This window comes from Convolutriloba macropyga, chromosome 5, assembly GCF_964194025.1.
Source record: "Convolutriloba macropyga chromosome 5, txConMacr16.3, whole genome shotgun sequence".
Lineage (NCBI taxonomy): Eukaryota > Metazoa > Xenacoelomorpha > Acoela > Convolutidae > Convolutriloba > Convolutriloba macropyga.
In genome coordinates, this window is record NC_134472.1 from 16581138 (window position 1) to 16653226 (window position 72089).

At 36.0% G+C, this 72089-nt stretch overlaps 3 protein-coding genes across 3 annotated transcripts; 1 reads left to right on the top strand and 2 right to left on the bottom strand.

The window, feature by feature from the left end:
- Positions 1-3061: 3061 nt before the first annotated feature.
- LOC142339174 (uncharacterized) lies at positions 3062-40536 on the bottom strand. Its single transcript, XM_075388972.1, has 10 exons — positions 39686-40536; positions 38985-39064; positions 27883-28041; positions 27229-27425; positions 23650-23847; positions 16931-17102; positions 11799-11995; positions 7126-7352; positions 3687-3928; positions 3062-3428 (listed from the first exon to the last, which is right to left on the bottom strand). The coding sequence occupies exons 1-10, from the start codon at positions 40503-40505 to the stop codon at positions 3159-3161; spliced, it is 2562 nt and encodes an 853-aa protein (XP_075245087.1). The 5' UTR covers positions 40506-40536; the 3' UTR covers positions 3062-3158.
- A 4396-nt stretch (positions 40537-44932) lies between these two features.
- On the bottom strand, positions 44933-47424 carry LOC142339177 (proton-coupled zinc antiporter SLC30A5-like). Its single transcript, XM_075388973.1, has one exon. It carries the CDS (start codon positions 47397-47399, stop codon positions 45084-45086), a length of 2316 nt encoding a protein of 771 aa, XP_075245088.1. The 5' UTR covers positions 47400-47424; the 3' UTR covers positions 44933-45083.
- Positions 47425-56367: 8943 nt separating this feature from the next.
- On the top strand, positions 56368-58605 carry LOC142340289 (uncharacterized). Its single transcript, XM_075390864.1, has one exon. The coding sequence runs from the start codon at positions 56368-56370 to the stop codon at positions 58603-58605; it is 2238 nt and encodes a 745-aa protein (XP_075246979.1).
- The last annotated feature ends 13484 nt before the right edge of the window (positions 58606-72089 follow it).

Here is a 72089-nt window from a genome sequence, read left to right on the forward strand (position 1 = left end):
TTGTTTGTTCTTTGTTGTTCTTTTTAGCCGCTCTAAAAAATGAATAAGGTCAGGTCCTAATGCCCTTCTATAGAAGCAGTGGTAATCGCAAATTTGTGGTAATATTAATTTATTCCTAATGGTATTTATTACTTTGAAGTTAATTGTTTCAAAAAAATAAGTTAATTTTTTTTACTTTTCTGTTTTTGTTCTTTTTTGTATAATTGTTACCCAACCTTTCTATGGACTGGTCGCATATGTTTTCTGGTGATTTTTAAGTTATTTTTGTTTAGTTTCAGGTTTATCTGACGGTATGTTGACTTTGTTATTAAATTTAGTTTTTAAGAGGGACATAAGTTTTTTGATATAATTAATGTTTGTTGTTGTTGTTGTTTGATTTTGCTGTTCGTTTTGACTCGCTTTCTTAATATTAACATATTACAGCAATCTAATGCATCAATTTTTACTCCACTGAGTTATTTGTTTTGGAGGTTATCTTATCGTTCATACAGAATTTTTTGAAAAAGACTTGGGCTTTTTTGGGATTCGCAAAAAACAATTTTTGGGTTTTTCTATCTGTTCCTCATTTGGTCGCCCATCCACAAAATTGTGGATGGGCGGGGTCGGAACCTTATGTGCCATTGCACATTACCGAGCCGCCTTGTTGCAGATAAAATCTCATTTCCGAGAGTTTCTATATCGAATTTTGTCGATCAGTTCAAATTTATCAGAAAATAGGAAAATCGAGGGGTCTAATAGAAACCTAAGCAAACGTTAATTGTTGAACAGTTTTTCTTAGATATACAGCGGAGAGAATTAAATTTGCCAAACAAGTAGAATTAGTCAGTGAGGGACATTAGAAGACCGAAATTTTTGAAAGAGGAGTTTTGGGTGGAAATAACGAGTTATGGCAAACTAATAGGAAATCAAGCGTCCCAATTTTCAACAGCCCCCCCCCCACAATTCCATAAAGCCCTACATCCTCAAGTTCAATCGACCTCAAATTTGAGCTGCTAATTTTGGAAAATTGCAAACGCATTGAGCAAAAGAGCGAGCTCTTGCCGTTAAACCAAAGTTGTTTATTTTGCTTCTAAAACAAACAGAAAAGGAAACTAGTGACTTTTTTGCTTCCAGAAAAGAAACAACACTTTTACTAGTGTCAAAAATCTAGCGAAAAACAATAAAACGTGAAGAACGCAAATTAGTTATCGTTCAGTTTCAAGGTATTAGCTCTGACGAGCATTTTGCAAAGAGAAAGGCAGAAAGATCTAAGTGTTGCTTGATTTTTCTATCATGAGAACTGTTGAAAATTGACACCGTGATCAAAAAGATAGTTGATAATTTACTATAGATAAACATTGCTAGGTCCGTATGTGGAGGTCCAGCAAAAGTATTTCATAGGCTAAATCAGAGAAGTATCAGTAACAGGGAAACGATAGGAACACCATGCATGTTTTTGTATATGAACTATTGAACACGAAGAAAAACTTTTGTTGGATCCATGTTTTATCAAAGCGATTTGTCCGTGAAATTCCGGTCATCTTGAGCAAACAGTTACAAACGATAACATACAGCGTATGACCAACATTCTACGCCGACTATTACACTCATACGTTAGGTGAAAATGTTCTAAGAAGAACGACATGTTACGCTTTGCTGATAAAAAAGAGAGAGAAAACGCTGAAGTTAAGCAGCTGGTTCTTAGTGAGAGAACAATTTTGAATATTGAGTGAGGTCTTTATGAAAAAACATAGTTTTGTAAGTTGCAATGAGTGATATTGCAAGGCTATTCGAGATTAATTGTAGAGACCATAACAAGTTTCTGGCCAGTAAAACAGCGAATGGGAGGCGGAACTTACTAGATTTTTTTCGGTTGCGAAGTAAACTGACTGATTTGGGGACACTTGCAGAGAGAGTGATTGGTTTGGTTTTGTGTGGACCATTAATAAGTTTTAACAGAACAGTTCTTTTTGGTTATTGAATTTACTCAAATATCTGTCTCTGGCTATAACGTAATTTGTTGCTGGTATTACATATTTTGATTATTAATTCAATTATCCACAGTGAAGATTTCAAGCGGCCAAGAAAGCAACATTTTTTGGGACAACACATTAAAATCCCTACAACAAGAGGAACCACCCAACAAATCCTTCGGAATGTCAATCCTTCGGGATGTCAATCCTTCGGAATGACAATCCTTCGGAATGTCAATCCTTCGGAATGTCAGTAAATGTTAATGAAATTAAAGTTCCATAAGTGAGTTCAAAAATCATTTTTTTTGTGTTGTTGAGTGAAGTAAGTCACGCAATTGACCTAAAAGCAGAAATGAAGTCACGGTAAGACGAAACAAAAATCTGTTCGACAAAGTAAAAAAAAAATTAGGAGCGCAATAATAGCCGCCTGGAGTTGCCGACGCGGCTATTTATTAGTATAAAATTGCGTCTCTTTGTTTGGATTGCCTAAACATATCACTCTTAAAATGTTCAAAAAAAAGAATTGTCTTGCAAAAGACCTTTATCAAATTTAACCAGCCTGAATTTTAGACTGGTTCAAAAAATGACGAAAAAACCCGAAAAATTGCAACATTTTGGGCTCAAACACTCGTAAAAATAACCTTTTAACCTTAAACTACTTTCTTCCCGGGAGCTTCAGCTTTGGGCTGTAAAGCAGAAATACATCTCTCCCGAGAAGTTAATGAATTACCAACTCAAGTCTTAGCAGACAATGTCAATAAAGTCAGTCAATTAAAAACATTATTAACAAATAAGCTTTAATTCAGAAGTCGGACTATGACCTTTGGGTTTTCATCGGGCAAAAAATGATTTAATGTATATAACCCTAAGAGACCTCTACAACTTTGCGAAAAAAATAACGGTATAAAAAACCTGCGTTAGACGAAACATCGGCCAGCAAAAGATCTCATTCTGCTGGACTAATATAATTGCTACAAATTTCGTTTAAGAGCAACTAAACAAGACTACCGCTTACAAAATTTCTGAGGGGTTTCTTTACTGTTCCAGTGGAATTTCAATTAAATAACTTTTGTCTTCCTTTCGAATTTTTTGGGTATCCTGAGAAAACATAGGATTAGAATGTAAACTTCATAAGATTTACAAATACGGATACTTCGAGTTTCTATGCATATTATCTGGACAAAGAAAGTAGATCAAAAACAAAATTCACCAAAACATTGGCTTTCCCACTGGGCCTCCATACCTCTCTTCGAAAGAAAGAGCCTGGTAGCTGCTTGACGTGTCTTCAGAAGCACTTGGGGCAGCACTTGTTCGGGCTAATTTGGCAGCCACTGCTGGGCTCATAGGAGCTGAAGTGCTGGATGTCATTAAGTGTGGTTTCTTCTCAGGAGGACCCGTGTAGTAGGGGTCATAGTCTGAACCCGAGACAGATGGCGGTGCAATTTGTGATACTGTTCGTTTCAGGGGTCTGGCTAACTATAACAGTAAACCAATTAAACGGATTTCATTATAAAATGTATAGAGATTATGCTTTTTCTATCAACCGTCTACGCAAATCCATCAATAAGTCATTTAAAAATGATTTTGAAATAAGATAAGACAATAACAGATGAAGCACAACGTACATTTGAACATTAAAAATGGAATTTTTTGGTCATAACAAAGCTTCACTTTTGGAAAACGGCATCCATGTAAAGTATGGCTATGAACATTTTCAAAACTCGGTAAACTAACCTCGTATTGACTGCGGCCAACAGTTGCCCGTTGTTCATCTGCAATCCATCTTCCGGCAGGAACAGCCCTGTGTGGAACAGCGGATGGTCTGGGAGGGTAGTTGGAGTATCCAGCACCCACTCTGTAGCTAGGCATCAGGTATGAGTCAGGTAGTCCCCCATACACATCGTCGTATCCTCCTTCATAAGGATGGTATGGGTCTTGGTAATCACCATAGAAGCTTCCAGCATGTCGAGGAGGTGCTTAAACGAAAGAAATTAACTTTATTTAAGTCTGACCTTGATAGAAAGCTCAATGCTGCGTAGCGTATGCCAACCTACACTCTCTAATTTTACACCAAACAAAAAGTAAAGCATCTAATTAAAATGACAGAAACAAAAACAACTTTTCACAGATTCCCCTTTCGCACAGATTGAACCACACCTTCCCGTTCTGACTACATCCATTTTCTCGATCGGTTTCATACCTGCCCCAAACAGTTTTCAAACAGCGCCGTCGAATTTCCCGAAACTAGCCGCGAAGTACACTGTTCAGACCCTTATATTAAAAAAAAGCAAAAGTGTCAAAAACAGAGCAAAAGTTTCAAACGCTAACATAATTCAAGAGCTTCCTTATAAACCAGTAAGTGCGGATGAATTGCTCTCGACAGGCGAGGGCAAGTTAATTTAGGGTATAGATTAGAATTTTCATAGATGCAAAAACTCGGACCTCATAGGGATTCGATCTCGCGCCTCCGTGATGCCAGTCAGACATCTTTACCCCTCCGCAACGCCCCCGTAGAATCAACTGCTAACAATCGCTTTTATATTAACGATCGCTATGAGAGCAAATAAAATTACTCAAAAATGAAGCGTAACAAAGTCACTTGAGAAGTACATAACGTTCTAGAACAAAAAGCGCAAAAACGGCCAAGCAAAAACTTTGCATAAAGAAAGACCAGTACGTTTACAATAATCGCTTTAAACTTCGTTTGAGAGCAATTAACAACCGACTTCATTAGTAACAACAATATTTGCCCGAGAAAGGCTAATAGAAATTAAATAAACAAAACCAATACGGAAAACAAAATTTTCTTCAGCACAATATTGTGGAACGAGATCAAAAAAGAACACTTTTAGCGGTATCATAACCAGCAATTCAATTATATTAGGGAAACAATTAAAAAATATATAACAAAGGCCAACTAGCAAAATGAGCCATTATCTTTCATACAGAAACCAATACCTTTACAAAACATTACCTTTAACCATTACAAAAAATGACACAATGCTACACTTTACACCATGCATTACTAGAAACAAACAACTGTTAAACAACGCATAAACGAACCTTTGACCGCATATTTAACACGATTTAACAGACACGAAAAAATGTACCAGACAATATCAACAAAAACACCCGTTATGTTTATTAACGTCTGCCAGGATTGCATTTAAATTTTAAAACAAACAAAAAACCAGCTAGGAAACATCAACGGACAAAAAGCATTAAATTTCAGTAAAAGCAACCAAAATGAAAACTAGCCGGCAAAAAGAAGAAGAGATAAATATTAACGGAATTTGTTTCTAAGTGTCAAAGTGCTCAAATTTGTGGTGCCATTTCCTCAGCTTCTAAATTGAAGGCTATTAAGCTTTATACTAATCTTAAAAATTTTCTTGGATGTAAAAACTCGGACCTCATAGGGGTTCGTAACGAGAACTCCAGCAGTCACATTTTAACCACTAAGCTACAATCCCTTTGCGAATCAACCGCTAACAATCGCTTTTATATTAGCAACAAACTTCATTTTGGAATGAGAGCAAATGAAATCACTCAAAACGAAGTGAAACGTAAAAAAAGTCACTTGAGAAGTCACAGAATATTATAGAACAAAAGCGCAAGAACGGTCTAGTAAAAATTTTGCATAAAATGACGAACACGTTTACAATAATTACTTCGGACTTTGTTCGAGAGCGATTAAAAACAAACAATTTTAGTTCAAGCTGTCAGGGCACTAAAATTTATTGTAAAAACGCTCGAAAAATTCTATTCTGGAAACTTTAAAACTACAATTAAAACAACTGAACTTCGAAAAGAAAGCTACCAGAGTTCTACTCAAATATATAAACATAACCAGAAGATTGCCGGAAAAAAGCAGTCATTGATCTCCATAACCCCAATTAGGATTAAAAATCTATCTTGGAAGTGCGAGCTGTTTTGATTGGATTTCAGTTACACATACTTCAGATTCTTAATGAGAGGATACAGAGACTGAAATCAATGACAATTAACATTGACATGGTAACTCAGACTTATTAGAACAAAGTTCAAGTAGCTGGTATCTAAAACTGTGCGTTATGGTTTATCCCGTTTCTATTTTAAGTTCGTTGATTTTAGATTGCTCTGCTGAACAAACACCAATTAAAAGCACCATCAGAAGAATAAAAGAGTGAAATCAGCCCAGCGTGAGTAAAGCGGAAATTTTTGTCTAGCGAAGTATTAAAAAAATTGTAGCGATATAATAGCAGGCTGAGAAGATGAGGGCGGCTATTAAAAAGCAATGCCATGACCGAGGAAACATATGCCATTTAAGATTTGATTGAGCAAACAGTATGTTCAAAGATACAAAACACCATATTATAGATCAGGAATGTACAAAAACTAAAAATTTCAAAATTTTCAAAAGTTGCGGTTCACAGAATACACGGAATGCAGGAATACACGCAAATAAGCATCCAAAAAGTATCTAAAATCAATTCCGTAATGCTCCATTTCTTGGACAGCTTGATAACAGATTTTGTACAGAAAAGCCTAACTACAAACAAAAAGCCATTCTAGGACAGGTCCTGAACTACAATTCAAAGCAATTTCATTGATTAAACAGAAAAGACCCGACCGCTAAAGTACTAGGAATAGACTTTGCAGAAAATTGAGGAAATCAACCCATCAAAAACTCTATTTATGGTAAAAACATATAGCCTCATTAACTATAAATTAAAATGACGGAGGTGAAGAAGAAACCATTCAAAATTAGTGAAAATATTTCAACCTGCAAATCCACTTGCTTTTTCGCGACATGTCCGGTTTCGGAGAGATCGAAATCACTACACAAATTGGACTTAAAAGCATCAGAATAATTGAGAACTTAGCGAAAAACATTGTAGGTGAACTCCTAAGTACAGTTTACAGAACTTTCACTCATCAAACCAAAAATTATACCTTGGAAAAGTATGAATTGACTTAGAAACCCCCTGATGAAACTCGAGAAAAACTGTAGTCAAATTGCCGCGCATGAAAAAAAACTATCAAGAACGCGGTTTTCTGTACAAACATCGTTTTCTCGCTCTAGTTTGAAATTAATTAGCAGATCAGCGTTAATAGGTATTACAAGTAAAGGTGTTAAAATATCATTCTACGGAGTACGGGGGTAGGGGTATTGATACGGAAGATCCCAATTTACCTCTGGGATAGTGTGGGGGTGCCCTAGCAGGTGGCGCTGCCCCATATCCATCATAATAGGGATCTCCTTGATGATGGGCCATTGCGGGGTCTCTGAGCATTGGGTCTTCTGGCATGAACCTTTGAGGGGGGTATGGTTGCTGTGGCTGGTACCTGCTATCCTCGTAGACATACTCGTGTGGGTGAGGAGGGGGTAGTCTTCTGTAGGCTGGTGGAGGCGGCCCATACCTTAACAAATTAAGCCCGAATGAAACACCGGTTAACTAATCTATAAAACATAACCGACTAAAGGTCGGAGGAATTGCTCTCGAACGACTAGTGAGAGCCCTAATCAATTGCAGCCTGCTTCAGTAGGGGGGAGCCTAAATGGGATTAAGAAGTTCAAAAGTGGGCTTCAAATAACCACAATAGAGAATAACATTCAACTTTTTAAGATTTATAGTGAAAAATGGCACCAGTTTCGGCGAACTTTTCATTTGACTTTCAGTATTAAATTGCTGCCAATTGAGTTGAGCTGCTTGAAATTGTGATTGAGAGAGAATTTTAGATCACGCGAAACGCGAAAAGTCAAGGGCGTATAAGTCACACGAAAAGTCAAAACGGTCGAGCGAAAATTTTGCATAAAAAAGACACACACGTTTACAATAATTGCTTCTCTGCGAGAGCAATTAACAACGTGGTTTCTCAGTTTAACACAGCACACATCTCAAATAATTTCTGGCACCAATCAAAATTGATGATGAGTGCAGAACATTTTGAGAGGCTCGCCCATGAAAGGCAAATATGAAAGGAAAAAGGCTATCCAAAATTTGACAGATCGCCCTTTACATAATCAATTTATGTTCTACCTATGTTTTTTATCGTGCATTTCAGACAATAGTGAAGTTTCGGAAAAACCTAAGCAATACTCAATGCCTCAAGCTTTCTAGTTTTATCACAATTATTTTCAACGAAACCCGTAAGACAAAAGGGGTCAGATAAATTAAAAAATCGCATTTGAAAAGACCTAAAATAGGCAAAAATAATTCTAAAACTGTTGTTTAAAAACTTTTATTAGGTTTGTCACCACAGTACAACAAGAAACGCGCATCTATTCATTCGCACTGCTAGACCTTAATATACATTTAACGGATAATGAGAAAATACCTTTCAAGTGACTTTGAAGCAAATGAAGAGTCTGAATCATAAGCAACCACATAACAGCTTTTTAACAATAGCAAGCCAGGGCAAAGACAGAGTCAATCAGTAGAAGGAATACAAGCAAAACTACGCAATTTACAAAACCAGTGAGCAATAAATATGGTCAATAGTTATAAATCGGTACTGTTCGAGAAAACTCATTCCAAACATTTAAGAAGCGTGAAATGACAAAGTAAACGAGCCGGAAAAAATTCTTTCAATTTTTGAAAATAGGTGTTGTCAAAGTCAAAAACAAAAACTGCTTATCGCAGCTTCCAAGAATTTCCATGGAAGAATCATCAGACAAATTAAAAACTGGTTAAGAGACAAACTCGTTAAGAGCATGAATTGAAAAAACAGAACGTCAACAAATACTGGTATAAGTCAAAAACTCATTTCAATACCTATAAAAACAAGATGTCAAGGTCACTTTTTATAATATTTACAAATTGATCTCTTTACTATTAAAAAAATTATAAATTCAACAATAGCTAACACTGAGACACGATACAAAAAACCGCAAAAAAAGCAGCCTGTACCAGGAGGCACGTGATAAAAACTAACTTTGAAACACCAAGTCATAATGTTGATTATAGAGATGTACTTCAATTATAAGGAAATGTTAGACTTTCTCACGGTAGCAAAAGAAGATTCGTGACGCAAATCTCACGAAAAATTCAACTGTTGCAGAGAAGCAACATTGGGTAAAAGGTAGCCCAGGCATGCAGCAAAAGAAAAGAAAAAATGACAGAATTTATTTCAAAGTGTTAAAGAGTGTTCGAATTTGGTGTGCAGTTTCAATTAGATTCTTAAAAAATATGCTTAATTCAGCTTGAGGCTAAACTTGAAGCTAATACCAGCTAGAAATTTCTCAGATGGAATTTGATAACCTAATGCACCTCTGCTTAATGAGGGGTTTTATCGGTTTCCTTTGATTCTGCTGTTCCGGACATGACCATATTTACTAAATTGCGTAAATCAATGAGCAAATGATTTCAAAACCCATTGACTTGAAACAGTGAGTGAGGTGAGTCAGGTGTCAAATGTGAAAGTCGTGGCTTATGTAAAACGGAAAACGTGATCTAAAGGTAAAGCGAAATTATAAAAAGGAGAGCGTCTAAACATATTTTTAAAGGAGAGCGGCTATTAATCAAACGAAACATCAAAATGTTGCACAACTTTTTAAAAATAGGTGGCCTGGGAATCATTAAAATCAAAATTTTATTATTGATAATTTCACCAACTTTCAAAGAAAAATTTGCGCTTTTTAAATGCACGACATGAAATTCAAAAACAGTGTCAAAAAAAAGAAAATTAAGAATGCACAATATTAAAAATTGGACGTTTTTAAAGACGTCAGCAAAAATTTTCCTAAATTCTACCATAAAGCTCCATGATACATGAATATGGTATTTACCCATTTTCCTCAGCATTGACCAGCAGTTTAGTGAAACAAAAGAAAAGAATAAAAACTTAAAAACTCATAAAGGTTTTGACAATAAGTTGTATGAGAGTCATCAATATCAATATCATCTACTTAATCAATATAAAGCATCATTAAAAGCTTAGCTTTTAAATAAACATAGCCGGCAAATTGCCGTAGAATAGCCGCCGTTGACGCGCTTTACGCACATCGGGATTGAAACAGAAAACGAAAAAAAGACAGAAAAGTGTCGAAAAGTGTTCTAATTTGGCGTGGAGTTTCAGTTAGATTCTAAAACTATGCTTAATTCAGCTTCTAAACTGAAAGCTGTAAAGCTTAATACTAATGTCAGCTGTCAATTACTCTAAAAAACTTTGATAACCTAATGCTCTATGACTTAATGACCGGGCTTTATCGGTTTATCCCTTTCTTTTCTCCTAGGGCCTGACCGTTCTTTTCTGAGAAAAACCTTTGTTTCTCAGCAATATGGCAATTAAAAAAAACTATGTGAAAAGAAGCCGCCCTACGCTGCAAGGCCTTTTAAAGCATTTCATTCGTGCCTTTCTCCGTCGAATACTTTGGTGAGTCAAGTGACAGAACAAAAACGGGCAAGGTTTTCCATAAAGATCATTCCCTCATTACATGACGTCCAAACAAATAATTCTATTCAGTTCTTCAAAGCCCTGTTCTCAAATTTTAACTATAACCAATTAACGTCAGGCGAACTGCTCTGAAAGGATCAGTGAGCGGTTGGTTTGGTCAATAGCTAGCTTTGGTTAAGGGAGACTAGCTTTAGCTTAATTGAAGGGGCCTGGGGTTACCACCGTTGGGAGGGGGGGATGGGGGATGAAGTGGGGGGAGGTGCCAAACTCGAAAAGCGGCCCATCAAAATGAATTCATGTCCCAAAAAACCAGTTTCAGCGAATCACATAATTAGAACATAGTTACCAGAAAGGCTCAGAGAGAACTTAATGCCCTCCGTGAGTTGCTGTTTGTTCTGTTTTTGAAGGCGAAAGCTCGAAAGAGTCAGACGAAAAATCGGTCAAGCGATAAATCGCATAAGATAGCAAACCAACTAAAGTCGGAAACATTGCTTTCGAACGACTAATCGGCAAAATGCTTTAATTCATAGGGGTTCAGTCTAGATTAATTTCACGGCACCGCTCTCCTGCATGCTAGACGGACGCATTAATCACTCGGTCTCAGGTTCTTGCAATTTCCTTTATTACCATCAATTTAGTTTTAGCAACAGACTTAATTTCTGAAACATAGCCGTCAGATTGCCGAAAAATAGCCGCCGTAGACGTGCTTGACGTACATGGGGATTGAAACAGAAAAAGAGAAAAGAGAAGATAGAATTTGACAGAATTTTATCCTAAGTTTCAGAAAAAGGTTCCAATTCGGTGTGCAGTTTCAGTTAGATTCTAAAACTATACTTAATTCAGCTTCTAAACTGAGAACTAATAAGCTTAATACCAATAGCAGCTAGCAAACACTCTAATGAACTTTGATAACCTAATTCTCAATGACTCAATGACCGGGCTTTATCGGTTTATCCCGTCTCTTTTGATTTTTCTCCGACTTTGACCGTATTCACTATACTGCGTAATTCAATGCATGAAAGAATTTAAAATCCATTCAGTTGAAACAGTGAGTGAAGTAAGTCAGAAAACAAACGTGAAAATATGTAAAACGAAAAACGTAATCAAAAAGTAAAGCGAATAAAAAAATGGAGAGCGCCTAAATAATAGCCGTTTGAGAGGCAGACGGTGGCTATTAATAAGAACAATGAAGATCATTTAAACTCAAAGTCAAGCGTGAAAAAGTCATTCAAGAGGTGAAGTCAAAATAATGTTCAAAAAGAAAAGTGCAAAAACGGCCAAGCAAAAATTTTGCATAAAAAAGACAAGCTTACAATAATTGCTTCAAATTTCTTTTGAGAGCAATTAAAAACCTCATGTCACTGCATAACATAAACCTGTATACTAAATCCAATCCTGCTATCTGTGCAAGGAGGCGCATAAATCGTAGACTTAAAAACGCTTTAGAGGCAGAAGAGAAACAGTTCCCACCTTTCCGTAGGATGGTATCCATACTCGGCTCCCTGGGGATGATACATTGCACCAGGATGAGGGTGTTGAGCTGGAGGGTAGCCATGTGGACCATGGCCATACTGGGGCGCTAATCGATGAGGTGGAGGAGGGGGCGGCAACATTTGATGCTGACCATGAGGATGTCCTCCCGCAGTTGGTATAGTGTAGTGACCCGCCTAAAAATGCCACTTATTTCTCATGTTATTGCACCAATCTCAATTAATGATTACTTGCATAAAATTTTACGTGGATTAAGGACTCAGAACAAGCTATGAGTCAGTTTGTTTTTTAAGCCTAAAGCACCATCTCCGTGAGTCATAAAGGATGCTATTTTTCTAACAGTGTTATGATGAGCAGATTGTTGACACTATATTATTCAATAGAATCGTTTAAAACAATTTCCTCTTGCAACTCAATAATTAGCTGATTCAACGCAACTAGACTGCTATCTGCGCAGTCAGGATGATGCTTATTTTTAAAACAAACCCCACCAATGACAAACATAGCCGGCAGATTGCCGGAATAGCTGCGAAAGAATAGACCTGCGTGCCATATAATAGAGATAGAAACAGATACAGATCCAAATTGAAAAAAAAATCGACGCCGCTCAAAAAACTAGGCTACAAAACATTCAGCGATAAATTAGTAAAGCTTGTTAAAATTCATTCCACAGAAGCCTCTTATTAGGGACCTTTACTGCACAAATGAGTTCCTTTGACCGTAAACAAATTCAAATTAAATTTAAGTTTTAAAGTGCCAAAGTCATTTTATTGAGTGAGGTAAGTCATGTATGATCAAAATCTAATCACGCAAATAACCTAAAAACTTTCGCTAGAGCGAGTGAGAAATGACGTCACGCGCGCAAATGCCGTTAGTGAGAGGAAGAAGTCATTCAAAAAATTTGACTTTTTCAGCTTTAATGTGTGAACAAATGTAAAACGAAAAAAGAGCGTCAGACGACGAAACAAAAAACATAGCCGGTTGAATTCTGGAAGCGAATCGAAGCGTCAAAACTTCACTAACCGTAATTGCAGCGGAAGCCACTACCTTTTGTATTAAACCCTTAACTCACTGCCTCTCCAGGTCTGCTCCAAAATTGGTGAAACTTAAACCACTGTCACCAAGAGAAACAAAATGCAGCAAAATTTTACATTATTGAAAACGTTTGGTAACGTTAAGAAATCCGAAATAATTAAGGTCGTCATAAAACGGATAGTCTGAAAAAGCTGAAAAGGTTATCAATTGCCCTCAAATAATTCATGATTCTAATCTGAAAAAAATCGCGAAAGCAAACGGCAGATAATAATCTTAGAAACTAAGTTAAATCTTTAAATCTTTCAAATTTAAGAACAGAAAACACCTATAACTACATTTGTATTCACTGCAATTAAGACAAAACACAACACACACTTGTTCTTTGTTGTGAATATGCTAGACAATAGGATTTCAAACTAATTAAAAAATTAAATTGATCATAGAAAAGACATAAGCAGCATAAGAATATTCAAAGACAAAAAATCGTTTAAATTAATACCAACACCGGAAGAAAGTTGAAGTAAATAGTCATAAGCGGAAATTTTGGAAAAGGCTTGCTATCAGACACTCAGTACAACCTTATGTTGAATGAAATCAATTGCAAACCAAAGAAATGATGAAAATCTAAGAAGCTGAAACCATTCACTTTTAACAACTGAAAAAATCCATATACCGAAAAAAATTGTAGGTGCCATGACAAAGCTAGAATGATAATAACTAGAATGTGAAGAATATGGGCACAAGGTAAGGAACACCGTAACAGAAAGACATTCTTGATTTTTGAAAGTAAGAAATCAATTCAAAAAATTCAAGAAAAACAAATGCATTTCATTGTTCGGCATTCAAGACATAGAAAAAAAAACTAGACATCCGATAAAAATATCTATCTTCCTGAGGAGAACAAAAAATAGGAAAAAGCAGAATTCAAAAATACGAAACATTGAAACATTTTGCAAAAAATGGTCAAAAAACTTTTAAGACTGCATTTATGAAAAATTTTTAACTTTTTTTCCAAAAACTTAACGCCGAAAAAAGATTGCAATTTTATTGAAACGAAATTGAAAACCCTCATGTTTCACAAAAAGACTATTTCTAGCAATTACAACCAAAATACAAACCAAAAAACTGACGAAAATTGGAAAAAAATTACCAAAATCGGATTAGCATATGTAGAATTTTACATCTAGAATAAAACAAATTTACATCGAGGTTGAAAGAGGCGCTGAGTATATGAATTATCAAAGAGAAGTTGCCATTTTAACTGATTTCTGACAAAAAGACTGTTAAAAGATCCAAAAATGAAGAAATTAATAGAACAAAAGCCAAAAATTAACTAAAAAATCAAGAAATCTGGGCCAATTTTTAACTTGAAACGCATTTTCATGCTTTGCAAACTGTGGCATCAATTTCCGAGGTTGACATTTCAATATAGTATCAAATAAAATTTATTTCTATAAGAAACCAAATTAAAAGCAAAAAAATTGGGCCACTTAGACGAAAAAACGACTAAAAACGGTTATCTATATGTGCCATTCAGTCAAAAACTACTTTTCAAAGTCAAGAAGTCATCCACTAAACGCAGCGCATGATCAAAAAAACTTCTCTCGCTTAGCGAAAATCTCTTCACCAAGACAGCTTTTCTCACTTTCGCTTTTAGGTCAAAATGCCGCGTGAACAAATCTACTTCCTGTAAAAAAAAACATAGCCGGAAGAATTCCGGAAGCAACTCGAAGCGTCAAACCTTCAAAAACAAAACCGTCATTGCAGCGGAAACCATTACCTTTTGTATTAAACCTTCAACTCATTACCTGTCCAGGTCTGATATAAAAATTGCTGAAACCTAATCCACTGTCACCAAGAGAAACAAAATGCAGCAAAATTTTATATTATTGAAAACGTTTGATAATGTTAAAAAGGTCAAAATAATCAAAATGGTCGAAAAACTGTTAAACTAAAAAAGCTAACAGGGCTATCAATTGCTCTCGAATGGCTCATAATTCTAAGCTCAAAAAGATCGCGAAAGCAAACGACAGATAATAATCTCAAGAAACTCAGATAAATTTTTCATAAAAGAATGCTCAAATTTAAGCTTCAGAAAACCACCACAATTAGCTTTCTAATCACTGAAATTAGGACAAAAAACAAAAAATACTTCTACCTTAATGTACATATGCTAGACAACATGATTTCATACTAATTCAAAAATAAATTGCTCATAGAAAAGACATAAGAAGTAGAAGAATATTCAAAGGCAAAAAATCGTTTGAATTTTTACCAAGGCTGGAAGAAAGTTGTAGTATAAATAAGAAGTGGAAATTTTGGAAAAAGATTGCTAGCAAACTCTCAGTACTGCCTTATGTTGAATGAAATCAATTGCAAACCAAAGAAATTACGAAAATCTAAGAAAAAGCTGAAATCATTCAATTTTTTAACAACCAAAAAAATCAATATACCAAAAATAAATGTAGGTGCCAGCACAAAAGTAGAATGATACTAACTAAAATGTTAAGAATATGGAAACAATGTAAGGAACACCGTAACAAAAAAAAACATTCTTGATTCAAACTAAAAGTTAAAATTCAAATTAACAAAAATCAAGAAAAACGAATACATTTCATTGTTCATTATTCGAGACAAAGAAAAGATAACGAGTCATCCGATACAAAGATCTATCTTCCTGAAGAGAACAAAAAATAGATAAAAGCAGAATTCAAACATACGAAAGTGAAGAATTTTGCAAAAAGATGGTCAAAAAAAACTTTTAAGACTGCATTTACGAAAATTTTTAAGTGTTTTACGAAAAATTAACGGCAAAAAATGATCGAAGTTTTATTGAAACGAAATTAAAATCTCTCATGTTGTACAAAAAGAATATTTCTAGTAATTAAAACCAAAATACAAACAAAAAAACAGACAAAAATCGGAAAAAAACTACCAAAATCGGATTAGCTTATCTACAAATTTATAAAAACAAAATAACATCGAGGTGGAAAGAGGCGTTGAGTATATGAATTATCAAAAAATAAAATGCAATATTAAATGATTGTTGGCAAAAAACGGTTAAAAATCCAGAAGTGAAGAAATTAGTAGAAAAAAAGACGAAAATTAACTAAAAAATCAAGAAATATGTGACAATTTTGAACTTCAAACGCATCTTCAGGCTCTCCAAAACACTGTGGCATCAATTTCCGAGGTTGGCATTTCAATATAGCATCGAATAAAAATTATTTCTACAAAAACCAAATCACAAGCAAAAAAACTGGGCCACTTAGACGAAAAAACGGCAAAAAAAAACGGTTATCTATATGTGCCATTCAGTCAAAAACTACTTTTCAAAGTCAAAAAGTCATTCACTAAACGCAGCGCATGATAAAAAAACTTCTCTCGCTCAGAAAAAAATAAGTTCACACGGCAATTTTACTCATTTTCGCTTTTAGGTCAAAACAGCGTCTGAACGAATAGTACTTCCGGTAAAAAAAAACCTTAAGAAAACCAATACTCCTCTTCGAGTCGTAAAAAAGACCGAGAGAAAACCAATCCTCCTCTTCGAGTCGTAAAAAAACCAAGAGCACCGCAATATAGCTACGCTCAGCTTACAGCTTCGCAGCTATAAAACATAACCGACTAAACGTCGGAAGAATTGCTCTTGAACGACTAGTGGGAGCTCTAATCAATTGCAGCCTGCTTCAGTCGGGGGGGGGGGGGGGGGGAGCCTAAATGGGACTAAGAAGTTCTATAGTGGGCTTCAAATAACCATATTAGAGGTTAACATATACCACTATTAAGATTTAAAGTTAAAAAATGACACCAGTTTCGGCGCACTTTTTATTTGACTTTTAGTATTAAATTGCCGCCAATTGAGTTCAGCTGCTTGAAATTGTGATTGAGAGAGAATTTTAGATCACGCGAAATGCAAAAAGTCAAGGGCGTAAAAGTCACTCGAAAAGTCAAAACCGTCAAGCGAAAATTTTGCATAAAAAAAAGACACACACGTTTACAATAATTGCTATGAACTGCGTTCAAGAGCAATTAAAAAATTCCAATAAATCGATTTCAAAAGTCATTATGTGACTAGCCTCGACTGCCTGCTGGTCGAACAGGTGTTGCATATCTGTCAAGTACGCGTCATCCGGGTCATCGTATATGTGTTTGTAGTCTTCCAATCTGGTAACTGCTTTTTCTGCAAGTTTAGCACCTTCCGCCTCCCACAAATCACACACGTGACGCAGGATTATATTAGTCATGTACCTGAAACATTCCCAATTCATTCTCAAAATTTTAAAAAATCACTGCAACAGTTTTCGGCGCATTTGTAGGAACCAAGGCAACCACAAAAAGAACACTAAAACATACCCGTCAGATTGTCGAAAATTAGCCGCCATTAATCCCCATAACCCCGATTGGAATTGAAAGAACAGAAAAAACTGGCGAAAGCCTGATTGATGTTAAAAAAACACAACCGTCAATCTCTAAGAACCGCCCTTCGCATCATAAGTATAGGTCTCCAAAACAGATTCTGTGAATCGCATACTTGAAGACTAGCGAGCTGAAAGGCTCTAAGAGCACTTAATGCCCGTTGGGCGCTACCTGTTTATCCCGTTTTTGAGGACGAAAACTCAAATGCGTCAGATGAAAAATTGGTCGAGCGACAAATCTCATTAAAAAGACCGACAGCACTTCCTTTGAGAACAATTAAAAGCTTCAAGGTGCAAGCTATATTGATTTCATTTCGTTGTTAGACATACTCTGTAAAAAGAGTTGTGGGAACACGCAACAAAATAGCAAAAATGCTGGAAACAATCAAAAGTTCAAAAATAGTCGAGAACAAATAGCGTCGAAGCCAATTAAATTATTAGCTATGAACCTAAACCATTTTATAGATCCAATTATGCCTAATTGAAGAGGAAATAGAACCCATCATTAATGAGACTAACCGACAGTGCAATAAAAAAAAAACAATTACAAACATAGCTGGCGCAGACAGCCAGAAAATTGCCGCGAAAGCTTCGTAGATCTGCAGTCTCAAAAAGATAGTAAAAAAAGAGACCAAAAAAATTCTTTTAATTAAATGCTGAGATGAGATGTTATAATTTGATTCAGAATCAGTATAACTTATTGCTGTCTCTATTAGCTCCTCTTAAATAAACCTTAGTTAGAATGACACTCACATCCAATGACCTTATCTCCTTGAATTAAAGCAACGAAAAGTCAGTTTGAGAGTGAGGAAGTCATAGCGCTTAACGCAAGTCACGTGTGCCAAACAAGTAATCACGCGAATGAGAAAACTCTCTCCACTAGGAGTGAATAATGAGATCACACACGCAATTCCAATGAAATTGCATGAACGAATGAATAAAAAGCAGAATTGCAGTCATATGGTCGTCGCAAAAAACTTGACAACGAAAACCGAGAGACGGCCAATCGTCCCAGCTATCGCTTTGCGGCTATTAAAAACAATCATAATCCAAAAACTCTCAAAAAGGTTTGAAAACAAGTCGCGTCAGTCGTTAGAACCCGCAGATTTGAAATTGAAAAAACTACAAACTCAAATATGTGTAAAAAAAACCAATGACAACCCTAATTAAAGGAATTAAGTAAGAGAGCATAAGAAAAATTGCAAACGAGGGCCAGATTCGAAAACTAATATTTTTTCTGAAAAAAATTGAAGTTACGAAAACTGTTTATTATGAAAAAAAACCTTCAAATTGAATTAAAAAAAACATACCCAGCAGATTGCCGGAAAATAGCCGCCGTTGATTCCAATAAGCATGATTGGGACTGAAAGAATAGAAGATATTGAAACAAAAAAGATTTTTGTACAAAAACATTTTTAAAGTCCGATTTACTTTGATGGCATTTCGTAGTTGAACATAACGTACTTCTGTTTCTTAGAGAGAAGCTACAGGGGCTACTATCAATACCAATAAGCATTAGAGATGGTAACTAAGACTTATAAGAACGACCTTCAAATAGCGGGCATCTAAAATTGGGCTTTATGGGTTTATCCCGTTTCTATTTCTGACTTCTATTTTTTATACTGACTCTGTTCATTTTGATTTGCTTTGCTGAGCAACTGATGTTAAAAATCATTTTTAGCAGAATGAGAGAAGAGAGAAACTAGCCTAGAGAAGTCAAAAAGATTTCACGAAAAAGGTTGAAAAAGCGGCAAAATGAGGTAAAGCAAAACATTTTTTTATTCGACGAATTAAAAAAACATAGCAGGACAAGTCCTGACTTACAATTCAAAGAATTTTCATTGACTCAACAAACAACAAGACCTAGAACGGACAATGGGTGAATTGGGAAAACCATTTCTAAAAAAAATCAGATGAAAAAAACAAAAAAAAAACAGAAAATCAATGTCAAAATGCTGCTAGGGAGAACAAAAAACCACTAGTGAGATATGTAATTTTGATTCTAACAAAAATCTAGGTCCAGAATGAGCTGTGAATGGATTGGGAAAACTATTTAGAAAAAGAATCCGATCCAAAAAATCGAAAAAACAGTAAAAATCAGAGTGAAATTGCCGCATGTGAACAAAAAACCACTACCGATAAACCGAATTTTTGTTCAAACACCGTTTTCTCACTCTACTTTAAAATTAGAGCGAAAAATATTCACGCCGCAAAACCACTCGCTTTTTCGCTCCATTTCCTGTTTCAGCGTGACCAAAATAACCACTCCAATTTGACTTCAAAAATCATGAAAATGTGTGAACAGATCTTAAAAAAAAAGACAGCGCCCCAATACAATTCAAATTCTTTGAATTGTAAAAAAAAAGGAGCGCTATAATAGCCGGCTGAGAAGATAAGGGCGGCTATTAATCAGACCGATGAGAGAGCCACTTAGAGCTATCCACTGAGACTAAATCTCGGCAAAAAAATACAAAAAGCAAAATTCAAAAAATCAAATATTTCAAAGACATATAGCATCACAGTCTTTGAAAACCACTCGTTGCCTTTTGAGGGGTTCAAATAAGATCAACTATACATCATTAGAACATACATATTGACTTTTAAAAGTATTCAGAAAGAAAATGAAAAGAAAAAACAGACAACAGAATTCAAACTACCAAATGTGAACCAAAAAATTTGCTCTCAAAAACCGCAAATCCCTGAACACCGATCTCTCCCTTCACTTCCAAAAGCACCTTGAAAAAAGTCACGCTTTTGAACTACTCGATTTTGGCTCCTTACAGCTCCAGTGTGACTATAATCACTACTCCAATTTGACTTCTCATTGACAAAAAAGTGAACAGATCTTAAAAGACAGCACACCAATACAACTCAAATTCCTCGAATTGTAAAAAACGCATAGCAGGAAAAGTCCTAAAATACAATCCAGAGAATCGAATGAAACACTATAAGCTACTTTAATTGACCAGCAGACAAAATGAGCAAAGCTAGAAAAAGAAAAAGTAGTTAGAGATACAAAAATAATAGCATTCAAAGTGTGTATACTTTCAGGATCAGCGAATTGAAAGCCAAGTTGTTGAATACCAAGATCCAGTTGAGCTTCTGGATTCAAAATTTTCAACAAAAAACTCTTAACGTTTATGCAGAGGAACAGCGCCAAGCTAAAGAAAATATTGACTACTTGAGCTCAAAAACCTTGAAAGTGACAAAACATTCCAAGAACCTCAACAAACAAAAACGATAATCATCGCAAATGTGTCTAAATCTTAATTTTATGTCTTCAAAAGCAATTGTTTCCTACCAATATCTGCATAGCATTTAATTTGCATGCTAGCAGAGTTTGCATAACTTTTTTGTCTCCGGAAAATACCTTTTAAAACACCTTCAAACTCAAGGTGGTTTCAGTGGTCCTAAAGGACAGAAACTTGGAAAAAATGACAGAGTTTCAAAAAAATTGAAAAAAACTGCAAACTTTATTAAAACGCCGCTAAAGTTGTTGGTAATGATAATTTCACAATCATTCCATTGTCTCGAGAACCCAGGCAGTAACCGATCTTAAAGTCCCAAATACAAAAACGACAAAAACTTAAGAATCGCAAAAATCACAACCATTTTGTGTGATTAAATTTGCATTACACCAAATAATATAGAACAAAACAGACATAAAAAAGAAGATTGCAATGCACCTCTACGGACATTTAAAAACGTTATTTTGATACCAATCTACAAAAAAACTTTAAAAATGATGAAAACATAGCCCGCAGGTTGCCGGAAAAGAGCCGCGACAGACGCTTGTGGTCTTCCATGAATTGAAATAACTAAAGAAATAAGATATACAGATTGACTAACATTACTTTAAAAGACCACTAGACTTTTTGGTTAGATTCGGACTGTCATTTTTACGAGACACATACGCTCTATAAGGAAAAATAGATGCAAACTATTGACCTTTAACAAGTAAATGTTAATAAAAAGGTCATTAAGCGGGTTCAGAAGTCAATTTGACGTAAAAGCAGAACAAATGACGTCACCCACACAAACTGAAACTGCAAACTAGTAGAAGTCACCGAAGTCAATGAAAAAATCAATTCCAAGAAGTCAGGTCTTATGAATCATCGACAAAGACCAAGAATTTAAAAAACACGATGTCCCCACTAATAGCCGCTTTCGCTTCGCGGCTTTTAAAAACAATAAACTGAACTATTTTGTACTCAAAAACTAAAAAAAAATGACCTTTCACCTTGAATTTAGGCTTCACAAGCATGTTCAGCACTCTTAGCACTTGAAAGACTACTAAAAGTAGCTTCGGGCCTCTGATGAAACTTAATGCCCTCTGGTGGCTACCTGTTAAAAACCGTTCTGAAAGGTCAGTCATTGAAAAATGTGGGAAAACTACTTAAAAAAGAGCACAAATACAATCCAAATCCTTTGGATTGTAATAGGAGCACTATAATAGCCGGCTCAGAAAATGAGGGCGGCTATTAAAAATGAAATTACTTTGCATAGTTCTTGTGTTTCTACTGCAATTCCGTTACATTTGACGATCTCTTACTAACTTGACCAATTTTGAAAAAGCATGCCACTCAAAACTGCGACTGGTCTAAAAAGTCTTTGCAACAACTTTAGAATCTCGAATGCTATGATTATCTAGTGCTTTTCCGCCGCAACTACAGAAACATAAATTAAGGTTATTTGGAAAAAATTGCTCAAGCACCAAAATTACAGTATTTATTGAGTTTTGACTGTCTGTTAATTGTTTCGTGATTCCACTCGTGGTTGCATTTAGTAATGACACAACTCACTCGCCCTTTAATAAGACATAAATATGTCTATTCAGTAGCTCAAATTCATAGCTAAGGTTTTATGGGTCTCTTAAAAAAATTAATGGGATTATTAGAGTGCTGCTCATGTTGAAGGTTATTTTTGCTATATTAATAGCTAGCAGCTGGTTTTATTATCTTGAAATTAATCATACTTGTAAAATTTGGAATTTTTTAATGTCGACTGCATTTATTTTTTAATCTCGTTCCTTTGTTGCATTCTAGAAGTTGCCATATCCGCTCTTTTGAGGAAAGCTTGAATTTTTAAGAGTTTCAAGTTTTTGCTTTACGATATCCTAGGTCTTGCAGTGAAATGTTTCCTAAAATGTTGTTCTTAATGCCTTCAACAACCGAGTTTATTTGTTTGGTTTTGTTTTTGCATATGCATTGTTGACTACCGGAGGTAGTATCTATAATCAAGTTGATAGCTAGGTCTTTTGTCTGTTCAATTATTTCGATTGTTATTCACGAGTAGCCCTGCTGTGGTTTTTACTTCGTTCACTTTTTTACTTGTAACGCCAGGCGCACTTCAAATCAACTTTCTTTTCATTCATGCAATGGTTCGATTAATTACTGCCAACAAATTACAAGTGACGTCATTTTGTTCGGCTCACTCGTGACTTACCACTCTCAATTTGACTTTTAAGAAAATCAGATTACTATTAGTCAAAAAGAGTTGAACGATTTGAAAATTATTCCGAAGCAATTTTACATTCCATAATTGCAAACCAATTACAGACATCCAAACATAACGGACTAACGAGCTCTAATCAATTCCAGCCTTCTTCAGTCGGGGAGGGGACGTAGCCTAAATGCGACTAAGAAATTCACTAAGAAATTCACTCAGAGGTTATTATATACCACTATTAAGATTTAATGTGAAAAACTGACACCAATTTCGGCGCATTTATCATATCACTTTCAGTATTAAATTGCTGCCAATTGAGTTCAGCTGCTCGAAATTGCGATTGAGAGAGAGTTTTAGATCACGCAAAATTCAAAGTAACGGGCGTAAAAGTCACTCGAAAAATCAAAATCGTTAAAGCGAAAATTTTGCATAAAAAGACACGCATTTACAATAATTGCTTCTTTTCGAGAGCAATTAAACAGTTCAGTTTGGAAAACCTGTTTTGTTCAAGTTTTTTAGATAATTCTTTTCATTAAGATTTTATAAACTAAGGTCTACGAGGCTATCGCAGCTTTTTGGTAATCTGTCATTAATGATGTGTATGTTTGCACTTATTTTTTCGTGTCCGTTTTTGGTACATATTGTTATCTGGGGCGGGAGGGGGTTCTTATGTGTATCTGTCTTTGCGTGTAGCGAACGTCCTTGCATGCAATTCAATTACCGTATTCCCAACTTGCTTCTAATGCTTTAGGGGCTTTCGAACCCTATATTTCAGTTATCCTGGTATTCCAGGTCATGCCCTAATTAAGCACGTTTGTAATTTCAACACTGATCACTGTGATTAGTTGCTGTGGTGGAAGCTTTTAAGTCAAGCCCATCATACACTGCACTATTCTCAAATTATGAATTCTTTTACATTCAGTTGCCTTCACCTGTGCGCAGCACTGGACCAGTGCAGTCCGTCTTTCACCAGTTGACTCTGGTATGGATAGAGGTATCCCAGGAAGTCCATCATGTCCACCTCGTGTTTCTCCACAAGGTGCTTCGTGATCTTCATAGCTCTCAAATGCCACTCTTTCAAGTAGGGCTTCTTGTTCATCACTTGCTTCACAAACACTCCACCGTAACACCTGTACAACGCAAAATCATGTACAAAATGCTACAAACCTCGAAGCAAAACGCCAAGCTATAGGGTCGCGTTCGAATGCATCTAAACCTTCAAGCAATTCGAAATAGCAGCAATAGACATGCGGCACGTAAACTGCTGGCAGACCTGTATGGAGAGACGAATAAAATGGATGCATACAGGTCGCGGCATGAATATATGTAATACGAAAAATAAGCGTCACACGGCTAATAAATTAAAAACACCACGGCAAGCGCCGAGCGTCGGGTGAATATCTCTCTAAAAACTGTCGTGCGGTTGCATTCGTCAATCGCTGGCTGCGACTTAGCAAGCTTCAATTGAAGTGATCAAGATTAATTGAAGTGAGTGGAGGGCGGAGGTGGAGGAGCCAAACTCTAAAGAACCGCCCTTCACACAATGAGTTTATGTTGCCCGAACAGTTACGGTTAAACGCATACTTAGAAACTAGTAAGGCGTATGACTCTGAGAGAACTGCTCAAAGAACTAATGCCATCCGGGCCCAGCCTGTATAATCCGTTTTTGTGGACAAAAAGTAAAACGGTCCGACAAAAAACTGTCAGACTAGTACGAAAAATCGCAAAATACCAGCAGGACTAATATAATTGTTACCAACTTCGTTTGAGAGCAATTAGAAAAGAAAAAATCACCAACAAATGCATATAGCTGAGATTGCCAGAAAAAGGCTGCAAAAGCTTTGTAGATCTGCAGTCTCAAAAAGATGATAAAAGAAACAGGCCAAAGAAATTTTTATTATTTAATGATTAGATGAGATTTTGATTAAGAATCTGTATAAGTTATGGCTGCCTCTATTAGCTGCTCTCAAATAACTTTCAATTAGAGAGACACAAACACAGTTGACCTTATCTCTTTGAATTAAATTAAAGAAAAGTCAAACTACAGAATGAGGACGTCAAAGAGTGGGTTAGTGTAGTCACGTCCGACCAAGAACTTATTCACGCAAATGAATAAAAAACGCTCCACTAAGAGTGAAAAATGACGCCACGCACGAAATTCAGTTCAAATGACACGAACGAAAAAACAAAAAGCGGACATGAAGTGATTGTGACGTCATATAGTCGTAACAAAAATCTTGACGAAATAAAATAACATAGCAGGACAAGTAATGAAACAATTCAAAAAATTTTCAATGACAAAACAAAAACCCGACCAAGAATGAACTATGGCTCGATTGGGAAAAGCAACTAAGAACCAATAATAAAAACCAGTAAAAATTCAAAATCAAATAGCCGCATGTAAACAAGGGAGAAAGCGAATTTTTGTTCAAACACCATATTCTCACTCTACTTTAAATAAGATGCAATAAAACACTCGCGTTTTCGCTCCACTTCCTATTTCGGCGTGACCAAAATCTTCACTTCAATTTGTTGACTTCAAAAATCATAAAAATGTGTGAACAGAACTTAAAAAAGAACGGCTCCATACAATTCAAATCCTTTGAATTGTAAAAAAAATCCAATAGAAGGCCAATAAATAGCCCCACCTATCGCTCCACGGCTATAAATTATAAGCCCACGCAACGGGTTTTATATAATATCCTTAATCAGAAACAGACTACACGACCAGCTAACTACATGAAAACATAGCCGGCAGATTGCAAGAAAATAGCCACGATAGACGCTTGTGGCGTTACATGAATTGAAACGACTATAAAAAAAGACAGATCGACCACCAGTCTTTTAATAGACCACTAGACTTTTTGGGTTAGCTTCGGACTGTCATTTTTATGAGACACATAAGCTCTATAAGGAGAAATCCTTAATAGGCTTTTCAAAATTGGGATCTTTTCCGTTTGTGCCCCCTCAGCTTAGTGGGCGCATATTATTTGCAGCCCCCCCCCCCAGATGCACGTGCAATATTTGGGGGGGGGGGGCACAAACGGAAAAGATCCCAAAAATTAATATTCGAAATCAAAAACTCAAGACTCTAATATTCAAGAATTAGGGCATATGTTTGGCAACACTTAGATGCACACTATTGACCTTTAATAAGTATATGTTCAAAAAGTTTAAAGTTTCATAAGTGAGCTCAAAAGTCATTTTTTTAGTGAGGTAAGTCATTGAAAAAGTCAATTCCAAGAAGTCACGGTAAGACGAAACAAAAATCTGTTAGACGAAGTAAAAAAAAATTGGAGCGCTATAATAGCCGCCTAGAATTGAGGACGCGGCTATTAAAAACATAAACCGACTGTCAGTAGAATTGCTCTCGAACGACAGGCGGGTGGAAAAACATTTTCCGCCGGGCTTCGAACCATTGACCTCCCGCTTTATAACCATATGCACTGCCGACTGTGCTATTTGTCCCTTATGTTTGCTATGCTGCATCCAAGATACTATTAGCAACAAACTTTACTTCGGAAAGAGAGCAATAGGGATCACTCTAAAATGAAGAACGAAAGCGTAAAAAGACAATTGAGAAGGCGAAGAATGTTCTAGAAGAAAAACGCAAGATTGTCAAGCGAAAAATTTGCATAAAAAAGGCCAACATGTTTACAATAAGTGAACTATGAGCTTCTTTCAAGACCTTTTAATAAAACATAGCTGGCAGATTGCAGCAGATAGCTTCGTAGATCTGCAGTAAAAAAGACAGACCAAAAAATAGTCTTTTCCTTGCAGGCTGAGATGTTATATTTTGATTAAGAATCTGTATAAGTTATTGCTGCCTCTATTAGCTAACTCAAATAACATTCATTTAGAGTGACACACATTCACTTGACCTTATCTCTTTGAATTAAAGTAAATAAAAGACAATTTCAAAGTGAGGAAGTCATTTTTGAGAGTGAGGTAAGTCACGTCTGGTCAAAAGTTTAATCATATGAATGAGCAAAAAAACTCGCTCCACTAAGAGCGGAAAATGACGTCACACACGCGTTTCAGTTGAAATTGCATGAACGAGTGAACAATAGGCTCAGCACAAATAGGTTCACAACAATTTTACTCAGATCGCTTTTAGGTCAAAACGCTGCCTGATTAAATAGTACTTCTTGTAAAAAAAGATCTGAAAAAATCAATACTCTCTTCGAATCGCAGAACGGTGCCCCTATACAACAAGAACCGCCCTTCACTCCATGAATTTATGTCTTTGAAACAGTTTAAGTGAATCACATACATAGAGACTGGTGAGCCGTAGGGCTATAAAAGAACTTAATGCCTTCCAGGCTTTCCATGTTTATCCCGTTTTCAAGGACGAAAATTCGATCTTTTTAATTGCATTAAAAAAGACCCCCATGACCATTATAATTGCTATCGACAAATAATTCTTCTTTTCAGTAACAATAAAATCGGTTTCAAGTGCTCAATTCTTTGCCATTTCACCCGAGAACTATATGAATCATTACATTACCAACCTGTCGGCTACTGGTGGACTGTTAGCCCATATGATTGCACTGGTCTCTGGTACGTGTTTCTTGATCTCAGTCAGAAACTTGTCCAGATTGCTTTGGTACTCGTTGATGAGGAACGTGTCGCCGTATCGCATGATGTCCCATAACATACTGCACGCAATCACCACGTCTGGCTTCAACTCTTCTATCGATTTCATTACCTTAAACGGGAAGACAGTTTACTGTTTTGTTATGTGGAGCAACATGTCATAAATTATTTGCCAATAAAACTTCAAGCTGGAAAGTTAAAGCACTACGCAGGTGGTTATTTACAACTCACAAAACCTTAAAACTGTGTGCTCTGCATAGTCCTCAATTTTATGCACTCCTGAGGATACCAAAATTGATGCACTTGTTTTGGTACAGACCTATCTAATTGTATAGGGCATAGACCAAACATATCTAACAGCACATCAGGCGCTTTAGATTGCAGTGTAGCTTAGACTCATTCGAAATTTGACACAAAACCATCTTAAGGAAAACCTAACGAGTCGTTTTTGAATTCTGAGGTAGTGCAAGAAGCGTAGTTACAAATAGGCTGGGGCTTCTGAGATAGTTTATGATCATCGCATAGTAACAAGCATAAAATTAACAGGAAAGAATCCATAGCCAACTTACTTCGTCCAGGTAGTCGTACCATACGCGTGTGATGAAGTAAAACTTCACATGGTAATCTTCCTTGACGAACTCTCTCACTTCTTTGTAGTGAGGATCATTCGTAAGCTGTCCAAATTCTCCTCCATCTAATAAAGTGTCATTCAAGATGGATCTGTGCGCCTAAAATTTTACCCATTTTCGAACCATTTTGGAACTTGATTCCGAGCAGTTTTCTGATTTCAGCATTTCTCAGCATCTTCAGAAACTGCTCCGCAAAGATGAGAAGTTGGTTTCTTTTCAAGAAAAATTTTGGAGCAATTTTTTCGCAGAATTTTGCAAAATATGAAATTTTTGCGCAATATAAAAACCCGGAGATAGTTATTATGGTCGAGCATTGTGCCGCAATGACAAAAAATTAAATTACTTGACCCAATAGAGTCCTATCTTTGTCGGCAAACGTTTTCCAATCTTCCACAAAAAAAATTTTGTGGCCGAGTTATGCCTTCATTTGGCAATAGTTTTCATTCTTTCTTCCTTAATTCCGCACATTTTGTCTATTTTATTATCAAATTTTCTCATCTTTGCGATATGAAGTTATCTTTTGCTTTATAGTTTTATAGTATGTTGCCCGAACGAAACGCAGCAACGTGTTAGCGTCAAATTAATCAAAAGAATTAAAAATGCAAGAAGCTAATCAGCTCCGAACCGGTACAAAAAGAGCCGCTAATCAGCTCAGCTCGTCTTACCAAAAACAAGCAACAACGAATACAAATAAACAACGGGGAACAAAACCAAGGACAAAAGGTGATAGAGAGAGACATCGACCTGCCCATCAGATCAGCTAATCAGCTTTGGGACACATTATGCTTTTACCGTTTTATAAGACAGCTAATCAGCCTGCAATATTACATAAATTAGCTAATCAGCTTTGAATATTATACAAGCATGCAATTCCACCGTCAATATTTTATGAATAATCTCGGAAAAAATGAGATTTTAGTTTTAAAGGATGGATAACAGAAATTATCGCCATTGTGATCCATCTTTCAGTTGAGATCTGTTTTGTTGTCCATCCCGCATAGATACTCTACCATGTTCAGTCAAGCAAATCATCAATCGTCAGTCAGCTCCGTCAAGGTAGCAATGTCAAGTTCAGTTCACAGCTCGACGCTTTTCTGTGAATTCACTTCCTTTAGGTTGCAGATTTGAATCCATCGTCGAGGTTGTTGCGGTTATGCTGCTCCAAATATTGGCAACTAAGGAGGATAATTGCTAACACTTCTCAGAGGAAGATTTCACAGAACCAAGAAAATTGCTCCATGCTATTTTATATGGCTATAGCCTTCACATTACCACAGGGTATTATCCCACCATTGAGTTCACATGAAGTAAAAAATATACGCAACAAAATCAATTTTTCAAGCAAGTAAATTGCTTAGAATGGGATAGCAATAACCTTATCAGATTTTTGACGATACAATTCTCCAGATCTTAAACAATAATATCTTCTAAAACCTACTTTTGCGAGTGATATCACTCAATGAAAGAATTTAGATACATCTCAATTTCTCATATCTTAAGAAGTATTAGAAGGCAAATCGACAAATTATCTCCAAAATAAACTTACGGGCCTTAGACTATAAACACACAGACACAGAAATTAATCCACAGTTGTCTACGCGATCTATGTAAACCATTTAAACCAACAAATTGTTTCGAGAGATAGTTTGCTGGAGTTTTTTTAGTTGCTAAGTTTACTATAATCAGCACTAGCCATACAGGAGAGGTTAATTGATGAGCGCTGATGGGGAGCGAGTGTTGGGTATTCCCGCTTGATTGTGGTGGAGTGGGTTGGTGGCATGGGGGAGTGAGGGGAGGACGGGGAAGAACCACCCTTCATATCTGAATATATGTCTCAACTGCTCCGTTCAATCGCATATTTAGATACAAGTGAACCATAAGGGTCTAAAATAATTTAGTGTCCTCTGGGATTCACCGGTTTATTCCGTTTTCGAGAAGGAAATGTCAAAAGCGTCATACGAAAAATCACCCAGCGAAAAGTCGCATAAAAATATTGCAGCACTAATATAATTGCTAAACATTGTTTGAGAGCAACAAGAGAAAAACACCACGAGTACAGCAATTTAGCAACGCTCAGATAAGAGATTTACAGCTATATAAAATAATTCCTCGACAATTTATTCTTCTTCCATTTTTTCGGTAGCCACTTTTTATTAACCTTCCTTTCAGCAAGAAACATTGTTTTTTTGAAATTCTTTTTGAATTCATTTTTTATTTCTGCTAATTAATTCTACATGTCCCGAAAATTTTTTGATACAATTTAAACCCTGTTCTCATTTTGCAAATTAAACCAAATATAATGAATGTAGTTTTAGTGTAAACTAAACATTTTGACAGTTAAACAAGTAGGCTCGTTAATGTGCGTACGCACATAATGTTCCAACCCCGCTCATCCACATTTTTGACCTAATTGGCTACCAAATGATGAAGAGAAAACTTTCAAAAACATAAACATCGTTCAATTAACAACCAATGGAATACACTAAAGCAACGCTGGAGGGCCGATGGAAGTTGTTGATAATAGGACTACTAGAAAGGACAATAATAAAACTCAAACAACAAAAATTATATACGACATAATCTCGATGTCGATGACAAAAAAAATAACAAAACCAAAATCGCATCAGATAAAACCTAAACAAAACATTATAACCTATAATTCATTAAACAAGATGCGGGACCTGTCCTCAATGCGACTTGTTAACGAGTCGAAAAAAAAGAGGTGCGAAGTTCAAAAATACGTTTCTATTTTTGAAAACAATTAATTTCACAGTTATTTATGTCCTTAGATATCAACTGAAATCACTAAAATGTTCATCTATATCTCCATAAAACGCAATTGAGACACGTCATTATCCAATTTTCAATTGCGCGAACTTTCAAAGCCAATGGGACTTACAATTTTTGTTATAAATAAAAAAGAAAAAAATCCTCTAAAATGTACAAATATAAAAAAATCTCGAACATTTTATGACATTTTGTAGTAAGTAGTAACAAAGCCAAAAACAAATGTTTGAAGCCAAAAACCGTCATAAAAATAAAATTATAGCTCACTGGAAATGAGTTGTGACCTGTGTTTACAGAGACTGAGCCACAAATCGACCAAAAACTATTTAAAAAAAGCTTAAAAACCCAAATACGATTTTGAAAACAAATACTTTCAAAAATCGTGCCAAACAAAAAATTTCAATAAGAAGCAATGGATTAGTTTGCAACATTTCAGGAAGTCAATTGGGCCTGTTATAAATGAGAATAAGTCACGATCCCACAAAATACCAACAAATACATAAAGAAGCCGAAATTTCAACCATTTTGACATCACTCTGTTCAAGGCACTATAATTATGATATGTTACCTTCAAAAACTGTAAATCATCACTTTCTCCTCATCTTACCATCAACGAGTCTTCCTTATAAAAGGACTACGAAAGACATGACAAAAAGAAACCCAAAAATTGGACAGCACTGAAATCTCGAAAACTTTTTGAAACTGAATGGTCGAAGTAATCAGTCACAACATTAAACCAAGCGCGAAAAAAATTTAGAATCAAACAAAAATACTAAACCTTCTAATTAGTGAGATTGAGCTACATGGTTACGAAAATGAAAGCAAAAGGATACAGTTGAATTTTCTTTTAATTTCAATTTTATAGTCATTAAAACAAACAGCAATAAACAGAAACCTTTAACTGGGTTGAAATATACTTCCTGGGGAAGCAAGACCTATCGTTATCTGGTATTTGGCGTATAACAAAAAGAAAGACAAACGTAGGCAAAAACGAAAAAATCCGAAAAGCTGTGCGAGATAAATGTGTCTCAGCCCAAAAAGCATAAACTATATAACAAAAACAATTAACATATTCTTCATATACGCCTTTTTCTAACGCTGTACATTTCTCTACTATAGTTTCCTTCATTTGGACTGGTCAATAATGCCATAATTTGACAAGGAAACAAAATTTGCGATTATGCTCAAAAAAAATTGAAAACGCATAGTATCAAAACAACGAAACCATCAGTTGAATATCAAACCGTTACCGACATCAATATAAACTCAGAGGAAGTCGCAAGATCGGTGTCCTCCTGTTTTTACTCAGCACGAAGTTGAGAGAAATAAAATAAATTAGTGTGCAATTTCAAAAATTCACCAATTCTTTCAAAACAAATATATTCATTGATAGCAGAGATTAGATAACAATTGAAAAAATTGTCTAGGTTCATTTAAACCTCATACAAAGATAAATGGATCTTTTAATGGGGACACTTAGTCATTGCGCTACAAAAAGTATAATAAATGAAAGCATAACAAGAGGTCTAAGAAATTTTCACGAAAACAATTGGTCAGAGCCATGAAAACCACGAGCTTAACTCTGAAAGAATAATTTAATCTCTGAGCCCTGTCATCAATTGAGCCCTGATTTGAAATTCTTGTCAGAAATTTACAAATAACATTTACATAGCAGAAATACTTTAAAAGTTCGGGCCCCACTAAATTCTAAAGATTTAGTTATCGTACGGATCCATGGTTGAAAATTACAATTCCAGAAGACTCCTAAATCCAGCGGGAATAGAACTAACTCTGTTTTGAGCTTTACAAGATTATGGCCACAGTTTTAAGATGGCCGCAGCAAGTGGGTTAAAAAAGGTCCCATTTTAGACGAAAAAATTCGAAATTTTGAAAAATTTAGCATAAAGTCTAGCCAAAAAACTCGGATAGAACAATTCAGCAACCCTCCCCTACCTTATGAGATAAAATAAATAACAATAAAGTTAACAATTTTTACATATTTCAGCAAAATTGACGAAAAATTGTTCAAAACTACCGGAAATGTTAATAAAAACAGCTGAATTACGTCTAATATTCACAAAAATTCACACCTAGATAACACCTATGAAAAACGGAAATACAAAAAATCTTTTTAATTCCATATTCTACGCTGGACGGGCTTTCTAATGATACCACTCACAACTCTCTACGATGATTATATCGATCGGCCAAAATTGTCTGAACAAAAAAAAACCCATTTGAGTATATAGTTCCTCCCCCACTAAAGTGGGTCGGAACAATAAATTTTGCTAGTTAACTCATTATGTAAATCACATAAGAAATCTATTCAGTAGATATCCTTAGCTAAACAAAATCATAAAATTTCTAAGAAAAAACGTTGGCCCTAAATTTTTCTTCGAGCAACAAAAAATTCAAAGTATTTACAAAGATCAATTCAGTTATAGAACTTCACAATGAAATCTCTTTGGTCTCTCCACAAAAGATATCGCTCTGCCAAAATTGGCTTAAGAAAAAAATAAGGCTTGTATAAAGTTCCTAACCCCAAAAAAACTTTTGGATACTTGCAACAAAGCTATTGGCTATATAATTATCAATTATTTGTATTCAGCACGAAAAAGTAACACATTACAACCTGGTTGTGCTTGATTAGAAGATGATTATGGTTCAATTAATTACAAGGGTCAGATGCAGACGTCAAAAGCCCAAACCAAATGAAATCTAATTAAATACTGCTATTCAGCCTAATTTTTTCTCTGCCAAGACTTAGTTTAAAGATCACAGAAAGTTGATACTTAGTTGCATCAAGGTGACCATATTACATCAAACTCCTTAAAGTGAAAGAACAGTATCGAATGGTTATCACCCATCCCCACAAGACGGCGCATTGCACTATTCAATCTAACATCCAATTAAAAAATTAGGGCTAACAGACATCTACTCTGCAAACAGATGGGACCCGCTTAAAGGCGTTTAAAATCGAATTTGGTGGCTATCCGGTGCAAGCAACAACAAAACTAGCTGACGCGTCTTTACGCTCGTTGTTGGAACCTAAGAATTTGATCATTTACGTCTCTGCACAATTGTAATTTTAAAGTTCATCAAGAAGTTGTGATTACTATAAAAATTTAAAACAATCCAAGTATAACACAGCCAACCAAAAATTTCGTGCGATCCAATTTAAAGCTGATTACGGAAAACTGAATGTAATAGATGCGATAGCTTCATAGACCTGCAGTCTCAAAACACAAATAGGAAAATGATACCTAAAAACTTTAATTAAAAATTTTTGTAATTCCTCTAATTGGTTACGACTTATGTACTGTACACAGCTGCTCTCAAATGAAATCCAAATTAATTCAAATTCAACTCAAACTCATTTCAATTTAATATCAACTGCTCTATTTAAAGTTAACAAAAATCAGATTGAGAGGGGGGAAAGTCATTTCAAGAGTAAGGTTAAGTCATGTGTGACTTTTAAGGCAAATGAACTAACAAACTGACTCCAGTAATTGAAAAAAAAGATGTCAAGAACCGAAGTGAAGAACCGTGACGTCATAGGATCGTAAAAACAGCCGGAAAAATTTAGGCACCAATTAGAACCGTCGGTTCCACCCAAAAAATCTCGAGAATCATTAAACATTAATGAGAAAAACAAGAAAAAAAACACCAATCTTTAAATTAAGAATTTAGTTAAAATAAAGGAAAAGATCAAGCAAAAATTGAATATCGAGCAAAAATTGTAATTCAGAACAACGAAAAGTAAACGCTATTGAAGTCATAGCTTAATGTTTGTAGGAAACAAAATCCTTCTCTGGCTTGCCATAAGTAGCTAAAAACTATCATCGAAACATAGAAGACATCAAAAAAAACTCAGCATTGGCATCATTGAATCAACTAAAAGTTAGGAAAAAACAACGCATAGTACATGTAAAACCATGTAAAAATGCCACAAAAAATAACATTTGAAAAATGCCCCCCCCCCAAAAAAAAAAAAAAAAAAAAAAAAAAAACAGTAAAATCAGTTCTAAAATTCTGAAAACAGACAAAACTGCACAATTGGAAACCCACTACACGGAAAAGCTGAAACAATAGCCAGAATTTTTAAGATTGACAAAACTACGATACTCAGAGATAGTCAGAAACGCAAACTGGACTAGCAACTGTCTTCAAGAAACAGTTTCGACAGGCTAAATCACTGCAATTCACACTGCAGCCCGAAAGGAGTCAATAAAACAATCATAAGGAACTAAAACACATTAAGTCGAAAAGTTGAGATCAAAACGTTGGCTGCCAAATTGCAAAATATCCAAATATATAAACATACCCGGCAGATTGCCGGAAAATAGCCGCCGTTGATTCCAATAAGCATATTGGGATTGAAAGAATAGAAGATATTGAAAAAAAAAGATTTTTGTACAGAAACATTTTTTAAGTCCGATTTATTTTGATGGCATTTCGTAGTTGAAGATAACGTACTTCTGTTTCTTAGAGGGAGGCTACAGGGGCTACTATCAATACCAATAAGCATTAGAGATGGTAACTAAGACTTATAGGAATTTATGGGTTTATCCCGTTTCTACTTCTGACTTCAATTTTTTATACTGACTGTTCATTTTGAATTGCTTTGCTGAGCAACTGATGTTCAAAATCACTTTTAGCAGAATGAGAGAAGAGAGAAAATAGTCTAGAGAAGTCAAAAAGATATCACGCAAAATGTTGAAAAAGCGGCAAAATGAGGTAAAGCGAAAAATATTTTTATTCGACGAAGTAAAAAAACATAGCAGGACAAGTCCTGAAATACAATTCAAAGAATTGAATGAAAAACTCAGACGCACTCTACCTGACCAGCAGATCAATTGAACAATGCCAGCCAGAACATAAAAAATCACCAAAGAATTGAGAAACTAAAAGAATCAAAACTAAACAAAAACAAACTCATTGCTAAAACTCTTGAAGCTTTTAAACCTAAGGCAAAACTTTTTCCCTTTAAAAACACTTATTACAAAAATATGTTCAAAACCAATTTTTGTTTCTGAAATCGGTCCAGTATTATATCTGCAATACCTGAAAAATATTCATTGGCCCTTGAAGATCGATTAACTTGAGAATGACCAAAAAATTTAAGAAAAGAAATCAATTGCAAATTATAAGAAAATGTTGCTGAAAATTGTGATATAAATATCTTCAGAATCATTTCTGTGTCTCTAGGGGTTATCCAGTAACCCAATTCCAAGCATTAAAAAATCATTGGCTCATAGATCGATAGGCAATAAATTTTATCAAAATAGAAATTCCTTCAAATAAAATGTTGAAAGCCATTCAATTGCCCCCTAGCAACTATTTAAAAAAATATTGTCAAACCCTGGATGCGTTTACCTGGCAACTGAGGCAAGAAAAAAGTATTAAAATACAAATATTTTAAAAAAAACTTGAAAAAAATTGCAAATTCTATCAAACAATTTCTAAAAGTCGAAAGGTTAAACTGTTGAAAACAAATCCATTGAAACTAAAAACCATGCAGTTACTTTTTATCAAAACGTGGAATAGGTTTTCTTGCACTTGAGAATGGACGAATATCAAAAACTTTAAACTTTAGGAAACATTAAAAAAATTGCAGATCTTATCAAAAAAATGCTAAAATTCGAGACTTTAAAAAGTTAAAAAGAATTTCATTGTTACTAGAAACTATGCAGTTCCCTATTAACAAACCTCAACGGAGATTGCCTGGTCCCTGAAACCGGAAAAGCTGACAAAATGATGAAAATTTTCAAAAACCTGAAAAAAATGCAAATTTGTTCAAAAAATTGCTAAAATTTGTGATATTCAAAAGTTGAAACCTATTCCATGGCAACTAAAAATTTTTCAGTAACTTATTATCCAACCCTTAATATGCGTTTCTTGCCCCTGGGACTCAAACAACTTGAAGGATGACAATAAATATGTCAAAAAACATGAAAAATTTGCAACTTTTGTCAAAAAATGCTAAAATTCATGATGTCAAAAAGTTGAAAACCGTTCCATTACCACTAGAAACTGTCCAGTAACCTATCCTCCAACCCTTTATCAAACCCTAGAGGAGGTTTCGTGACACCTAGGGCTAAAAAACTCAAAAAATGACAAATATTTAAAAAAAACCTGAAAAAAATTGCAAAAATTCGTATCATTTTGTGTGATTGTGTTTGTAGTACCACAACATATAGCTCATAAAATGGTCATAACAAGCAATTTTGTCTCGCAAAAGGCCTTCATCAGCTTTTAAAAACTTCAACCTAAGACTAATCAAACAAAAATCTCAAAAATCACAAAAAACACGAAAAATTGCACCATTTTTAGCCGAAAAACTCCTAAAAATGACCTTTTAACCTTTAATTAAGGCCATCCCAGCAGCTGCGCCACTATACGCACTTGAAGGACTACTAAAGCCCGCTTTGGGCCTCTAATGAAACTTAATGCCCGCTGGGCTTTACCTGTTTATCCCGTTTCGAAAGATCAAAGTCATCGAAAAACGTGTGAACACATCTTAAAAAAAAAAACACAGCGCACCAATACAATTCAAATTCTTTGAATTGTAAAAAAAAATAGGAGCGCTATAATAGCCGGCTGAGAAGATGAGGCGGCTATTAACAATGAACAAAATTTGCTGTCACTGCATTTTCTTGAAAAATTACCTTAATTTATCTCTATCTATTTGGAAAAATCTTTGATCAAATGAATTCAACCTCTTGAAAAATTGAGAAAGCATGTTAAGAGACCCAAAATTTAAAACATAGCTGGCAGATTGCCAGAAAATAGTCGCAATAGCTTTGTAGATCTGCAGTCTCAAAAAGCAGTAAAAAAGACAGACCAAAAAAATCTACTTTTCATTTAAGGCTGATATGTTATGATTTTATTTAAAAAATCTGTGTAAGTTTTTGCTGCCTCTATTAGCTGCTCTCTAATAACCTTCATTTAGAGTGACACACACCCATTTGACCTTATCGCTTTGAATTAAAGTAAATAAAAGTCAATTTCAAAGTGAGTGAGGTAAGTCAAGTGTGACCAAAATTTAATCACGCAAATGAAGAAAAAACTCGCTCCACTAAGAGCGAAAACTGACGTCACGCACGCACTTCAGTTGAAATTGCATGAACGAATGAATAAAAAGCAGATTTGAAGTGGTTGTGACGTCATATGGTCGTAAAAAAATGGTGACAACGAAATAAAAAAAACTAAGCGAAGGCCAATAATAGCCCCAGCTATCGCTGTGCGGCTATTAAAAAACAATGGTTGAACAACCAACAAAAAAGAAATATGCGCCAATTTTGCACTTGCAACGCATTATTTGTCAATTGAAATTACTGCAAAATCATCTGCAGACGGTTACATGATACTGCAGCTGCAATCGAAAACATTTTAAATTAAAATACAGATACAAAAATTGACGAACAAAATCTAGATGCACTGATTCCTTAAAAAAATTTTTTTCAAGGTCCAAAAATCTTTCACTCAACGCAGCGCCTGAACAAAAGTTTCTCTCGTTTAGCAGAAAAAACATAGTTCACGACAATTTAACTCCCTTTCCATTAGAGTTAAAACGCCGCCTGAACACATAGTACTTCAGGTTAAAAAAAAACTCAAAAACAATGCGCCTCTTCAAATCTTTAAAAAATTAAGAGAAGACCAATAATAGCTCTCAGCTATCGCAGCTATTAAAAAAAGAAATTGACTCGACAAGTCCAGTAAGCTTGACTGCAATCATGCGGGGACAGCAATCTGCGATGGCTGATAAATTGTCGAGCTGTAAATAGAAATAAAGTTAGTATTTTAAGTTGAAAAACTATCACAATTTCCGATTAAAACTTACATTTGCCTACTTGTGCATTAGGGAATAACATATCGAACATTGCATATGAGCATAATACAGAGGTCACACCTCGATAGACCGTTTTCGAGAATAAGAATTATATGCAAATAACAAATGTCACTCGATCCTTTATAATTACATCACGCAACAAGATCAAACATGGTAAAAGTTTAAAATTTCCAGAGTAATTGAAGAAAACTTCTGTTAGAATCTAAAAATATACCAATCATAATAAAGAAAATCCAATCATTATATATGCCGTCGAAATCTTTATAAAGCACTCAACGTCTTTCATTTAAAAAATATTGTTTTATCTTGTGCACCTTCTACAGCCTACTAAGATGCGCGCATGTTCTGCTGAAGCCCACTTAGAGGTTTTAAAAACATTGAACGGACAAAATGGGAAACATACCCTAGCTCTATTCTCCCCTTTAGTCATAAACCTGTTCTCCTGCAGCAGAAGCACTAGGTCTTTATACGCCGCACGCTGGACTGAAACAACAAAACATTATTTTAATTCAACATCTGCTCATTTCTAACCATCACATAATACCCTCACTCGGTGCGAAATTTTCCCCAGGTCTCGTGTATATTTAATGAACGTTTTGTATTAAGGATACCAGTTTATATATTCACAGAAATAGACCTTATCTTTACCACTAGTATAGGAAAAATCTCTGTGTTGCTGAGACATAATTTTACCGATGAACTGTTCACTTTTCCTCTGTCGAAAATACATCTATAGTGGATCTTTTTCACCCTGGTAATGGTAAATACTAAATGACTTGTCCCATCTCTTATTAGATTATCAGATGAATATCCCTGTAAACACACGTTACACATACTTATGAATAAGAAATTTTTGTTCACGGTAAGAAAGGAACACAGAATACCAGCAATTGATTTTTCCAGATTTCAGCCTCTGATCAGACCATCTTGCTTCGCACGCTGGCGGGAAAACGACCATCTTTCCAAGAAGTTATCTATCCCGCCTTACGGGACATTTGAATTTCCCACCCACCCACTAACAGCAAAAATTGTAAACAGGGATCGAAATACTCAGCTCTTGGGGAGATTTCAATGCAATCCAAAAAATGTCCGAAAAGTACTCACTTGAATCCCCTAAATAGACAACTTTCTTGCCCTTTAACAATCGCTGAGCCTCTTCACACGTGTACGCAGGAACATCAACGGGACTATCTGCTACCGGAGTCAATGGAGCAATCAAGCCCCCCGCAGCCGCACCGCCTGTTGCCAACCTCTGCTGAACAAGCGGATGAGGATCTGTGAAGAATCCACTCGACTTTTTACCATTGTTAGTGTTCTTAGTTGTTACAGTAATTGTAGTCTTGATTGGCGTTGAATCATCTGATTCTTTCTCGGCGTCTTTCACATCAGTTTTGGCAATAATTATGGTTTTTTCGTCAGTATCCTTTCGTCTAGAAGCAAGTATCTTTTCCTGGTCTGCTGATTGTTCTGATTTCAGGGAAATTGCCTTTTCATGCTCTTCGGAAATTTTCTCGGTTTCAGGTGCTTGCGATACCTCTTGTTCATCTTTCTGAGCTGAAGATGCTTCATCACTACTCAAATCTATGACTTCAGTTTTGGCCAAATCAGAATTACCATCAACACAATTTTGACTAGATTTATCTGCTTCAATTTCACTTGAATCATTTGAGTTGTCTTGAGCTAACCCCTCATTTTGATCGCACTCAGTCGGTTGATCAACAGTTTCAACATGGGTAGGTTTTTCCTCTTGTGGTTCGCTGACCTCGTTAACTTCAATAACTTCAGAGCAGTTATCCGAAAGATCATTAACTGATGGGTTGTTGGTAGAGAAATCAGAATCCAAATTGCTTTTAAAATTTTCACAAACTTGATTCGTTTCGTCATTAACTTCAGTCACTTCCGGCGTGGTACTTTCGGATGACATTTTCAATCTTAAATGAAAGAACTTCACAAAGAATCTTTTCTAATTACAAAAGTTTGGGATGAGTAAACGCAAGTTAAATCAAATGATTTCTTGAGCTATAACAGTAACACGATTCGATCGATCACCTTTTCAACACAACTATTAGGATTGCTCATTGACGGAAACCAAACTCGAGAGATACAATCCACTTTTTCCCAGCTCAAACCTATTTTTTACTTTTGAAATCAAAATGACAAAAGATGTACTGCTAATGGCAATCTTCCCCTAAATTTAGCTATTGACACTTCTGAAAACAGCGGCACCAGAAAAAAATTTTAAAATGATTGTTTCAGTTGGTACCCTATACTTCACGTGCCTTGAGACTTAATTTTTTTAAATAAGAAAATGGGTATTCTAAAATATTAATTTCAAAAATTTGGTGTTTTCCATGTTTAGTTCTATGCCAAGTTCAACTGTCCTGTTGATGTTTTCAGTTTTAGTTCGGATTAAAATAATAGCAAAATTTTTTAAAATCATGAGTAACAGTCAAAGTTTTCAGCTGGTTGATTCAAAGATTTATTCTTCTTGGAATGTACGGAAAAACTTTTACATCATTAGTTTCCTGTCATGACTTAGAACAGATGAGCTACTCCTTCAATATCTTGCCAATTCAAGGAGGCTGCAGAATTATTTGAAGTCCACTGATTTTGATTATGTCATTTTGTAGTACTCCGAGAACTTTCAAAAAGCATGTTTTTATTCGGAAGTATCGACTTCCTTGCAGGTTATTTTTTTCAGCAAAAGTTCATTACGCGGCAGTAAAAATTAGTCAACGAGCTGAAACTGCAATAGACAGTTTTCAGAAAATATGATGGCGAACAAACAATGCTTGAAATAAATCAAACAGGAGACGGTAAAAATTACAATAAAATCACGTAAGAGCACTTGATAATTTCAATTAATTTTGAGCTATGTCATAAGATCTGTAGTGTCCTCTTCTTAATTTAAAATAAAATCTCATCATTATTGTCGGAATAAAATACAGATTATTCTTCAAGATTGATAAACCATCTTGTTTTTATTTTTACTCAAAAACTATATTGTCAGTGAAAGAAATAGCATTTTCAAAAAAGCAACGTCACTGACCGTTGAAAAAGTAGACTAAATAAAAAAACAACAAAAAAGTCCTGAAAACAATCGAAAGATTCGAAAGAAAATTATAGCAATAGTTCACCTGACCATCACAACAACCGAGCATTATGTGCCAAACAGAAAAAAATAGTTTCACAAACTAAGAGTGAACTAATTAGATATTTTTGGTGTTAAAGTAAACAAAACCAAAGTTTCCGATCAAAAACGCGAGGAAGCATCACTGCAACTTGGCATCCAAGAAAAATCTTGCTTGACAACTAAAAGATACGCAGAAACAGGCAAAAGATCAAAAAATCGAAAAGTGAAAATGGCAAAAAAAACTCAGATTCGCAACATGTTCTGGGTGTTATTGTCCTGAAAAACAAAATTTTTATGCTAAAACTGCTGCAGCATTCCGGCTGCAAGCTCAAAAGAAGCTTAGCACTTGAATTCGAACAACACAATTCGAACAACATTTTTCAAAAAAACATGGAAAAATTGCTAAATTTGTTGCAAAATTTTATATTTTTTATACCTCATCTCGTCAAAACCACCAATTCTTTCTGTGCAAAAATTCATAAAACAATTAATCTGCAGGCTAGCCGACTAAACCTAGTTGAGCAAAAAATAGCTCCAGTCGTAAGTTGACGAAAAATGACCAAGAATGAAATTTGTTTTTCTTGTATCACCTCTGCTATCTTCGAATAAAATTGACTTTATTATTGACTAAGTATTACTGACAAAGCTTTCTTTGAAATAAAAAAATCTGAAGCACATCATTAAATAAGCAAAAAGAGTCGCCAGAACTGCAATTCAGATCACTCTTCTGGATAGTGAAAGCCCAAACAGCTATCACTGTGACTCATCAAGGGTGCAACCTGATCTGTCGTTGAAATATTTCAGCAACCTCCTCTCCTTGAAAACGAGACAATTAACGTTAACACGAACGAACAATGCTTAAAATAAATCTAACAGGAAACAGTAATAATTACAAAAATAAAATCACGTAAAAGCACTTGATAATTTCAATTAATTTTGAGCTATGTCATATGATCTGTAGTGTCCTCTTCTTAATTTAAAATAAAATCTCATCATTATTGTCGGAATAAAATTCACATTATTCTTCAGGATTGATAAACCATCTTGTTTTTATTTTTACTCAAAAACTATATTGTAAGTGAAAGAAATAGCATTTTCAAAAAAGCAACGTCACTGACTATTAAAAAAGTAGACTAAATAAAAAACAACAAAAAAGTCCTGGAAACAATCGAAAGATTCGAATGAAAATTATAGCAATAGTTCACCTGACCATCACAACAACCGAGCATTATGTGCCAAACAGACAAAAGTAGTTTCACAAACTAAGAGTGAACTAATTAGATATTTTTGGTGTTAAAGTAAACAAAACCAATAATTCCAATCAAAAACGCAAGGAAGCATCACTGAACTTGGCATCAGAGAAAAATCTTGCTTGACAAATAAAAGATACGCAGAAACAGGCAAAAGATCAAAAAATCGAAACGTGAAATTGGCAAAAAACACAGATTCGGAACATGTTCTGGGTGTTATTGTCCTGAAAAACAAAATTTTTATGCTAAAACTTGTGCAACATTCCGGCTGCAAGCTCAAAAGCAGCTTAGAACGTGAATTCGAACAACACAAGTCCAAAATTTTTCAAAAAAAAAACATGGAAAAATTGCTATATTTGTTAAATTGTATATTTTTATACATAACTCATCAAAACCACCAATTCTTTCTTGGCAAAAATTCATAAAACAATTAATCTGCGGGCTAGCCGACTAAACCTAGTTAAGCAATTAATAGCTCCAGTAGTAAGTTGACCAAAAATGGCCAAGAGTGAAATTCGTGTTTTTCTTGTATCACCTCAGCTATCATCGAATAAAATTGGCTGAAATATTGACAAAGTATTACCGACAAAGCTTTCTTTGAAGTAAAAAATCTTAAGCACATCATTAAATAAGCAAAAAAAGTCGCCAGAACTGCAATTCAGATCACTCTTCTGGATAGTGAAAGCCCAAACAGCTATCACTGTGACTCATCAAGGGTGCAACCTGATCTGTCGTTGAAATATTTCAGCAACCTCCTCTCCTTGAAAACGAGACAATAAACATTAACACGAACGAACAATGCCTAAAATAAATCTAACAGGAAACAGTAAAAATTACAACAATAAAATCACGTAAAAGCACTTGATAATTTCAATTATTTTTGAGCTATGTCATATGATCTGTAGTGTCCTCTTCTTAATTTAAAATAAAATCTCATCATTATTGTCGGAATAAAATACATATTATTCTTCAGGATTGATAAAACATCTTGTTTTTATTTTTACTCAAAAACAATATTTTCAGAGAAAGAAATAGCATTTTCAAAAAAGCAACGTCACTGACCCTTAAAAAAGTAGACTAAATAAAAAACAACAAAAAAGTCCTGAAAACAATCGAAAGATTCGAAAGAAAATTATAGCAATAGTTCACCTGACCATCACAACAACCGAGCATTATGTGCCAAACAGAAAAAAAATAGTTTCACAAACTAAGAGTGAACTAATTAGATATTTTTGGTGTTAAAGTAAACAAAACCAATGTTTCCAATCAAAAACGCAAGGAAGCATCAATGAAACTTGGCATCTGAGAAAAATCTTGCTTGACAAAAAGATACGCAGAAACAGGCAAAAGATCAAAAAATCGAAACGTGAAATTGGCAAAAAAACTCAGATTCGCAACATGTTCTGGGTGTTAATGTCCTGAAAAACAAAATTTTTATGCTAAAACTTGTGCAACATTCCGGCTGCAAGCTCAAAAGCAGCTTAGAACTTGAATTCGAACAACACAAGTCCAACAATTTTCAAAAAAACATGGAAAAATTGCTAAATTTGTTGTTAAATTGTATATTTTTTATACCTAACTCGTCAAAACCACCAATTCTTTCTTGGCAAAAATTCATAAAACAATTAATCTGCAGAATAGCCGACTAAACCTAGTTAAGCAATTAATAGCTCCAGTAGTAAGTTGACCAAAAATGGCCAAGAGTGAAATTTGTGTTTTTCTTGTATCACCTCAGCTATCATCGAATAAAATTGGCTGTAATATTGACAAAGTATTACTGACAAAGCTTTCTTTGAAGTAAAAAAATCTGAAGCACATCATTTAATAAGCAAAAAAGTCACCAGAACTGCAATCCAGATCACTCTTCTGGATAGTGAAAGCCCAAACAGCTATCACTGTGACACATCAAGGGTGCAACCTGATCTGTGGTTCGAACATTTCAGCAACCTCCTCTCCTTGAAAACCAGACAATTACTAAGGTTGAATTGTCAACATTAAGTTACATACAAACTATAAACAATACCGCAATTATCACCGAAGCTGTTGATTGTACACTGAGTGCTTAATTTACATTTACTTGAACAAATTGTCCGTCATACTATCATTTAAATTTTTCTCATTACAAGCTACTAAGGGGCTTATTTGGATTCCGAGACTGAAACGAATTTGGCCAACTAGCCGGCGTATTTCCGCCCACAAGCATTTGGTTGTTCAGACCCGACATATGATGATAAAACTCTTCTTTTTCCACCTGTATTGCAACGTCACCAACTCCAGCACCTTTCAGAATCGCTGAAACTTGCTGAATGATTCTTTGCTCTACAGCTGAAGCTTCAACTTGAACGTGCATAGTTGCGCAAACAAGTGATGAAGAATGCCTCCAAAAATGGACAACGCTGAAACCTACAACAGAGTCTATATTCTGTATTTTAAGTAACGCAGCATTTAGATCAGCCTGCATTTCTGTCGGCACACAATTTAGAAGGATTTTCGCGGTTTCTGTCAACAGCGGAATCAATGACAGTCCAATTAACAAAGCGATGAATATGGAACATATAGGATCTGCAATGTTCCATCCAAAATATTGAATCAAAAGGGAAGATACAATAACTCCACAGGAACCCAAAGTGTCCGCTAAAACGTGAAGGAAAACACCTTTCATGTTAGTATTGGAGGCTGTTGAACTTCCGTGATCATGGTCTCCATCATGGCTATGATCGTGTCCATGATCATGATGATGGTGGTCATGTGAATCGCCATGTGAATGAGAATGCCCATGATCATGTGAGTGGCTATGACCATGAGAGCATCCTCCACCATGAGCGTGATGATGTGCCTCATGGAACGCGAAGATTCCAAACAAGTTGACCAGAAGGCCAGCCACAGATACAAACAGAAGTCGATCAGTGCTTATAGTAGGTGGGTCAAACAGACGTTCGAGAGCTTCTGTTAATACAAAAAATGCCACAATAGCCAAGAACAATGCGTTTACAAAGCCAGATAACACTTCAATTCTTCCATAGCCGTAAGGGTACTCGCTGTTCGCTTTCCATTTGGACATAACAGCTGCAAATAACCCCAGACAAAGCGCCGAGCAGTCAAAAAGCATATGGAACCCGTCCGATATTAGACCCAAACTGTTGGTCCAAACTCCATATATCAATTCAACAAAAGTAAAACCAAGATTAACACATAGGAAGTAAAATATCTGTCGGGAATCTTTCTCGCTTATAATTTGATGTAAACCTCGTTTGATCATAGTTTTGACAGAATATGTTGTTCTCATGAAGGCCTGGTTGGCGTAAGAGTATATAGGTTGACCATCGGAACCGTATCCAATAAAGCTTCCTCTAGAAGGCGATTTGTTATCACCTGTCAGAGCCAATGAAGCACTGATGAACAGAAGACCAGCAACTATAACACCAAAAGATACCAAGTGATCTTCTGTTAAACCTTCAAATTGAGTGACAACTTTAACAGAGACTGTGTACGGTCTAGTCCACACAATTCCAATCGCAACTGCTGCCAAAATGCTGAAAACAGTTCCAGTCGAAGGGCTGTTGATCGGGTCAACTTTGTTAACATACGACTCAACGTAAAAAGGTATCAGGAACGATAAAAATGCGATAATGATTAACAACACCAAGATATGAACAAATGAAAACGCAATGGCGTCTTTCCCTGATCCGCTACTTCCGAAGGAAAACAGCAAGAGTGGAAATAACATTGCAGTCGACATGGAAGTTGACACAGAATTCAAGTACTTAGCACCACCGATATCTAAGGCCAATTTCTTCTCGTGACTTTTAGCCATGACTGAAAGCAGCATAGTCAAACACATCATAAGTATGCCAATTTTGTGGTCCGAAAACCCAGTAATTGACAGAAGCGAGTATACGAAGTGAGTGAAATAATTCGTGTGATGGCCTTCGGGATGTTTTGGCAATTTGTCCGCATTGTCATTGTCGAAAAAGAGCAATGTCACAACACCAATACCCAACCATACAACTGCCCGTGCTTTCGCCTTTGAGCCCGCCTCTGATTTGAAAAGCGCGCCAATTGCACTTAGTACAACCGTATCACTTAGTTCGAATATCAACACAGATCTTAACGGCCCACAAAGTGTAAATGAGAACGCCCATAATATCAGAACAACAGTACTCAAAAATGAATGACGTAAAATCTTCAATGTTTGCTGGGTCGTTAGCTTTTTCGTTTGAAACGGCTTTTGAAGTATTACTAACAAAATTGAGCAGATTAGTTGAATACCGAACAAAAATTGAGGCAGCTTGATAACTTTAAGCACATCGTAGGCTAGAAACAACCCGAAGCATTTCAGGAACTTGACAATACTGAGCAATGTCCACAGAGTTGATTTTGTTGCCCCCGTTTTTTTTATCGTGTCTGTCGCAAAATTATCACTTGTTCGTAACATCACATCTGAAACAAGTTTTAAGTTCTTGCAACACGCATTGAACTAACCGATTGCTCCAAAAAATTATTTTTTATAGCTAATTCCAGAAAAATTTTGCTGCTCGCTTCGTGAGCTCGATTTCACAAATCATCAAGACAATCGGATACATAATTTAAACTGCTTCAAAAAATTAAATCAGAACTAACTTAATCAGAGCCAACTTCATGAACAGTTTCGGTGAATCGCATACTTAGAGACTAGTAAAGCATAGGGCTCTAAGAGCGCTGCTCAGCCAACTTAATGCCCTCCGGACGTTACCTGTTTATTCCGTTTTTGAGGACGAAAAGTTAAATGGGTCAGACGAAAAATCGGTCAAGCAAAAAAATCGCATGAAAATGACCGCAGGAGTAATAATATTGCTACACTCTTCGTTGGAGCGCAATTAAACAATCCAATAACATCGGCGAATTTCTCTCAATTAACTGTCGAGCGAGCGTTTCCGTTCGGTAGTAGCTAGCTCGGGCTTAGGGGGCCAGCATAACCTTGACTGAGAGAGGGAGAACCGAGGGAGCAGAAAAAGGTGTTCAGGCGGAAGTGAGGTTGAGGTCTGTATCGCGGATGGAGGTGTGAGTGTAGTCGGGGTGTACGGGCCGGCTGTGGGGGTAACGGAGCGAATAAGGGGGCGAGGTGATGGTCCAAACCGCCAAAATTGGCCTTCACGTCATGAAGTTGTCTTCTCAGCAGCTTAATTGAGGTTACACTTAGAGACTTAAAAAGCTCTGGGAGCGCTGCTCAGCGAATTTTGAGCCTCTTTGTGCTTTACCTGCTTATGACGTTTTCGGAGAAACAAAATCAAATGCTCCGACGAAGAAAAACAGGACCCACACAATTGCTACATACTTTGTTTGGCAGAGCAATTAATGAAAACCTGCACTGCAATTTTGTAGAACTATAATCAAGCCGCAACTAGTCAGTATGCCGCACACAGCACCGCCATTGCTCAAACAATGCCATTTCTAAATGTGACTTTAAAACTCGATTGATTAAAAGGTAATTTTTCAAGCATTTCAGCTTTCCAGGCAGATCTCACACCCTTAATTAATGGATAAGCTTCAATATTCCAATATATGATTCGATCCTCAGTAAAAAAGTAAGATAGAGCAGCAACTGAAAAAAGTCTTCTAGAAAATCTGATCCTGCCATACGGTTTATTGAATTCGAATACAACTTTAGCAACAAGAGAAACATCAAGGACCAAGTCGCTGATTGACTATATTATCTGCGAAAACTTCATGAGTTCACAAACCCTAGATTCTAATCTCAAAAGTGATCACTTAGCCACACTTACTTTAATTGGAGAAACCGTTAAAAAAGCCATAAAAAACTGAGTACGATAAAACAAAGTGCTCTAAGGATGCTTCTTGCCTAGATGTCTGAAAAATAAAATGAAGCTCATTTTACACATCAGAAAATGCTAAAATCATGCATCAAACTTTTTGTTTGTCATTGGAAACGATAATTAAAAAACATGCACCACAAAAGACAGTCTTCATGTGCCATGACAAACCAAATTTAACGACACATCAATAATGGATTTCAAATACTACAGTAGAAAACTTTGCCCCGGTAACAGAATGTTTTTGTTCAAAGCAACAGAATTGTTTTGAAGCTGGAGAATGGAAAACATCTGCTGGGTGTGTTTCAAAACTTAAGAACTGCAAGAGATAGAAAGAAAGCTATGACCGAAATCAGAAATAGTAGAAATCTTCTTAAGCTACAAATGATCAGCGTTAGGTGAACATTTTGGTAAAAAAAGGAACAGTATCAGTTCTGTAATAATACGACAGAACACAAAGCCGAACTTCTATGATTTCTGTTTAACCAATTTCTACCATGACAATTTTCCTAGCGATCTTAAGCGTGCCCATGTGATGCCTCTTTTCAGAAAAAGACAATCCTGAAGTTCCAATAAATTATCGACCAATTTCACTTATTACATACAGTTGTGGCGAAAAATATCAAATCCTTCCATAGCTTATTTAGAGAAGAAAAACTTGCTTGCACAAACACAATTTGGATACAGTATTCGATATCAAATTCTATTCGTCTACACAAAACTAAACTTTTAGAATTTAGTGAACAACCAAATAAAATTATCAGCTCTTTTTTAGAATACCGTCTCCAAGGAGTCAAATACTCGAAAAAGGCATCAAGTTGGAAAGCACTTAACCCTGAAGAACAACAAGGTACTGTTTTGAGCCCACTGTTTTTCAATATATATGTAAATGATATAAAACATGATACGGATGAGAATTCTAACAATCCAGTGCGCTGATAATACCTTAATAATTTGTAGTGAAAAAAACAAAATTACATCTCGAATAAAGCATTGCTAAACTCATTCTTTTTTAGAAAAATGAGTAAAATATAAATAAATGAAAAACCGATTTCATAGTTTTTGGAGCCCCTATAGGGAACAGAAGTGGAGAAATAGTCGTTAACGGACGTACAGTTCAAGAGAAAAAAGTTGTGAAATACTTGAGAGTTCACATTGACTGAAATCTTTCTTTTGATGAAGATGTAAAAAAAATGTATTAAGAAAAATGGCCGTTGCTATATAGGTCATTTACTCCATCTAAAAACCAGTTCCAGAGAATATTAGATGTTTAGCTTAATGCTCTTGTTTTAAGTCATCTGCATTAACCAATTTTTTGTTCCCAGTTCAGAAAAAAATCACTTCTAGTTACTCGAAATAAACAACTGAACCGGGGGATAAAGCATGTTTGAATAGAAATAAGTTCGACATGACCACAGATCTCGCGATCAAACAAAAAATTACCCGTAGAATTCCTGAAAGTATCGGGTTATTATATATATATATATATATATATATATATATATATTTATATTTATATATATATTTTTATATATATATATATATATATATAAGGATTCTAAAAGCAGATCTGCCAGCATTCGATGAATTCAAGCTAACCACCGTTAGTGCAAAAATGAATGAACGTTCAAACAAGCGTTCAATTTGAGCAGAGCAAAACAACAAACAATGCAAATGTTTGTCAAAAAAGCAATTGACTGGCATAATGATTTACCTCTTTGCTTCAGGCACAAGAACCCCAAAAAGCGTGCTCTCAAAACTAAAATAATAGAAACATTTCTGGAATGAGTTCATATAAGACCCAACGTTTTCGGAATTGAATTTTTTCTCAAATCGCTCAGGTTTAAACTTATTTAACTTAGTTTTTAGGGCGTCATTTACTTTATTAAATAATAATTGTAGAATTAGCATTTCTTTCACTTTTCCTTTCCTCTCAAAATTGTTAATTGTGTATTTAGCATTTTTATATTTTTTCATCTTAAATTATTTTATCGCTCTTAATTTGCCGATATCTTTTTACGCGTTGTAAACTTAATACAATTTCAAACCTTGTCAATACGTGCTGTTTATTCATTTATAATTCTTAACACTATATTGCCTTTTAACTATGTTCTGTCTTATTCAATAGTTCATACTCTAAGGAATTATCAACGACTTTTTTACATCGTCGAATAACACATCGTCGAAAAATAAACAGAGAAGCAAAAATTATTGATGTTTATGCAGAACAACCTTTCTGGATGTAATTCGACAAAATGATCAAATCAACACCTCATCCATTTATGGCTGTTCTAAAAATCTGAACAGCTAAACTGCTAATTTGCTTCAATATTCTTGAAAATATTGGAGAATTATATCGATTACCGACTCTCGGGTATATAATATGGTTTGTAATAAATGCTGGTCCATATTTTTTCCTGCTCACAAAATAGCTTCAGATTAATGGCTTGTTTTCAAAATAAAGGTTTTAGAAAATCTGAAATACTAAAATAAACCCGCCATAATTCGTTTATGTGTGCTCGCGTGAGTTCGCGCCGCATAAATTTAGATTTAAGAGTCGGCTACATTTAAAGATGAGGTCATACATCAAGCAAAAAATAATACGTTCAAAAACTTGTCGAGCCAATCTGTCCGTATTTTTGAAGTTTAGATATGAAATCTTTTTTGAGAAGTCATAAAAGCAACCTCTGAAATATTTAGAAACTAAAAATTGAGCTTAAATTGTCGCCAAAAGTCAGGCGAGAACTTTAGAACCATATAAAAGGAAAACAATCATTGATTGCATAGGTAAAATTCTTTATTTTCATAATTTCGTACAATGTTAGCAGGAATTAAAAACATCTGCTAGTTTAAGTTGTGTTTTGTGACTCGTAAAATGCAACGCTCAAGTTATTAGCGTTGAAATTTGACACAAAGCCGAAACAGAAAAGATCCGAGTTCTTTGATAGAACCTAATTCACTCTTTCATTTATTTATTCCATAGTAGAATCGACCTAAGTATCACGTCAGTTACTGTAACAAATGACGTCATCCACACACAGACAATAATGTTTTTTTTCCAACTGTTGCTTTGAGCTTGTGGGGTGATCAAATGCCACATATTTTAAAAAACCATAAAATAAATTGATGTTAGCCTCCGGTATCCCTTCGAAACCATTTGTCAGTCACATGTAGAAAGATTTACATGTCAACTCGTGCATAAATCTGTTTGAACTTAAATACAATGGGAATAAAAAATAATTCTTCTTAAATGACGCTGAAACATACAGAACAACCAAAAAATGTTTTAAGAGCAAGATAATCGAAGTTTGAGATAATCTGTTTCAGAGCAATGCACCACTTCTTCCTTAAAATTTGATTCAAGATTTTTAGTCTCCCCGGAAATATCGAGAAAACTGAAATTTTCATTTTGTAGCGCAACTAACTCAGATTTCTTCAAATTTTCTTTCAAGACAATTTCAATCCTGAAACTTTCCGAATCGCCTGATGTCAGTCGAGGTAATTGGCTCAATTTGAGTAGATATGCTTGAAACATATTTTGAAGTTCAGTTACCCCGCTGCTTTTAAGTTGGTACTCGTTTCTAATTTCCAGCATGAATACCGTTAATTTTCTTATATCACTGCCCAGCTTGGAAACGATAACTATATTGAAAGATTCCAGAAAGTTTCTGCTGATCAATGGGATGATTTGATTAATGCTGTCGCTTATATAACGCGACAACTCTTCAAACAACGTTTTGTGTATCATAACGCCATATTTGTTTCTACGAGCAAAGGTACCAGCAGGGTAAACGGAATTCAAGAAAAGATAATGATTTGTCAGGGCATCAAAAAAGGCTGCTAATTCTGAATCCAATGACATCACTCAAACAAGACAGTCTAAAACAACATTTTCAAGGTCTATTTCATTATAGACACCTCACCCATCTTAGTGGTAATATAGAGCATGTCCCCCCTCCGATTACACCCGGCTATGCAAGAATAAGGGCGAAAATTTCCTGTGGGAAAGATCCAAATTCCCAATAAGCATTTCAAGTTATACCTTACCAATACTTCATTCTGCCTTTGAAAACAAAACGTGCAAGTTGAAAAGGGCACGTTTTCAACTTGCACGTCCTTGAGCTTCTTTGAGCTTCTTTGAGGTATCAAAGAAGCTCAAAGAACCACATACCTCTTGAGCTTCTTTGAGGTATGTGGTTGCTGCTACCGAAGACGTGGCTCAGGTATATTTTGAAAAAATCAAACTGTTTCAAACTTTATCTTGATTACTTGAAATCTTTAAATAAGGTCACTAGCTGCAATTACCGAATTGAATTTCTAAAACAATGCCTTAACAATGATATAATTCCGGATTTTTTGAGGTTTCGCGCTCCTAAAAATGAAATTTTTTCTGAACAAGCGGTGCACAGTTTTCAATTAAAGCTCCTAAAACAAGAAATAAACCGTGCGGAGAAAGGCCGTAAAGTGTTCAGGGAAAAACTTGAGACAGATAGGAGTAGTTTTAGGGAGAAGGTGAGACCAGAACTGATGCCATCCGTTGTTAGCTGCATTAAGCGTGAAATGAGGGGTCACTCCGCAATGGTTCAGAACAGACTTAATGGAAAACTTGATAAACTGTCAGAGAGACAGGATAGACCACTGCGGAATGGCTCCCACAGTAATGTTGTGATAATGGATGGCCCGGAACTTCCAAAGTTTGTACTTGACATCCTATCGTTGGGACCTAAACACCCAGTGAGAGACAAGTTTAATGAGGTGCACTTTCTCGCAGATGTAGACAAACTTGTACGTGAGATACGCGAGAATAACACTGAGGGTGAGAAACTTTGTGAAATTGAGGCGTCCGCAAAATGGTATGCAAAAAATGTACGTGAAACCCCATTGGATAGAGGGGTCAAAAAAGTGCATGATTACCTAAAAGCCAATGATTTGCTGGCGGTACCATTTGACAAAGGTTGCGGTTTCTGTGTGATGAAGAAGTCAACGTACAGGGAAAAACTTGATGAGGTACTGAACTCAGATCAATTTCAAAAAATCGAAGTAGCTAAAGATGAAATTGTGATCAAAAATGAAAAACAGATCAATAAATCCTGCAAAATTTAATGAAGCAAGGGAAAATTAGTGACAAAATTTATCAAAGACTCAGGTCAACAGGTTCACAACCAGCGAGGCTTTATGGCCTGGCAAAGGTACATAAAAAAGATACACCTCTCCGACCTGTTCTTTCAATACCGGGTAGCAGCTACGAAAACTTGAACAGATTTTTGACACCATTTTTCCAGAAACTACCGGGCGCAAACATTGAAACCAACACGCAAGATGCTAGAAAAGCCTTAGAGTCTCTCACTCTTGAAGATGACGAGCAGATAGTATCTCTTGACGTAAAAAATTTGTACACCAACGTTCCAGTTGGAGAGGCTATAGAAATTGCTCTAAGAGATCTCTATTCAAGCAACCTAGCTCCAGATATCCCAAGGTCCGCCATGAAAAGTTTGCTAAAGCTTGCGGTGACGAATGTTCATTTCAAATGTAATGGGATCTGGTATGTACAATCAGAGGGACTGGCTATGGGTGCATCACTAGCTGTAATACTAGCAAATGTGTGGATGAAATCGTTTGAGGCATCACTTCAAAAACCAGAGCTCAGTAAAAACTTTTCCAGATGCGACCAAAACGGGAATTGCAAAGACTGTAACCGGAGAGTGACCTACCGAGGAAAAGGAGTGGAATGTGAGTCATGCAAAAACTGGTTTCATGCAAGATGCCAAAAAATATCGAATGAGGAATACGCCAACATGCAGGATGTGGTTTGGATTTGTACTTATTGCAGCAACCAACAGACAGTGGGACACGATAAGGAGATGAAATTGTTTAAAAGGTATGTGGATGATATTATCTGCACGGTTCGTGGTGACCCGGATGAGTATTTAAAATTTGCAAATTCATTACACAACAACCTGCAATTTACCTTAGAAAAAGTGAACATGGATGGGGGTTTGGCTTTTCTTGACATTAACGTAAATGTGAGCAGCAAAAATAATATCACCTGTCATTGGTATCAAAAACCAACTGACACTGGAATAATACTGAATTTTCGCAGCTGTGCACCGCTTCAACATAAGAAAAATGTGATTCAAGGGACGGTTCACAGGGTTTTTAATGCAACCTCTAATTGGTTGGCCTTCGATCAGGCTCTCGAAAAGAACAAATCTTGCTGGACCAAAAATCAATATCCAGAGGAATGGTCTTCAAAAATTGTGAATCAGACTCTAGAAAAAATAATAAGTGGCGGTAAAGACCAATTAAGAACAACACCAAAAGAGCATCAAAAAAGCAAGACTAAATCTAATGATAAGCCAACTATTTTTCTACAATACAGAGGCAACCTCACTCAAAACTTCGCAAGCAAATTGAAGAAACTATGCGAATTGCAAGTAGTTTTTACAACGCGAAAATTTAGATCGTGCCTCCCCACCCTGAAATCATCCTTTGATAGAGATCTGAAATCCCACGTGGTATATGAAATTAAATGTAATGGATGCGGATCCATCTATGTTGGGCAAACAAGCCGGCATGTTACCACAAGGATAACAGAACATCAAAAGAAGGATTCACAGGTGGGTCAACATCTAGTTGAATGTCGTGGCGCCACGAATGACATTGAATGGAGAATTCTGGACGCCTGTCGGTCAGTAGAAAAACTAATGATCATCGAAGCTATATATATCAGCAAGCTGAAGCCGGCACTAAACACACGCGACGAATATAGGGGGAGGGAACTCACGCTAAAATATTAGTTCAAATCATAATTTTGACTAAATGTGAATGCATAGGGCAAAAAGCATTTTGTGCATGACAAAACGAAATTTGCAAAACCTCCACAAGAGGGATACTTATGGTTAGGGCAAATTCGGAATAACCCTAAAAATACAAGAACATGGACAAAATCGAAAAATCCGGAATAGGAATGTTTTTAAGTAAATTGATAACAGATGTAAATATGTGTTGTAAATAGGCTAAATATTGTACATAAGGAAAAATTTTCGATTGAATTTTTTAGAACGTTTCCTAGAATTGTTTTAATTGTCATCTCAGACAAATGTAAATACATATTCATTTTATCTTTTAACAATTTGTAAAACAGTTTTAACCTGACGATGAACGTAAAGTTCGAAAACGTTTGTTTTAAGTATTGGAAGTAATTTTAATTTGACAAATTGGTTTCTTTTACACAATTCACTTCTAAATTATGAATAATAAAATCTCGAAGCGCTGCGCGGTTCTCGAATAATGCCCGACTGTCTCAGTGACTTCGCCAGAGTCACGTAAAAGAACGTTAAAGATTGAAACACTATTCATCGAAAAAACTTTGCAACGTCCAAATTTCCTGTTGTGATAGTCGTTATAAATAATCTACCATTCCTTGTTGTTATTCCTGCATTTGTTTATGTGTTTGATATCGTGTATCTTTCAGAACCAACGTTGAGTTAAAGCTTTAAGACAAAGCCTGTTTTCCACTACAATTTAACTCAACGTTGTGAATGCCATGAAGTTCAAGCCGCCACAACTTCCTTCAGGTCCGACTCCAGAACAATGGCGTTGTTGAAAGACTGTTTCTCCAAGGGATTGGATATCAACGAAATCACAGAAGACGAACACAAACTGACCTTTTTGATTTCGCATGTGGGTTCGGATTTTTTTGCCATCTTGGAACACGCTCCTTCATACAACGAGGCCATTTCCATACTGGACAAGCACTTCAAGAAACCCACTAGGATCATATATGCCCGTCATCAGCTCCTCTCATGCCGTCAGAAATTGGATGAGTCTTTTTCGGATTTCATCAATAGATTGAAAATTTTACTGCAAAAGTGCGAATGCAAAGCCGTCAATATTCAGGAACATCAACAGCTCCTGATTCGGGACGCCCTCGTTGCGGGCGTGAAATCGGATATCATTCGCATGCGACTTCTGGAGCAAACGGACGAAGATGCAACTCTGGAGAATTGCATTTCACTTGCAAGCGCTATTGAACTGTCATCAGACTACAACCGAAGTTTTCGTGGAACTGAAGGACTGGACTCGTCTGTGCCATCTTCGGAGGCGGCATCAGAGTTGTGCGCCACAGGTCGACCGCCAACTAGTACTGTCAACGAAGGAGGACAAGTTCGAAATAAATGCCAGTTTTGTGGACTTCGTGGCCATCCGCGACGAAACTGCCCAGCTCGGAACGACAGTTGTCATAAATGCCAAAAGAAAGGACACTGGGCGACTGCTTGTTGGAGCCAGCTGGCAGTAACACAACAAACTCAGCCAGAAGAGTCATCCGTTTCGGCACTGTCGTCGGTACTTCTCGCGGCCGGAGGAAGCTCCGATGCCCTCTACGCTTTGGTGAAGTTTGGAGAGAAGGAATTTCTCGGACTTGTTGACTCTCGAGCATCGGAGTCATTCATTTCCTACGAAGCTGCACGTCAGTGTGACGGTAAAATAACTATGACAGCATCCGCTACTCAACTTGCAGACAAGACCAAATTACCAATACTTGGCCATATCGATCTGACGATGCAAGTGAACGCGGAAACCTACTCCACTCGTCTTAAAATTGCCAAGAGTCTTCTTGCAGATATCATAATCGGCATGGATCTTCTCGGGCAACACTCAGTGGTACAGCTGGAAACAAAGGGGGATCGTGGCCCCGTCTCATTCTTGAAAGCAGCTCAGGGCACACACGCTGCAGCTATGTTCCCAGCATTGGACATTGAACCACCGATTCTCTTCTCAACCATAACCAAGCAAAGGGCCAAACCAATCACAACTAAACCTCGCTATGCGAGTAAAGAGAACCAAGAATATCTTACTCAAGAGATCGATCGCCTACTAGAAGCTGGCATCATAGAGCCTTCGTCGTCGCCATGGCGGGCCCAAGCATTTGTGGTTAGACGTGGATCAAAGCCGCTTATGGTTATAGACTATTCAGAAACGATAAATCGTTATACGGAACCCGATGGATACCCGTTCCCGGAAGTGGAGACAATACTCGACGGAGCTGCACAGGACAAATATTCCTCTCGCGTGGACCTGAAATCTGCCTATCATCAAGTACCTATTCAGGAATCAGATCGTCCATTCACAGCCTTCGAAGCAAATGGAGCGTTGTATCAGTTCACTCGACTTGCTTTTGGGCTAACTAACGCAGTTCCTGTTTTTCAACGAGTGATCGATTCTATCATTCGCAAGGAGAAGCTAGAAAAGACACAAGCCTATCTGGATGATGTTATTATTTCGGGGGCAACTCAAGAGGAGCATGACCGTAATCTGGAGAGGTTTATATCAACAGTGAAGAAATACGGAATCACTCTCAACAAAGACAATGGTCTGTTCAACGTACAACGAATTTCGTTGCTTGGCCATATTCTGGAAAAGGGTACAACGCGGCCTGACCCTGAGAGACTCAAGACACTTATGGACTATCCGTTACCGGCCACTAAGCAGGAACTCCACAGGCTCATTGGATTCTTTGCCTACAACGCGAAGTGGATTGCGCATTACTCGGATAAAGTCCGACCGCTCCTGGACGCTTTCAATGCAGGCCTTCTGCCTCTTCCAGAGTCTGCGGTCAAGGCTATAGGGAAACTGAAAGATGCTATAGCGAAGTCGCTTTTGGCTGTTCCTAATTCTGGTTCGCCGCTCATTATGACGACAGACGCTTCAGGAACGGCGATAGGAGGAACGCTCACGCAAGACTCGCAGCCTATTGCTTTCTTTTCGCGCTCTCTCAGTTTGGGGAACGTAAACAGTCAGCAGCGGAACATGAAGCATTGGCCATTGTAGAGTGTAGCCGTAAGTGGATGCCATATATGAGAGCTTACCATACCTTGATTCAAACGGACCAAGAGGCCGTTGCTTTTATCTTCTCTCGCAAAAAGTCCAAGGTTAAGAATGACAAGCTGATGCGGTGGCGATTAGAACTCTCCACACTGTCATATGGAATCGAGTATAGGAAGGGGTCAGAGAACATCGCAGCGGATGCACTCTCACGCATTGCGTCAATTGATAATTCCGGCACAGTGGACAACCTTCACAGACGCTTGTGCCATCCTGGAATTACAAGAATGTGGGAGTACGTCAGTCGACACAAATTACCATTTACTTTGAACGAAGTACGACAGTCTTGCTCTGAGTGTCCCACCTGCCTCGAATGGAAGCCTAAGTTCTACCGTCCCGAGAAAGCTCATATTATAAAGGCTACTCGGCCGTTCGAACGTATTAGCATTGATTTGGTAGGACCAAAATCAATGTCCCCAGCTGGAAATCGCTATCTTCTCACTGTAATTGATGAGTACAGTCGTTTTCAGTTTGCAATACCTTTAAAAGATATTTGTGCACAGTCAGTCATAAGGTCTCTCAAGTCAATCTTCTCACTTTGTGGAACTCCGGGCTTCATTCACTCAGATAGGGGGACACAGTTTATGTCAGCCGACTTCGATAAATTCTGCGCCGATACGGGTATCGCACACTCCCGAACCACACCGTATAACCCCAAAGGCAACGGCCAATGTGAGCGCCTTAATGGAACGGTTTGGAAGGGCGTCGTCTGTACACTCCATTCTCGCGGTCTGCAACCCGATCGGTGGGAAGATATACGGCCTGATGTGCTGGCGTCAATCCGAGCACTCATTTGTACATCTACACAAGAAACACCTCACGAGCGGTTTTTTGGTTTCAAACGCAGGGCGCCTGCCAAATGGAATCTCCCTTCATGGCTGGCGCCGGGTCAGCCCGTGTATGTCAAGAGTTTTGTTCGCAACAAAGGCGACCCTATAGTTCAGCCTGCAGAAGTTGTGGAGCCAATAAACAATCAATTTACGAGAATTAGGCGGCGTAATGGAGCAGTTGACACAGTTTCATCGTCCATGTTATCTCGCGGCAGCGTGGTGCCAAACCCTCGACGAAGATCCTCCCTGCCTCATCCCGTGAATGTCCCGGAAAAGCCGCAGGAGGGAAGCGATGTAATAGCGGATACGTCGATTATGGACAACAATGCGCAAACGCTGGAAACGCTGGCTCCAGGATCGCAGCAAGATGTTTGCATGCCACGTACTGGTGAGGAGTCACCGCCCGTCATTTCCCAGCCAAGGGAGCCGGCAGGCCAGAGCACTCGTCGCAGTGGAAGAGTAAGGCGTCTGCCAGAACGCCTACGCTCAACTGTAGACAGCAGCATCATCCCTGAGACTTTCGCCGAAGACGAGATCATTTGGAAGTACAAGGAGCAACATTAGCGGGGGAGAATGTTGTGATAGTCGTTATAAATAATCTACCATTCCTTGTTGTTATTCCTGCATTTGTTTATGTGTTTGATATCGTGTATCTTTCAGAACCAACGTTGAGTTAAAGCTTTAAGACAAAGCCTGTTTTCCACTACATTTCCTTAATCAGCTCCCGTTGAAGAACCCGATTTAATTCAGAACTATAAACGTTAGAAGGAGAAAGCTATCAATGCTAAAGTGTACTGCGAAGAAATTTTCACTTGAAATTGAAGTAAATGTACGTTCTCGAATTTTGCGTTCATCGTGAGGTTGATTTGAAATTGCTGCACAATCGAACAAAATTGAATTGCACTTCACTTTGACTAAATTTATCAAACTCAACGGAATGAGTTGTTAAAATGAGGCATTTTGCAAATTATTTACAGTTTAAATTACATTTACATTTTATTTAAATTCAATACACCCCACAAATTATTATCTTTATTCCAGAAATCCCAATTTCCGGGTATGTTTTCTTTTGTTGTTATCTTTTGTTGCTGTTATCAACAAAAAAGACAAAAATTTCTCGTAGGAAAAGAGTTCCCTGGATTGACAAGGAAGTTCAACGAGAAATAATAAAAAAAAATAGTAAACTCAAAAAGTCAAGAAAACATTCAAAATTCCTTCCGGAATTCAAAGTGCTTAGTCGCCAAAAAGAAACGCCAGTATATAACAAAAATGTCCTGTGTACAATTTCAAAAAAGGCAATATCGTCAGAGACATTAACGAAATAATGGGTAACGGGGTAGAGAGCAAACAAATCTCACTTCGAATCGAAGGTGCGCTACTGTTGATAGTGAGACCGTAGCTGACTTGTTCAATAGGTATTTCACGATTGTTCAATAGGCAATAAACGAAAAATCTGCACTTATTCCAAATAAATCAAGCACTTATTCCAAATAAATCAACTGGACTCGACCGTATCTCAGTAAAAACTGAAATTTATGCTTCCGGATATTTTGCCAAACATAACTGCACTTATAAACAGTTCTCCCGAGGAAGTTTTCCAGATGGTCTCAAAAAGGCACCCGTAACTCCGCTCTTCAAAGAAGGCTCAATGTTTGAGGTGAGCATTTGTCGACCAGTATCAATCTTGCCTGTTGTTAGGAAAGTCCTCGAACAAGCTATGTATACCAAATTGTATAGCTTTATGAACAAACGATTCATTGAAAAACAATTCGGTTTTCTAACTAGATGTAGTACAGTTTTGGTAATCGCTTAGATAGTTTTGAAAATACAATTTAACATGTCAACCAAACAGTTTTGTTTTTTCCTTGACCTTAGTAAAACGTTCGATACCGTTAATAATGATTTGACGATTGAAAAACTGGAAAATTAGGGTAAGACGAGATTCATTTTGAGTTGGTCTCGCAGACATTTCTTGAACCGTCAACAGACTTTTTTCATAAAAGCAGCTATCTCGGAGTTCAAGGTAATCATTAGCGGTGTGCCACAAGGGTCAATGCTTGGCCCTCTCCTTTTCATTATATATATGAACGACTTTTATAACAGTTGCAAATAATTGGACAAATATATGTTTGCGGATGACACAACACTTTTGTACTCTGCAGAAACTCTGTTTGACAGAAGCATTGGTTTTGACTTTGTTTGCCTGAAAAAGCGGATCACTTGTAATCATATGTATTTGAATGTAAAGAAACCTGAACTCGTGTGATTCTGTGATCCACTGAGAGATATTAGGCTTCAAAATGAAAGGTTGAAAAACTCAGATTCTGTGAAGTACCTGAGCATTCATTTAGAAAGAAGCCTTTCACTCGCCGTTCATGTTGATAAGGTTGTAAAACTCTTGTCAAAGCATATGTTTGCAGTTGCAAGAATCGAGAAGTTTGTGAGGAGAAACGTTCTCATTGTTTATTACCGACCATTTATCGAACCGATAGTTCGATATGGTCTTTTAATCATTGGATGTACATCACTTTTGAATTTCCGTCGTATTTATAAGGTGTTGAAAAAAACTGCTTAAGTTGATATTTTTTTAAAAGAAAAACAAATAAAGTGTATCCTGGCTTTTCTCAGAATCTACTATTCTAAGTGTATACGACTTAAACATTATGGATTTATTGAAATTTGCTTTGAAATCGGTTAACGCTTAGTTGTCTACTCGGTATCTCGACAGCCTTTATATGCGTGGCTTGAGAAATTGTTTCAATTCAAGGAGCGTCTCATCTGGCCTCATCAAGAGATTACGCCTGATTTAAGACTCAGATAAGAATTCATTGGCTGAAAGAGGATACGTTGTCTAAAATTACCTGACTAGTAATGGCTTTTTTATCCTGTTTGCAGAGACGAAACGTCTTTAATACGTTCAATAGATCATATGAAAATTTTGTAGATAAAAACAATTATTCGATACATTTATTCTTCATATAATTCTGTTCTTCGTTTTTGAGGGTTTGATGTAGATAAAATTTCGAAGTAACTTATACCAACTGTTTTTCAATTCCAAAAGGTCAAAATTTACATTTGATTTGATATACTGAACGTCAGAAATAAGTTATTGTCCCCTAGTTTGTGAAGTTAGTAAAAAAACTTAAAAACAAATTAGTCTAAATCTAATATAAAATCAAACGTTTCCGCTATAAATAGCATCGTCACGTTATCAACTGTACTCTATGAGTCTTTTCAACTCGGATGAAAAAGTATCAACCATGACTACAAAGACGAAAGTTTTGAGATCTTTGAATTGATACACTTGTTTAGACTGAATTTTTTAATTTTCAAAAATCTTTGATTTTCAGCTTTCGAAAAATATTGCTTTATTTTGTTCATTTTAGAAATTTTGGGGACTGTTTACCAGATATATTTTTTGTTTAAAAAATTTTAAACAGGCCCTCTCACATGACAGACTAATACTGGAGTGTCAGCCCATGACCCCGGTTTTTGTCGGGCGTGTTCATTTTTGGTTTTTGTTGCCCTATGTGCAAGACCTCCACAGTGATTAATGTTTCAGTGTCGCTACACTGGTTGAGGTTACGCAAACTAAATGACTTTCACGAACCATAGCAGTCGCTAACGTGCAGCCCGTCGAAAGAATCAAGTCTATGTTCTGTCACTCTGGCGTTAACATATTGGAAATTGTGACCGACATAGGTGGATTCACATCCACTATAAGAAATTTCATAAACCACATGAGTTTACAGATATTCGTTGAAACTCGACCTAAGCCAAGGCAAGCCTGTTATCATTTTCCTAGTCGTATAAATAATACTTAACCGAGCTATCTTCTGTAGTTTTTTTTTGAATCGCACGCTTAAATTGTCACTGCATTTAGTTGAAACAGCGGGGGTTTCCTCTAGACAATTTTTTGCCAATCGTATATCCTTTTCTTGCTATTGGAGGCTTTCTCTTTCCCTACCAAAAGTGTTTCGAGAGCTTCGTTTACAAGCTTTCCTGCATAAATTTTAGAACACTGATCTGTCAACCCTATTTCTTGATTTGAGTTCCTTACGTCATCAAATTTTTCCAATTAATCATGCCAGGCAAAAACCTACGGACTTTGCCTTGCATTATATTTTTGTTGTGTTGTAATTGTCAGAACTACGAAACTTTTTTATAGTAGAGGTAACAGTAGGCGGCTTAAAGTCCTTGCTTACACATATGTTCATGTCAGGAAAAGCCAGTTCACCATTTGCATCTACAATTTCTAATGTATACTTAAGGTGTTCACTCAATGCGTTAACTTCCTTGAATAAATCTTTCGTTGTTGATGTCGCGCTAAAAACAATTTTGTCAAAAAATTGCTCAAAATTTTTTTTTCTCTACTTGATATATGATTTGGATAATTTGTTGTACTGACAAGAGAACCAAATAAAATCCCCAATTAATTTACATTCTTCATTGCTTATCTTCTGGCATTTTGCGTAAAACCATTTTCCGCATCGTTCACTTTCAATTCGCCTACTATTCCAAACTATTCTTCGTGAACAATCCGGGCATTTTTCACTGGGAGCTTTCTTCAAGCCGGACTCAAGATCAGAACTATAGGGATCCAGTTTCAAACCTGTGATCGTTGTATTGTGGGGGAGGATATTCTGTTCTCTTTTGTAAGTAATAGTAATTTTTGCATGAAAAAGGAAATTTGCCGCCAAAATTTTCATGATGATTTGTGTTGATTTTAACTGTTTTCATTTTAAGAACATCTTCAGAACTGCATTTCTATCGGCTATTTATGGATGAACTCGCGTAAAAAAAATGAAGAAAATAAAAACCAATTCGTCTAATTCAAAATTTAATAAAGAACGTTTTTGATATAACTAGTATCATCGGGTTAATAATTGGTTGCTAAGAGAGTACCAAAATGGAATTATGTCAACAATAATTACAAAGATTATAGTTTTTGAGTGCTTGTAATTGATCCATTTGTTTTATCGAATTTTTCAATTTTGAAAAATCTATCGTTTTCTGTTTTCAAACAATGTTGCTAATTTTTTAAAGTTCCGAAAAATTGAGGGACACTTTTCCGACAGTAACGCGATCCTTCGCCTTTTGTGCAAGTATTGTAAGAAATTATTTCGAACAAGCCAACTCACATGTCAGACTAATAATTAAGTGTCAGCTCCCGCCCCGGTATTTTTCGCGCTGGTTTAATTTTGTTTTTTGCTGCTATATGTGCATTGCCTTCACGGTGATCAGCTTTTCAGTGTCAGTGCACTGTTCATGATTTGTCAATTGAAAGGCGATGTCGAACCATTACATTTGCTAACATGCTGCCCCACTGGTGAATACAATTTTTCGTAATCTGTCATCCTCGTGGTAACATGAATGCCATTCTGGCCTACATAGGTGAACACAAATCCACTAAAAAAATTCAACAAATCACGTGAGATCTTAGATCTTTTATCGAAATTCATCTGAAACAAAGGCAAATAATTTTTCGTTTTTCAAGTCATGAAAATAATATTTAACCGAGATGTCATTTGTAGTTTATTCAATCGCACGCTTAAATTGTCTATTTATTGCATTAAAAAAAGGTGATATTTCCTCTAGACTAAATTTTGTCAATGGTATTTCTTATTTTTGGTCTTTGGGGCTTTCTGTTTCACTACCACAAGTGTATCGAAGGTCTCGCTTACAATTTTTGCAATCCAGTTTTCATGGTTTTATTTTTCAACCAAATATCCCGAATTCTTTTATGTGCTTCGTCAAAACTTTTGTAAATACTCGTGGAGGGGTAACGCCTATGCAGAGTGCTTATATTTTTCTTGTTTTGCAAAGAATGCGAAAAGTTTTCCTTTCTGAAATTTTGAGGGACTCTTTTGGAGAATATCGTGATTTTTTGCCTTTTTTGCATATAGTGTTTGATAAAATTCTTTTGTCGATTAAGCCGACTCAGATATCAGACAAAAAATTTCATTTTTTGGTGCAATGTTATTCAAAATTTCATGAGAATTGATGAAAGCATTTTACAACACTGATTGCCTACACCATTGGTTCTGCTGCTTACCAGCGAAAATTGTATTTTACTTAACGACCACCCAATATAAAATTGACCAGTTCTGTCCAAGTCTCGCAAGAAAATAAAAGTTGTCACGATGTCAATATTTGCTCACAATTTTCGGCTCCATATTTTAATGCAAAAAAGCGAAATTAATAATAGTTGAACAAGCGTGAAAACATATCACATGGTGATACAACTTCCTTGTTACTGTGAATCTTGGATGAAGTTTATCAAATTTACACTGGGACCTCTGGTTTTTAAACGTTGTTACTTAGTTGATTTTCATAGTGAGACTTGTACGCAAAGTTTGTACCTATTATGGTAGACTACTAGTGCAGGGGTACAATGCTGTGAAATTGTTGTCAAAATGTTGTTTTAAGTTGGAGTAATACTGCGTCAAAAACTGAATTTTCATTTCGCAAAAAAGGGAGTGCTATTCAGTAGATTACTTTGTTGTTCAGTATATTTTTTTACTACAAAAACACGCTTCAGACGCTCTCATTGACTTAACAGATGAGACTAATTACATTAGTCTTTTGGTCACGCTTAAAATGTCCAGCCAAACCCAGATAATTGCAATCCTCTCTTGTCAGAGAAACCTGAGAAACCTAACATTATATTCTACACTTCAAGATGGGCGAGCAATTCTTAATTTCATCTTGTGAGAGAGGTTGTACACAGGTTTTTCGGTGTGCCCAGAAAAAATTGAGTGACCCATATTCTGCATTGAACGAAAAAAATCGACGTATGCTCATTTCTCTTGAGATTCTTGATTATGTTAATCTTTTTCAGTTTGTGCTCTATAATTTTTTTCGGATTTTTTTTCGTCAACGTTTCATTAAAAACACTCAATATCTACTCAATCAGATGCTGGTTTTATCATGATATCCTGATATTTGTTAAGAGCTAAATAAAAAGATTGCGAAGCACTAGTTGCATTGAAACTTTATGTATAGTCTCTTGATTTACGCTTTTGTTAAATCGTAACAATCCACAGGTACAAAATTGATGTTCTGGCGATATCTTTTGAAACAAATGACACCTAATTTGTAGACCGCTATCAAAATCATATCCTACCGTTATTTATAGTTATAATGCGCTTTGCCATTTTTACACTTGAAAGCAGGATTTACATGGCTCTTAAATGACACATTTCCCTCCAGAAAGAAAGCGTCGTTTACAATTAATGCACAATCATTTCATGTAAGTATATTTGCGCTTCCCTCTTAGATCCAGATTCTGCAAAGAATTTCTATAAATTTGATGTTAAAATTTGTCATAAAACCGGCACACAAAAGCACCTCCAAGAGAGCCGTCAGATTGCGTGTACCACATGTTATAACAATTTGAGCGAACGTTTGCTCCGGAACCTCGTCAGCAGAGTGGTTTTTTATGAGCAATTTGATTTGCCTCCTGTACATTATAAGTAGTTTTATGATAATTCAATTACCTTTTGAGTGTATCAACAATGTTAAAAAAATGTTAACATAAAAATAAGAATAATGCAAAAATTGATGACAAAAACTACATCTGTGTCAGAGAAACCATGTGCAAGATAAGTCAAAATCATCTTTTTTGCTTCTAATTGTCATTGGTAGATTCTGAGTTGCGGTTTTGGATTTGCAGGTATCCTTGAAAAATTTGAAGTTGACATTATGTAAATCAGCGGCTTCAGTATTAATAGATTCCACTCTGGAAAAAAACAATATTTCTGAATCATTTTTTAGAGCTCGTGTGAGTGTCAGACGTTTAAAATCAACAGTTGGTAGATCTAAGACCTTTCAGTTGAACTTATGTAATGGTCAAAAGATATGCAATTCTAATTGTTTAAGAATCGTGCAAAAACACGTAAATCTCTCTCGATAAGTTGATAGCATATTGGCAGAGAGCTTGATAATTTTAGCAGGGAGGAGTAGTCATTGTACCAACACATCATTGCAGACCATTGATATTTAGCTGTTCTAGTTTTCGTTGATCAGAAATTTTGGCAAACAAGCCGGGTAGTCATACAAAAAACCGACAAAACAAATTATTTGACCAAATTGAATTTAACTCCCGATTGGAGGTAGAGCGGAACACTGTGCTTCAAGTAATTGAACGATGGACTAGATTTTGCAAATTTTGTTCAAGTAAGAAGAATCCTTGTTCATATACGAAGAATCCTTGTTCGAATACGAAGAATCCTCGTTACGAAGAATTTTCGCTAAATGATGTAAATTATCCCATGACACTACTAATCTGTAAAAATCAGGTTTTAGATGAATTAAAAGACAAATAATTCAAAAATCCCATCCATAACCGTGAGAAGCATAGATGATTTGGAGCATTAGTCAAGCAGAGGTCGCCTTGGCAGAGCAAATTCATTTCGTCAGTGTAGAAGAAAGTTTTTGATAAATAGAAGTGAGAAATAGGAGTCAACCAATTTCACAAATTCATCGTCACAACCAAATTGAGTAATTTTTGAAAACGAAATTGGGTGGTCCACAGAGTCACAAGTTTTGAGGAAAACTAAATAAAGAACAACTTGCTCGACGTTCCCGTTAAAGTTCAAAGATAAATAATGTAAAGTGTAAGCAATTGCATATTTGTTGAAAGTTTTGCACAAAATGCATGTTGTCCAGGTTTCAGCCGATCTTTAGTAAACAAATATGTAAACCGAAATAGATAATTCTTAGAAAAACCAATATTGGGAGTAGTGAAAAAGGCCAATAGTTTTCAACTTCCATCCGAATCAGTTTTTTGTGAAGAGGGGTAACATATCTACATTTCAAATTCTTAGGCCAAAATTGCAAATAGATAATGCATGTGAAAAAAGGGTAAATGGTGCTTACATACAAGCAGCTTTACCTAATGTGGATGGCGGTAAGCCATCAAATGCAGGAATTGAGCTATTTAGGACACATAAAAGATATTTTCAAATTTCAGGCTGAACTGAATATTAGATAAATTGATTTCATTGCCGCAGACAAATTCAGTTAACCGTAATTCAAACTTAAGTTCAAAAACTGAATGAAACAGTTGGTGAACAGATTTTTTTTCACTGAGACTTCAATAGACCCCTTGTTGTTGTGGAACACATTTGTTCGGGTAATCAACTTCTAACATTTAAACTTTTCAACAGAGCAAACTCATCATTTGCATAAAAATTCTGTACAAAGATCAACATGAATTGCTTGTCCATGTCAGTAGGAACCATTAATTCCATTTTGAGGCGTTCAACTGAATTTTTTTGATCTTATCGAGCTGTATTCAGTTTTTTTAGACACAACATATTGTCTGCTAAGTACAGAAGAAAGGAGCCGCTTTCTGTTGAAAATTTTTTTCAGAGTGGTAATGACAGTACGATAGAATGATGATAGGAAATGAGGAATCAAGTTTTGGCACTCCTGAGCGGAAGATTGTGAGACCATTAGAGGTAATGAGAAATCAGTCTCGTTAAAATAGTTGATCATGTAAGCGTGCCCATTTGCTTAACTGTAATCTAGTTCAACATTTGTTAAAAAATGGGGACATTGATCTGAGCACAATCGCTCCACAATAATATAGTCCTATTTGTTTGGATGGGAGCAAAAGTTAGATCCAAAATACTTCCAAGCTTATGGGTGGACAAATCAACAATTTGTGAAAGCAATAAATCCTTGCAAAAAAGCTAAGGTTTTCTGCTAATCAAATTGAAGTGAAGAGATCTTACCTTGGGTAAACGTACCTTGAGATTATCAAAATTACAACTTAGACCTCACTGGGCAGATATGCATTGTTCACAGTTCAAGCTTGTCGCCACATCAGCAAAAACAATTCGCAAATTGTCAACTGTAACACCAGGTTTGACATGCAACAACGGTCCTCGAGGCGGTAGATATGTAAGTATAATGCAGAGAGTAAGAATCTCGTTACTTTAGACCAGGAGGCAAAAATCTCACACTTCGAAAATTAATTTCAAATAACAATACACAAGAAAGCGTTAGTCAATTCTAATAGAAGTCCAATGTGATAATCGGTCGTTCGATCTGATCGGAAAACAACCGTGACCTGCGAAAACTCCGTTATCACTGACCGAATCATGATGCCATATTTCTCTCAGACAGACAATAGCGGGTGAGACTAGACTTAAGAGCTGGAAAAAGTTTTGTCTTCTCTCAATCGATAGATCCTCTGAAGGTTTAAAAGGGAGATTGCTATTTGAGGGATTGCTATTTGAGATCAGGCACTGAAACACTATTTATTGAACGGCAACAAGTGCTATGGAATAAGTTTATCACAACAATTGGGCTACATTGGTGAACATACTATTAACCTGGGGTAAAAAAATCTGCTCATCTTCCTCCAAATGGGAGACTCTACATCGGTTCTTGTACATATAAACTGTGTAATCAAAAGTAGCAAGAATAAAAACAGTTTTTATGTTAAAAAAATTAAAATTTAAACAGTGGTTTTTTTTTAAAAAAAATAAACCAGTCAATGTCAATAGACCGGATACATTCAAGAATGTTTACGCAGACAAAAAATGTTTTGGAGTGCTTTTTTAACGTCTTCTGAATACATGTTGCTTGTGTTACAATTTTTGTGCTGAAAACTCTGTTGTTGACTTCGATGTCTTCACAACAAAACAGATCTTACTGAATTTTTGCTACAAAAACTATGTGATTGTTATTGGTATCTTATTTAAATTCTACTTTTAAATTTTTGAACTCAAAATTCAAAGACTAATTGCAAATGCTGAAATTGAAGCTCAATAGAAAGGACTTTTCATTAATCCTTGATATTATTTGCAAAGAGACCACAAAAAAAGATTATAATCTATTTTTGCTCGAATTTGTTTTCCTCCAATGATTTCAAATTTCAATTTTTATTTCTAATTTCAAGCCAACTTGGTGATATTGGATATGAATAGATATATCTGAATTTTGTTCAAAAATCAATTAGCCAGACAAAATTCTTAGTTTAGTTTTAGTTCTTGTTTTAAAGTTGCAACATAAAATGGAAAGATAATTTTGCAAAGGCTGAAGTTGAAGTTCAATCATACCGGCATTTATTTAGTCGCTGATATTTATTGCAAAGCATCCAACGAATTTTATATCTGCGATTTGTGTAATTTTCAACTGAAAACTTTAAGAAAACAGTCAACATGACGTTTCCAAGCATTTTGTAATTGCATATTGGTACGATGCCACCAAAAAAAAACAGAACAAAAATTACCTCAGATTTACTTTTCGTTTAATCGGAAAAACCAAACCAAAAGCATAAAAAAAGAATTTAATTTTTTTGTATGAGCCAACACAACTGAGAAATTATCAAGTCATATGACATCCGATTTCTTTGCTTTCTGACACTTGTTTTAGAACATAAGCCCAAGTGTTTTCAAGTTCATAGAGAATTATTTGCTGCTACCACATACATTGATCTTATGTCGTAACTAGAAATGTCAATAGGATTGATAGGGCGTTGAGAGCGAAAACAAACTCCAATTCCAAGTATTTCTTAGATATTGCTTCTTTTAAACATATAGTTTTGAGTTATATTTGGTTTTGTCCTTATTTAATAGGAACGATGTTCTCTATAATTTGTAAATTGTTTATCTATTTTAAGGACGGCCGGTTCATAAAAAGCTTGCATATGTTATAATAATGCAATAAACGTGTTTCTAATTTAAATTGTTTTTTGTTTTTTGAGAAAAATTAATGGCATGATTAGACCGTTTTCAATAAAAAGTTCATTACATTCTTAATTGTTGTCAAGAAACTCAAAGTTAGCTACTTTGTTGACTAAAAGCAGAGGTAATGCCAAATAATTATTTGAAAAAATATTCAATTTTTCAAACAGTAAGTCTTTTGTTCTCAAAAGGCACTTCCTGAGATGATAACTCATATCTTTTTTGCTTAAAAACACCTTCAAAAGAATTATTATCAATCCAAAAAAGCAAAATGTTTTTAGCGCAAAAATAACGCATTAAGGTTATAATTTTTCAATCCAAAAGTGCAACCAATTAGTGAAGTGGTAAATGTTTTATTAAAAAAAGGCAATAAGATTCCTTTTTCTGGGACCTTCATAACCTTCATAAAAAAGTTTTACACTTTTAGTAAAATATGACCTTGATGTGATACTGAATGAACTTCATACATCGAAAAACATTTGGACACTTTAGTTCAGAAACTATTTCTCATTGATTAAAAAGCGAAATCAATTAATCGTCAGCAAGACGTTTCCAATCACAAAATAACTGACTGCTGATAAGACAGTGTCAATAGTAAAGAACAAAACTGAGCCAATTGACAAAACGTCAAGTCATAAAAACACGGATTAATCTCTCATTTTTGTATTGCGAATGGAAGCCCAAATATTTTCCAATTCACATAGAAACAATTGCAGCTTCATGGGGTGACAAAAAATAAAGATAACAAACCCACATAAACTGATCTTATGCAGTCATTGAAAAAGTTATCATCATTTAAAATTGATAGGGCGGTGAATGAAAAAGCTGTCCCCGTTTCCAGTAACCAGTAACGTCTCGCTACTTGTTGAAGAAATGCATTTTGGTTTCGCTTGATCTTGAC

Coding starts and splice junctions, on each gene's coding strand:
- LOC142339174 (XM_075388972.1), bottom strand. CDS start 40,505: ATGTCATCCGAAAGTACCACGCCGGAAGTGACTGAAGTTAATGACGAA. Junction 23,848..27,228: donor AGTCCACCAGTAGCCGACAG/GTTGGTAATGTA, acceptor TGCGTTGTACAG/GTGTTACGGTGGAGTGTTTG. Junction 3,429..3,686: donor TTGGCCGCAGTCAATACGAG/GTTAGTTTACCG, acceptor TTACTGTTATAG/TTAGCCAGACCCCTGAAACG.
- LOC142339177 (XM_075388973.1), bottom strand. CDS start 47,399: ATGTTACGAACAAGTGATAATTTTGCGACAGACACGATAAAAAAAACG.
- LOC142340289 (XM_075390864.1), top strand. CDS start 56,368: ATGGCGTTGTTGAAAGACTGTTTCTCCAAGGGATTGGATATCAACGAA.